The sequence below is a fragment of the Xiphias gladius genome, chromosome 14, assembly GCF_016859285.1.
Source record: "Xiphias gladius isolate SHS-SW01 ecotype Sanya breed wild chromosome 14, ASM1685928v1, whole genome shotgun sequence".
In the NCBI taxonomy this organism is placed as follows: Eukaryota; Metazoa; Chordata; class Actinopteri; order Istiophoriformes; family Xiphiidae; genus Xiphias; species Xiphias gladius.
The window spans coordinates 12,768,921-12,829,868 of NC_053413.1; the positions used below are offsets into that span (position 1 = coordinate 12,768,921).

Consider the following 60,948-nt stretch of genomic DNA (forward strand, 5'->3'; position numbering starts at 1 on the left):
GAGGACAAGCAGCAGCGACGCGGTGCCCTTCAAGAAAGTTCCTCCAAACATTTATTAGCACGGAAGTGACAGCAGGCAGCAAGGCATTGAGCTGCGGACGTGGGAAACAGTTGCAGTTGCATTGCAGTGGTGAGACCATTAGCGAGGAGACAGAGGGCAAAAGGAGGCGACCTGATATCAGGACTCAGTGAATGTCACAGTTCAGCACAGTTCAGCTCTTTTGAGGCTGCTGGGGTTTCAATTGGACTGACCTGTTTACCCAGGAGGTTAAAGACCAGCCTTGCGCGGTGATCGGTGGGATTGTTAGACAGCTGGCCAGGTGTGGGTCTTGCTGTACTAGCTTTAAACCTTAAAGTCAATAAAATATGGCAAAGAATAAATGTGTATATAGTGTTCCTCTGCTTTAAGGTGTCTGAGCATTCTGTCAAGGACAAAACTGCAGTGTGAACCATAGATATTTCTGCTACTGGAGGATTTACAGGCCTTTCTGCATAATCCTCACACAACACGTCGCCAGACAGACAGACACGATAGAGACAGAGGAGAAAGATGTTAAGAGTTGGGTGGACAAATGAAGGACGATGTGGTTGCTCAGAATGACAATGAGGCATGAAGGGCAGATTTTAGAATGAATCGACATTTTGGGAAATATGCTTATTTGCTTCCTGGTGGAGACTTAGATGACAGGATTAGTTTCACTCTCGTCTCTGCGCGTAGACAAATATGAAGCTACCGCCAGTTGTCAGCTAGCTTAGCTTAGCACAAACAATGGAAACATGGGCAAAACAGCGAGCCTGGCTCTGTCCAAGGCAACAAAAGCCACCTACCAGCACCACTAGAACTCACCAAGTAACATGTTGTAAATAAAACCAAACCAAATAAAAACAACAGTTTGCAATTTTACAGTGGGGTTACATGCTGGACAATATCTTGGCCAGAAGCAAGTAATTTCCTGGTGTCTTCGCTCGTTGCCGGGCAGAGAGCCAGACTAGCTGTTTCCAGTGTTCCCAGACACCGCTCTCATGGCTGGGCCCTAAATGTAAAGCTACCTCCAGCAGGAGGTTGGCTGACTGGAAACAGGGGGAAACAGCTAGCCTGTTTTTTTGTTTTGTTTTTAGACTTTGGTTTTTGTACAGATTAAACAAACCACATGCTGTATAATGTGTTAGTGAGCTTTAGAGGTGCTGGAAGGTCTTTATGCTAACCTAAGCTAACTGGCTCCTGGCGGTAGCTTCATTTTTTATTTACATACAGACATAAGAGTGATATCAATCTTCTAATCTAACTCTCTGCCAAAAAAGCGAGTAAGTGTATTTTGGCGAATGTCTAACCATTCCTTTAAAGTGGCTACAATCAATGTATCAAATGATAATGTGAAAACAGTGTGACAATATGATCAGGATTGCTTGTGATGAACCTAAAGAGAGTTATCACCTGAATCTCAGGCTCCCCCTCGGCTTTACAGAGTTTTGGTTCACTATGCAGAAAAACGTGACACCAAATGAATTATAATCTTGCTCTGCGACTGCTGGATGTGTAATTAAGCAACTGCCCAAAAGTGGCCAAAAAACATCAGTTATTGCAGGTTTAAGGATACTCACGAATTTCCTTTCACATCAACCTGGCTATGTAGCTAGAGCCTGTATGGGATTGTTTAGCGCATACTGGCACTTTTCGTCATCGCTTGCCTTCATGATGCACAATATTTCTAATGGAGTTATGTTCCTTAAAAAATATGTTGGATTCACGCTGTGTTAATGTTATGACAAGCCAAATGTGCTGTAATTAGGAAACACAAACAGATGGGCATTTTCATTAGAGATGTTAAACGTGGTTGTGTGTGTGAAAGACAGACAGACACACACACACACACACACACACACACACACATACACACACACACACACACACACACACACACGTACAAAAAGGGAGTTAATGTATGTTTTCAGAGTTAATTTACAGGTTTTGTGTGAAAAATCTAATCAACATCACAAATAAAACATATTTATAGCTACTCTGTAAAGCTTTTTTTTTTTTAATTCCACAACATTTTTATGGAAGGCATCTTATTTCTCAATGCTAAATACTGTGAAATTGTCCTTTATATCCAGTTTATTTCAGTGTTATTTCCCTGTGCTTATAAGTCTGCTGTGCATTACAGTTTAGTCTCTAGAAGCACTCTGTTATGGCTTTCTATTAAAATTTGATCTGATTTGCTTTTTCACTTCTGGCCTAAATCCAAAACCCTATTACCTAAACAACGAATTACATGCATTTCTATGCAAAGCATCCTGTGTTTGCAGTTAGTGGAAATAGCTAAGGTCTGTGTTTTTCATTTCATTGGGAAGCAGCACAAAGAAGGCTGATAGGAGGCAGGGACAGGGCATTCTTAAAGGCTTCATCGTGAGATGTTTGCTCTGTTATGAAATATAGTCCCTGAACATAGTGAAGCATCATTGGTTTACACAGAGAGAAAGTGGAGCATGTTAGCAACGTACTTGAATGAGGTTCGAAAACAAACCACAGAAGACCTGGGTGATGAAACAGGGTTAAAACTGGAGTAAAGTAGGTTAAGGAGTGAGTCTGCAGATCTACCTGAGTCAGATTTAGTCAGATTCCCCTCAGTGTCAGGGAGGCAGAGTGAGGCAATAAGACTGAAACACACTCTATTATCAGGCCAACTAGAGCAAGTCTTACCTGGAGCAATTAAGAAATGAAAAGCTCCCCTACTTGTTTAGTTCTTTCATTATGTTACAATCTCCATCACTGTGTGGAGTTACGTTAGAATACAGCTGAGTTACAGGAGGAGCAGAGTAATGATTTGCGGAGGAGAACAGATAAAGACTAGGCTAAAGTACAGTTACAGCAGATTGGAGTTGAGAAGTATAAACGAGAGTAGAGTGCAGCAGAAAAAGACTGGAGTCAAATAGAAGAAAGTAGAGTAGAGTCTGTCGCTGCAGAATACAGTTAAAGGGGCACTCCACCAATTTTCATTTTCATTTTCATTTTCATTTAAGTTTACCAGATGCACCCTATGAAAACAGCTTTTTTTAAAAGTCTGAGAAAATAACCCTGATGATGTCATACTGATGTCAAACTGGGTTTGAGACTTTCAGTTTTTTAACAGAGAGCTTGCTTTACAAACTAGAAGTGGGAAGTCAGAAATGAGTGGGTATTAAGGAGGCTGGGATGGTCTAATGAAAGATGCTGCTGAGTTTTATGATGGGAAATGTAGGATCCAGTGGTTTTGGAGCTCGATCCATTATTTAAAAACCAAATTTGTAATAATCTAGTTGGGCTTGAAAGCAGAGAAAAGAATAATGGATTGGAGCACTATTACAACAAAGTAAAGTTATTACTGTCACCTGCAGAGGAGTTGAGTTCAGCTGAGTACAGTAAAGTTCCAGTAGAGTAGAGCAGAGCATAGCAAAGAAGAGTTAAAGCAGAGTTAAGGCAGAGTACACAATATGTAAGAGTATATAGGATTGATTGTTTTTCTCTTGGAATACTTTTGTGATGGCGTCTATCTGGGGCGATGTTAATTAACATAATAAACCTGCACTCCATATGTGTGTTTGTATCTGTGTATGCGTGTTTCGTTCTCTCTACATGTGTGTGTAAAGGATAGTGCGATGGCCGAAAGCTTTGACCACAGAGCTTCTTGCTTTCAAAGCTGGTTTTTATCTGCTGCTGTGAGGAGAGCGACTGTCACAGATACTGGATGAAAGCAGGAGGAGGAGGAGGACGAAGGCTGAGTGTGACACAGACCACAGATGCTGTACAGGAGAGCTCATTAGAGACACATACATGCACACGCACAGACACACACCACACATCCCACACACACACACACACACACACACACACACACACACACACACACACACACACACACACACACACACACACACACACACACACACACACACACACACAGACAAATACAATTTTAGTCATACCTATGCATCCCCAATCCTGCAGGAGAATGTGCACAATTACACATTACACAGACACAAGTCCAGGCATCATCAACAGACACACACACACACACACACACACACACACACACACACACACACACACACACACACACACACACACACACACACACACACACACACACACACACACACACAAACACACACACACAGCTGCTCCTCCACACATGACCTGAATTCTAACTGCCAAGGTAGATCAGTGCTTAATTGAGCATGTAAAAGGTTTTTTTTCTTTCCAGCGCATTTGTGCCTACATGTGTCTGTGTGTAGGTGTGTGTGTGTTGCTGGGGGTTGGGAGTATTAAAGCTGTCACCCAGTCTGAATTAAAAGCCCTCACACATCATCTGAACTGTAAGACAAGCACAGATGTGAACTGAATAGTTCACTTCAAAGATCACAAATTCCGAAGAAAAGCTTAGCCAAAAAATAGTCTCATTCTGTCCCAGAAGCATAGAGCTCAAACATTTGTATTATCATTGTAAAACTGGTTTTGATTTGGGAATTTGTAGCTGCTTTTTTTCTTTCTTCCCAAACTCCCTGTTCCCTTGTTTGCTAATAGTCCCTCCACTGCTGTTGCTGTGATCTTTTTTTCTTCACAATTTCTCATCTCTTTTTCAAGTTGCCAACACCTCTTTTTTCTATGAGTTCTGACTAATATTATCCTTCTCGCACATTCAAATCAAGATAATCTGTGACTTATTCAATCCCTTCATAAAATCTCTGATACCTAAAATAAAATACCTGATTTGACAAAACAAAACAAAACAAAACAAAACAAAAAAAACTTATCTTGTGTCTTTTTGAGGCTTTCAGTCACATCTCACAGTATTCATTAGCAGATGGAGTTTGCTTGGTTGTCGTGAAGATGGTTAGTTTGTCATCATGTGACCGAGGTTCCTGTGTATATCTCTGAAATCTGTGATTTTTAATTCTTCCTTTATGGGTGGAGAAAAGTTCTCCCACTTCTTAAAATAAATAAACCCTCTGGATTATCTGAAAAATATATTGTCCGAAAAAAATGAAATCAGGGTAGTTTTTATTAGCTCATGAAAAGTTAATATTTTGGATATGCATGGACAGGGACATGTGGTCATATGTGTACAGAGATTATAACCCATTTTTCAATCAAAAATGGTGTCTGGCATCGGATGTGAATGATCTCCTTGATCTTGTGATGACAGCTAATCTATTTTCCCTGACAACTGAGCAAACTCCATCCGCTTGAAGAAAATTGCGAGATGCTGTTGAAAAATGCTATTTCAAACAGGGGGAGACTACACGAAGGAAGAGAAGGAAGGAACATCAACAAGCTGTACAGAAATAACCTCCCTTAAGGAGTCTAGACACTGACCGAGTGAAGTGAAAGGTGTGAAGTTAACTGACCTGCTTATTGTGTTAGCATGCTTACATTTGCTAAGTTGCATCAAGCCGAGACTGATGGGAAAGTCATTCGTTTTGCAGGGATTTGGTCATTAAATAAACAACTCAAGAAACCAAAATCAGGTGCTAAATCAGGGAATCACCAAAGTCATTACAGTACATCTTCTGGGCAACATGAATATCTGTACAAAATTTTATGGCAATCCATTCAGTAATTTCAGTCTGGACCAAAGTGGTGGACCAACTAACAGAGAGACAGACAGATCAACACTGACATTTCAGAGGTGGCGAAGGGAAAATTAGGCCAAACATAAACCAGCAGGCCTGTGGTTAGACAGTATGGAAATATTCCATGTGGTTAACATCGTTGCCCTTTTTATGTCTCCCTGACTTCCTCCATGACTACCCTGCTGCCACCCAGATGGGGCCTTTTGGTTCAGAAACACTTAAACACAGCATGGTGGCTAAACCGAGTCTGAACAACTGCTGGAGTTTATAAAATCCAGTTTAGTTCAGACTTCTGTCTACTGAGATATCCTGTTTCCCCTCTTTTTATGTGGCTTGGTTACTGGCTTGTTTGATCTCTTCACATTATGAGTGACACCATAAAAACAAGCCCATGAAGAATGAGTCTGCCCAGCAAATAAGAAGCAAACACAGGAGCATAAACACAACACGCATCTCGACCATCATGACTCTACTGAAAGCCTCATTGCGCTCTCTGTTTCCTACTGAGGGCTGTGTGTGTTACTTGGCAGTGTTATGTTGCTCCTGTTAAGATGCAATAATAGCTTTCCTGAAATGGTTTTTGTGTCATCGTCTTCATCCGGCCTCCTTGTGTATTGTGTGTTCTCCATTGTGCGTGGATGGCTGCTCTCTTCCTGGAGAGTGATTGACATTCTTTGTCTGTTTGGCGAGGTGCCTGACATTTCTAAAAGTCACAGCTCACATTAAGGCTGAGCCAAACCTCCTTGTGTGTGTTTGTGTTTGTGTGCATGAACTTGTGACTTTGTGCAGTGCATGTGCATTGTGTAGGTGTTGTAAAACTGCAATCCAAAATTTAATTTCCTAAACTTTGAGTATACACAGGCTCAGATATCCACTTTCACTTCCTGCGGTGAAATATATGTTCAAAATTAATCATTTACAATATTTTATCAATACAGCATCTACTTTGTTGCAGCTGTGAGGCTATAAAACAAATAAAAAACAAAACAAAGACCAAACATCTTTATCCAGCAATGTCAGTTCTAGGGTGCTGATGTTCGCAGGGTGTTTTCACATGTTCAAATGAACTCCTTGGAGCCGTTGCCTGAGGCCTTTGCAGTAAAACTCTCAGAGTTGTGTTTAGTGCTTCTGCAACTCTTTCTGCTCCTCCTCCTCCTGTCGTGTTCTGAGGGAATTGGAGATGCAATAAGAGCCGGATGAATCCCCCACTGCTCTGTTTGTCTCTCTGCTTTCCCCATCAACCTCAAAGCACCATCGAAAGCCCCGTCACCAAACTTGTCTTTAAATGTGCCTCTAGGCATGTGCCTAAGTATTTCTGTGTGTGTGTGTGTGTGTGTGTGTGTGTGTGTGTGTGTGTGTGTGTGTGTGTGTGTGTGTGTGTGTGTGTGTGTGTGTGTGTGTGTGTGTGTGTGTGAGCCAGTGACTGCAATTTGAACATATTTTCTTCTATGTCTCACAAAATTATTACAAAACTATTGTGTTTGGATGCCAACAAAACTGAGCCAAGAACTAACATTTGCAACAGGATTAGAGGCTAACCCAAATGCTCCTACAGTAACGCACTAAATATTGTTTAAAATGACTAAAATATGTTCTCTGAGACATCAAACAGCTTTGTTTAATCTGAATTTTTGCATTCAAAATGTAGATTTTGGATGAACGTTTTTTTTGTTTTGTGCAGTTACTGTGAAAAAAAGAAAAACACAAGAGCACCAAGAGAGCATGGTGTGGTAATTAGATGGCTGAATGAACTAACATCTGCCTAGAAGATGTTTAGCTTGCTCAGGCCTTGTTGTCACATATAGTTTTTCTCGTCTAATAAGTCAGTTCTGCAGATTTATGTGCTGACAAAAGCAAGAAGCTTTTGTCTTAACCAGAGGTGCACTTACCTCATCGTCAATGCTGCAGATTCCAGGTTACAACAGACAATATCCATGAATCTCTGTAACATTTATGTAAGAATACCACAAACTGTAAGTCTACACTGTTCAATAACAGTAATGGACTGAATCAATACTTGTTATTGGAAACTCTCGTAGCTCTGTGGACTGCAAACTGATCACTGGGACTGTGGACAGACGATCTGCCCTCAGCTTCATTTCCAGAGGATCAATTTCCAGCTGAATTACAACGAGTCTTTTCTCCCTACAGTTTACCTTGTTTATAACCCTGTCATCTCCGAATTCCTCAGTGTTTGAAATATGAGTAGAAACACACAACAGTATAAACATGTGTCATATTTTGCAGGTGTCTTCACTTTCTCTGAGGTGCCTCCATTTTCTGAGTTTAGAAATGAAACACTGCATCATAGTTCAAAGCACTATATGTGAGTGTTTGAGCAAATCTTCTGTGCCTTCAAATGTCTCAAAACATTGCAGGCTTCAGGTAACACCACCGTCAACACATTTTATCAATGCTTAATCTCTTAACATCCAATTTTACCCTTATTTCCCCTTAAAGTTGCTCTAATTGATATTTTTGGTTTAAAAATGGATGAAATGATGAATCCACAGAGAATCATCAGCAGCTCTGCTGAGCTTTTTTAGAGTCTCTCAGCTCATTGTTTTGGTTTTATGGACTGCATCTTTACTGTTTTGGCTCATTCTCACAGCTCTCATCAACCTCATTTCCATTCCCAGCCACAGCAGGCATAAACACACTGTACCTGCTACCTATCCAGCACCAAACAGCAGACAAAGTTTGCATCTAGCTAATGAACACAGTGGAGTATTTAGAAGCTAAAGAGCCAGATACTGCCCAAAGAAGACAGAGCTAAAACTAGAGTATAAGGTGAGCAGACAGGCGACTCCAAATAAATCCTCCATGTCTATTGGGTGTGTGAATTTTGCTAACACGTTCACCATAACAACTATATAATGTGATAATATGTTAATGTGGTGTTTACAACTTGCGTCAGTGGCCAAAAAAAAATCAATGAATACAGCTTTAAGTTGCTTTAAGGGCATTAAAATCATCTTATTCCAGTTTCTAGTAGTATCATAATATTATGCATCAGGTTGTTCCAACTCTTTTTTGAGCTGCATGTTTGAGTGAATTGTTTAAACCCAAGGTCGGAAATGATCTAGATGTCTTGTCCATCCTTCTCTGCACATTCCTCTAAATTCAGCTTGGTATCTTTTGCTTTTAAACTTTGACCTAAACTTTGACCTCTTCACTAGAGTTTGAATTAAGTTATGGAGGTTTGAACAAAGTTTGGCTGTACAGCAGGAGTTTCTAATGACTTACCCAGAGGCAGCTCAGTTAAGTTAAAGTGAGGTTTGAATGAATGTTGCAAAAAGCTCCAAACCAAAGGTCCCTCACTTGCCTGACTACCAAGAGAAATGTTCTCTTTGACTTTAATCCTGATTATTTAATCAGTCTACACAGATGGACCTCAAGTTTGAGAGAAATATTTCACATTTATTCTCTCAAATACCAGCTCTCTGAAAGGCCTCAAATAAACCTGAGACTTAAATGAGTACAATTAACTATAGAGGAACTTTTAGTTTAGTTTCATCTTAATTGCCGTTATTAGTGGCTCTATTAAGATTCCAAAACCAACTCCTGCCTCCATTACACAAGGGAAGATGCATAATTCAAAACCATCTTGAGCAGGGAGCAACAGACTGCAGACCTACAGTATGATGAATAACAAAGAGGAGTCTGCTGCTCTTCTACTCACTCTATCATTGAGAGAAATCAGCACAGGAGCTGAGCCTGTGGTCAGATGGCCTTGGTCAGAGCTGCCATCAGCAAAAAAAAAGGTCTTTTCTTTCTTTCTTTCTTTCTTTCTTTCTTTATAATGTGCTAACGAAGACTGATTCTGTTTGGTTTCCATTGACCCTGCTGCGGTTATGACTAGCTGGCTGTTGCCAGGTTGTGAGATGCATCTGAGGCAGCTGGGTTTCCACTGAGCAGTTGTTACAATTATGTCTGCCCAGCATCAGTAAAATGTTATTCCCGCACACATTAATTGGATAGATACAGTGTGATCTTTATTTTGTCCTAAGGGCTAGGCTTATATGTGATTGATTAAGTTGTCATGATTTATAGGTGAGTGTGTGTCTGTAAGTATGAAGAAACAGAGGATATGAGGATGTGACATTGAGGGTATATGGGGGTTTAGGTAATGGTCAGACTGTCATTGTAAGCTCATGTGTAAATTGTAATTTTAGTCACAGACACCGGATCAATCTTTGAGGTTTATGTAGGAATCGGATTATGGTCATACAAAGTACCCCCCACCCCACCCCCACCCCCCCTTCAACCTTCCCCCTCCCACCCACACCACCACCCTCGTTTCCCCCTCTTTGAATGGGGGTGCTGGAGCCGTCTGCCTGTCAGCGCTTGCCTCTTTGTTCAAACTGATTTTGCTCCTCTCCCTCGGCGTAGCTGCTGGCAAAGAGGGGGTCGCAGGGAGCACCTTGCCGTGCGTGCGTGCATGTGTGCGTGTGTTTGAGCGTTTGTGCATCTATTCCGATATCGGTATGGCAGGATGAACGGCGCATAGGCTGCTGCCTCAGTGAGGAGAGAACATAACGCTGAAGAAGGAGTGTAAACTCCAAGACGTGGAGCGCTGGTGCACACACTCACCCCAGTCTCTTCTGCCTCTGCAAAGTGCTGTTTCACCCTTGATTCGTCGTTTGCCGTCTCTGCACCCTCTGGGAGCTTTGGAGAGCACCTGCACTGAGGCGCAAAGCTTTCGCTCCCATTCCAGAGGACTGCACCATTAAGACGCACCACGTTTTGTCAAGGTAAGATTGGAAGCAAGGAAATAATTTGCTTCGCATGCATGCTTTATGAAATCCACCGTTTGGTCAGTGTGTCATATCTTAAGTCACCGGGTGGCACGAAGCTCCTGAGACGGCTCAGCTGCTGGAGGACGATTTTAAGTGTCTCAGTTTCTTGGTTACAATATAAAAACGCACTTTAGGTTAAACTGGAGCCAAAACAGGGCAAGTCCATTTCTGAGCATTTCAAGTGCTTTTCACTTTGCCCATCCATGCAATATCTAATAATATGTATAAGCAAAAACTGTAAGTAATAAATATTTCCTGTGGACCAATCAGTGCCTTGCCCCTCGCATGATCGCAGCCTCAGCTTCACACAAATCGCACCCGTTTGGGATATCTTTAATTATTTACAAGTCAAAGCTTTTAATATTGGTCTATATTTACGACCCACGCAGGGGCATGCATAAATCATCAACTCACCAAGTAACCTTGTTAATGTGTCCTTTACATCTAAAGAGATCCTGTCTTCACATCACAAGAACTTTGTGCTTTGGTTCACATGCACACACATCTTCCAAATCTTCCTTTACAGATGCAAAAATTTAAAAAAAAAAAAAAAAAAAAAAACAGAGGGGGAGGATGCCATATGTTGAGTGATGCAATTGTGGAAGCCGATCAGAACACTTGAACAGGTGTTCGTGAAATCTATTATGTAAATCAGAGTCCTTTGGTGACCAAACAACATGTGTTGAATAACTGCCAAAATCCGATCTTATATTGGTCCTACTCCAACGCTGTCACCTGGGCATGACATTAAAGATATGTTATGCATAGGAACTGGATTATCAGTGATCACATGCTCTGCTGGTTGCTTCATACATATTCTATTTTAACATTACAGCACCTCATGTCTGTGCCTTGTAAAACTAACTTTGCTTTGTTCCTCCAAACTGAAAAATGACACCAAAAACGATGGTAAAATGAAAGGTTGCCTGGTGCCAAGCAGGTGAACAGATCTTCGAATGGCTTATGTTGATGACTGCCTACTCTGTAAACAAACCCTGGCATATACAGTGAAGGAGAACAGTTTGGGTCACCTTGACAAATGAGCTGTATTGTCGGAGAATATGAGACCCCCTGCAGCCCAATTAAGCCCGTTCTGTCTCTATTCACGGCTCCAGTCTGGAGGAGTTCAAGTCTTTTCTTCTTTGGCCTTGTTAGTGCGCCCACCACCAGCTGTGTGTCAGTGCCACGAAGCAGGACGAGGTTAACTAGGCAACGCCACGTTATAGACGAGCCCGAGTTGAGGAAAGAGGAAAGGTATGTGTGTGAGAGATAAAAGAGAAGTATTGCCTGTGGGATGAGGAGAATGGTGAGGAATGAGGCTAAGAGACCTTGCTGAAAGTTTACAGCATGCATTTTTTATTCCGTCCGGATGTGTCTGTGTGTCTGTGTCTGTGTGTGTATGTTTGTGTGTATGCTTTTGTGTGTGTGTGTGTGTGTGCGTGTGTGCGTGCGTGCGTGCGTGCGTGCGTGCGTGCGTGCGTGCGTGCGTGCGTGCGTGTGTGTGTGTGTGTTGTTTGTAAGGGCGTGTGGGCATCTATGTGTCCCGGCACGCATACAGTAGTTGTGTGTATGTTTGTGCATTCATCTGTGTACGTAGGTGACTGCACTTATAAGAGCAGTGGGATCAGAGAGCAGTGTTGTGGGGAACAAAAGGGTCTGATTCTAAAATAGAGTATGAGCTCAGTTTAGCTTCCTCGCTGTCTGTTGCTGCACACTTTGCACTCAATCAGCCTCAGTATTGTTTATCATGTCTGGCTGTGAGCCATCTGCAATTGGAGGAGTCACTTTGCATCAGTGGAAGAAGGAAAAAGAGTCATGTGAGATGCTTTAAAATAAATGAAATACTGTAGAGCTGGAAAGATTGGTCAATTAGCAGAATAACAGAAAAATGATTGGTTGCAATTTTAAGTCATTGTTCAAGAAAAAATGGCACACATGCCCTCGTTCCAGCCCCTAAATTGTGAGGATTTGTTGCTTTTCTTTGTCCAATATAATAGTAAACTGAAGATCTTTGGGTCTAATTGGAGAAAACAGCATTTTGAAATTTGATGAAGTTTTTCATTATTTTCTAGCATTTTATACAACAATCCAAACCAATAAAAGGAGAAAATAAAGTGCATATTTATCAATAATGAAGAAGCAGAAACAATTAGTCGATTAATTGATCGACAGTAAATTAATCAGCAACTGTTTGGATAATCGATTAATCATTTGGGTTATTTTTTAAAGCAAAAAGGCGAAACATGATATTGAGACAATCAGCACTAAAATGGCATATAGCTGGTTTTCCAGAATGAAATGAATCAGAAGAAACAGTTTAGCTCTGTGTTTTCTCTAGTTTACTGGTATGAATGCATTTCAAGAGTCTTGCTGTTGGTGTAGTTTTTAGTAGAAGCCAAAGGTAATTCTCAGCCAGGGTTTAATATTATTCTCTGTGGTATGAAAGTGCCCATTCTAATATGTGACTTAGGTGATTACGGGGTGTATTCCCCGCTTATATAGTGTTAATAGCTAAAACAGCAGCACTATATAAATGCAAATCAGTACCAGCGATTGCCTACAGAGGCCTAGGTATGATCAAAATAAGCTTCACCTCTGAGAGAGACATGGGCTCCATGGGCTTTATGGTTATGTTGCTCAGAAAATGTGTTGATTTGGTTTGGATCACAATCTGATGGGTAGTGTTGTACAGTGCAGTAAATGTATGAGACTTCTCTGTTGCAGTCTTTATTTTCTTTTGTTCTAACTGTAATTCATAAACAGCAGGTCTAACTGTGAACTACACTGTGAACTAAAGTGGGAATTTTATGATCTCTTTGAACTTTACCGTCTGTTTACAGCCAGAAGGGGAATAGGCTTTAGACTAACAATGACTTCACAGTGACAGAAGCAAAAACTGTCCACGTTTTCAGCACTGGACAGCTCCCAAATCTCAGAGCCCAACGATCTGGCCACAAACATTTGTCAAATAGAAAAAGAGTAGTGAATAGTTTGTGTTTTGAGCTGCTGGATTTGGATGTAAGGTCAAACTCTGTGTTCCTTTCTCCCTGGAATATTGAAACCCTTTCGTCGAGTGAGTCCCCAGCCGCCAAACCCCAAAAGGGATTGGACAAACCATTCCATCAATCAACTTCAGTCTTTAGCCTGGGAGGGACTAAAGCAGCCCACCAGGCCAATCATTACAAGCATAGATGAGACCACAGCTGAACAGCTCACCCACACAAAGAGAGAAAGGTCCCTCTCTTTGTCTTTGGCCAGGGAGCTCTTCTCTAAGGTAGTGACTGCTGGAAGACAAATGTTTAGCTCTACAGTGGGATAAGAAGAAGCTCTTTGGTGCAGCACCAAAGTTTTACCAGTCTCTTCAATGTAGAGAAGATTTGAATGATTAGTCACTTTCAAAGAGATAGTTCACAGTCATTGCTGTTGTGTTACTTTTTAAATGTTTTTTTTGCTAACGTCACATTTTTTGAAATATCTCAGTTATTCTTTCTTGTTGTTGTTAACTGCTGATGTGAGCAAGAGGAGACAGCTGCTGCCTCTCCGGTCACTGGCACTGGTGATTAACACCTGAAGGACAGAGCTCTCTCTCTTTTTTTTCCTTACCTAGTTGATAGTCCACAGACTCAGCACATCATTAAAGAAGAGGAAGTCTTGGATTAAGTCCCACCAGTGTGTCTGTGTTTATGTCTATTCTTCCATCCTGTGGATGAAAATATGGCTTTACTGTGGCCTGTATGGTAGCTTTGATGATCCAAGACAAACAGCTAGATTGTGTGTGGAGCTGTAGATTTAATAGACTCAGGATGATAGCTGCATCTCACGCACCTGATCCTTTATTGGCTTTGTTACCAAGAGACAACCTCCAAACCCTCAACTTTGACCTCTGGTTTCTTTTAGACACAGCTGGTGTAGGGGCCACTTAGACGGTATGCTAACAGCCCCTAGCTAAACATATTTGACCTCTGACCCTAAAATCATTATCCCTCAGTACTGCTATTTACTTAAACGAATATTTTACCTACAATAAATGTGAACCTCATAGTTTCAATGGAACAGATTCTTTAAAGGTGCTCTAATCAATATTTTCACAGTAACAATGAATTACACGTAATAAAATTACTACATATAAGTCGAAAGGAGTTGTTAATAGCAGAGCCAAAAAAAAAACGCTCTGATATACCTGACTGGCAACAAATAGCAGACGGACACGGTTAGCGACAAGCTGGTAAAGAACATAATGAAGCATTTAGCAGCTAAAGAACCAGATATTTCCTTCAGGAACTGATGGAGACCAAAAATAGAGTTTAAAGCACAGTGAATATTGGATTTAGATTCATCAGGTGTCCAGAAGCACGACTCAAAATAAATGCTAAAGTTGCTCCTTGTCTGTTTGATGTGTAAATTAGCCATTGTTGCTAAGATGTTTGCCATATCTACTTTAGAGGTTTATGATATGTCAGTATTTACAGCTGCCTCCATGTGACTATAATGACTAATTCAAGCAGGTTTAAAAAGGATTTATGACAGTATTTAGTTTGTTCTTCCAGATACATTCCTGTGAAATGTACTTCACATAAAATGATAACTTTAAAATTGCATTTCATATTTTTCTTTGTTTGCGTGAGTTGTGACAAGTATCCTTGGAAGCCTATTTCTGCCAGGGAAAGAAAAACAGATACACAAACTGTATTGGTCAAAAGTCACGATGGTCATGGTAAATTAAAATTATGTCATACTCAAATTAATTATGAAGTAGTATTTCAAAATTATGATGTTTTAGTTTATTAGTTTAGTTTATTGCACAATAAGTCAGAATTATGGGACATCAAGTTAAAAAAAATTGGTATCTCAAAACTTAGTATTTAATAATTTGCTTTTACTATCTCATAATTTTGAATTACCATGATTTTTTAAATTTTTGTCAATGATAACTTTTCATCCATCTTTTAATTTTCCTGGCAGAAATGGCGCACCTTAGAGTCCTTGGGGTAAAATCGCTCTGAGGACAAATTCTTATTCACTATTTACAGACTTTATACAATTATAAAAACTATACAATTTTTATACAAAAAAAATCAGCTTGGTTTTTACGTGAAGTCCTTCTTTAAGTAAAATAAGAACATTTCTCTCCCTCAAGTAAAAGGTTCACTGGTAACAAATCAGTGGTTATTGCCAGTGTGATTGGATTATTTATGATGCATTACAGAAATGAAAGATCATTGATTCAACTAAGACTGCTGTCTGGTTTCTATTTCCTATAAAAGCTACGTTACAATACTCTGTTCTCACACATTTCTCTGCACACTTATAAATACTGTGGCTCCCTCATATGTTATTCAAATGTATTTAAATTGATTCCTTGTTCAACTTGTAGCTGGCTAACATATACTGAATCTCACATAGTCAAACATACACTTTTCCACATACACACACAACAAAAATACACATACGTTGGTGCCAGGAAGAGGCTGAGGATGAAGAGGTGGAGAGAGAAAATGAGCATATCTGAGATCATCTGCTGCAGGTGTCTTGAGTGTAGCTGTCAATCATTCTCAGGTATGAACAAATCATTGGTGATACAGGCACTAAATATCAGTATATATCCTCTTGGGTACCTGTGTACAATACTGAATGATTAATGAAAAGAACAAGAAACTTGTAACAACCAACTACAGTACCTATAACCTACTTACAGTTGCTACAAGCCCAAGTCAGGACTCAGAGAGTTACTCCTCTCTGTCTCTTTCTTGCTATACCTGTCCGTCAGGGATCCTTTAGAGTGATTTAAATTGCCTCTTCTCAGCGCTTTACTGCACACACATCTAGCCAAATTTGAGCTTGGCCGCTAAGCGTGTTATCGAGCCGGTTTAAGTAACCCCGGTCCCCGTGCCCAGTGCGATCAATGGTTTCAGTGTGAGAGGATGGAGTGTGTAATCTTGAATTGGAGGGACCAGCAGCTTTCCAAAGTCCTCTCACCGTCTGGAGCCCAGGCCAGAGCTGCATGAGTCATTAGTTGCTTTGAGTGTGATTAGTCACCACATAGGCATACTGAACACAAAGGCTATCTGTTTGTGTTTGTGTGTAGGAAGTGAATACCTGATTCAGCTCACTTCACTCTCCCTCTGCAGTGTCCTTTTTTCTGCTTTTTATTTTTTGAGCAATTAATGTTCATGTACTCTGGTTTAATGTCTCTTTTACAGCACCAAATCCCGACTGCAACATATCATCACTGTATTTTTTTTCCTGCCTTTAATATTCATTAATGAGCATTGCTTCTGTGTAAGTGGAAGTTCAAGTTTCAGCCATACATCTATATGGGGATGGACTGGCTGCAGCCTTTTTCTCGCAAACAGCAAATTAATAAGAAATATAGAGCCTATAGCGCAGCTTTTTCTGAAGAACTTTCATCATGGCAGTTTGTTATTTTCACGATGGTGATAAAATGACCTTCCTTTCATTCCTCTTCCTTCATCCTCTTCCTCTCCCAGCTCACCACTTTGTCTGTCACTCATCTGGAGCTGTTATTGTGCTGTTCACTCCGGCACTCTCAAGAGGTAATAGTTTTGTGAGACATGATTAAAGAAAAAACAGGACTCAGCTTCTCCTGTAAGGTCCCAGTAGAGGGAAACAAGACTGACGGTTTGACCCTTTACTGTACAACTGACTCTGCTTCAGTCCTAAAGTCTAATAGTACAGATTTATTCAAAGTCCTCAAGCCTCTCCTCTTAAGCTACCTGATATTTTTAGTTATGAATTCTGCTGCTTCTTCTTGTCATCCTGCTGTTGCCCAAAAAAGGTTTTATAACTTACTATAAAAATAAAAAGTAATCAGAAATTCATTTCCCCTGGGAGAAAGAAGAGTTTGAGCTCTCTTCTGTTGGGGGAGAACAATATTCTGTCAAATGCCAAGCAGAAAATGAAAAAGAAATGATTTATTTTTTTCTGCGAAAAGTAAATTATTGCACAAGCACATGAATAAAATCTCAAGAGATTTAGTCTTTCCAAAATCACAAGAGCAAAATTGTAAGTAAAGGATTCAACTGTGTGTTTATCTGCTCTAACATAAGCTCTAAATGTTCAAAAACAGTAGTAGAGTAGGTAGAGTAAGTAGAGCGTTACTTAAAAAAAAAAAATTAAAGACTACCCACCACATTATTTTGTGGGGTTATAGCTTATGTACAAAAAGCTTCTGAAGTGTGGAAAACCAAGACGCCAGCTTTATCAGAGTTTAGGCTAACGTTTGCGGCTCTGTTCTGTTCTGTATTTGGTTTGGGGAAGTTTACACTCCAGCAACTCAGCCAAACTTTTTACCTGAGAGAGCTCCACATTTCCAAAACTCATTCATATTTCCTCATTCTCAAATCTTTCTCGCTTAAGCGAAACATATTATTTGAAAATGTGAACAATACAACATTAATCTCTCTCTCTGTCCGTGTTACTTTCCAAGTGTGTTTATCCATAGTGAGCATTCCAACTGGGTTATTTTTATGACAAGTAACATCTAAATTACACTTTAATTCATAATACTGTACTATAATACTAGGGCTACCATGCAATACAAGAACACTGCCGCTCCTTTATTTGTTATCTACATGGATCATCAACCGGTGAAGATGCTGACCTTTTACAAGGGAATTGTAGCTTTTTTTTTTTTGCTAAATGGCTACGTTTAGCATAATATGTATGTACTGTACCCATCAAATGCATATTTAGAACCCTTCTTGTTTAAAAAAACATTAAAAAGTCACCTGGAGACAGATTTTCACCTGACAGTTGTCATTTCAGCCAATAAAATGTTAAAAATGAGAAATCTGCCTTTGTCTATGGCTGTAAAGAAATTCGGAGAATTCTTAGTGGTGCATCTGACCCTTTTATTGTAAGTTACTGTACTTATGCGTCATTCCAGAGCAGAAGTCTTGTCAGGCATAGATACAGTAATTTATACATGAAGTTTATTTTTATGTCTTGCACAATGTAAAGGGTTCAGCAAACTTAAACTGATATTTAGCACAGAAGTCAGACGCCCGTTTGTCTACTTGTGTTGTGTGTGTGTTTTAGTGTGTTGTGTTTCTGTTTTGTGTACACAAATTCAGACAGTGAGATTCAGTGACTTACCTTCTGCATTGGCTGGGGTTTGATGTAGGACTTTATAGTAACTGTAGTATTACAGCGGCACATGCTTGTGTGTCATCAATCAACACGGGGCCCCATCTGGCCTGATTAAGTAACCCTTTGCAGTCTATGAACACATACATGCATGCACGCGCGCGCACACACACACACACGCACATACATACACTTCAATGTAGCATGATAGACACATTGTAAGCAAAAAAATGTCATGCTGTGCTCACAAACATGATCTAATAACCACAACAGCAGCTGAGACGACATGTCCCATACTTATCATGCTTTTTCTTCAAGCAATTTTCCCACCAACTTCAGAACTGAGAGAGATTTGGGTCGAGGGGCCCCTCTTGCCTGCGTCATGATGATCATGGGGACAGTTGGTCTCCTGCTTCAACAGATTGACAGCTTAGTGCTGAACCATAATGCAGGTCTGCCAGCCTCGTCTGTTAGCTCTCTTTGGATCTCTGTCACTACGCTCACTGGCTCTTGCAATGAGCTGAGAATGCGTCCTATTCAGACAACATCGTGAAAATGTGTCGGATGGACATCCACATTGAAGTCCACTGAAGCATTTTAGAGACTTCTGGCTCTTTTCTTCTCAAGACACAACTCTGCCTGTGAAAGTGAAGAGGGGCGATTTAGAGGGAGGCGCTCACAACATCTGATGTCTCATCCTTAACAAAAGGTGGTACTGGTTAGTATGCGGTTGGTGTGATTGGATGGCCAGTGCACTGTATGTTGTAAATCCCCTCTGGTAAGTCTTTGAATGGCTGCTGTCTATTGTAACACAGTTTGTATGTTGTATAGCATCCATAGAGATGTCCATAGGCTGAACTCTGAATTCTGTTGCTGTGGATAGTGGCTGTTGGGCCCCTGCCAGTCCCAGGCACTCAGATACAACACTCTAATGCTCTCTGCTTGCAAGACTGGGCAAACTCCTCTGTGTCATGACCCTCTCCAAACCTTTAGAAATCTATTGTCACCCACCCAGCTAGCTCAACCAATGGTGCAGGCCTTCAACATGCAAAGAGCCCAACGGCTCAACCCCAATCTGTCACAGCCCATCACAAGGTCCTAACCCACCTTTATGGTGGATGCCTCAAAGTGTGTGGCACAGAGGGGTCTCACCTTCACCAGAATCCCCTTTTCAAAAAGTCCAAGGCCGACTTGGTTGCCCACTATTAAAATTGCATAACAAATTGTTGTTTAATGACAGTATTGTTTGGCAGGTGTCACCAAGTGCTTTACTATCTGAGAGGAATGTTTTTCTTTGCCTCACACACTCCACTTTTACACAGTTGAACATTTGACTGAGCTTTCACGTGGTCAGAAAAGAGAGCCACCATTATTCCTGTAATTTATAAAGGGTTGGGCCGATGTTGCATAATCTTCTTTCTGAGCATTGGGGTTGCTGTTGGCATGAGCCGCTGTTACCTTGGTGAATGCAAAGAAACCATTTGCTGTCTTGGATTAATTATTTACTTTATGTAATGAAATCTAGATATTCCAAACATGTTGTACAATTTAAATTTCTGCTCAAATTATTTCAGATTCTTCAAACGGTCTACTAGCAAGGCTCTAGTGCTAATGCCTGTGAAGTCAGAAAGATATAAAGAACCAATTTTTTTTGTCCACAAGTAAATGAATAATTTTTTTGTATTGCCTAACTCCCCTCAAGATCAGCTTGGTAAAACAAGGCTGTGTTTACCTCAAACAGCATACTCTCCTCTCCATCTCCATTTCATACCAGTACAGGGCAATGATGCTCCGTCTCAGGCATGTCTCCATTGAGCTCAGAAGCTTTGGGCCCCAAGCCAAATCCTCTGGCAAAGTCAGCAACTCATTTCTGATGTGTGGTAGGATTTCCTCTATGTTGTGCAGTAGGAATGCACCAGAATCACTTTTTCACTGCAGTGTATTGAAAGTTAATCCAGTCTTATACTTCCAGTTTTCTTCATTTATCACTTCGTGTCTGGCATAAGATCAATCCTGACTATACAATGTCTGATAACCTATTTTAGCCAGGTACAAGACCGGTGGATACCATCCTTTGTATTAGTAATACATGCAGCTGTAACTTAGGTGGTAGAGTGGGTCCTGGGTGAAAAATGTAAGTCACTGTGGATAATCCAAATAAATGTAATTTATCCAATAGTGCATCCTCCCATCTCCAACAGTGAATGGGTTCAAAGGTCACTTTGTCTCACTGCAGTGCCAACGGTTTACAGCCTCTCAAACACAATGGTCTGTCTCAGCTCCCTGGTTGGAAAGCACTGAATGAGTAATTTACCAAAGCTCCAGTTAAATGTGTCTGGGTTTTTAAGTGTACTTACAGATGCAGTTATTCATTAGTTGTTATATCATAACACCGATAAAATAAAATGGATATGACACATTATCTGTCCCTGTTATTGATACTGTGTGCATACTACTCAATCACCTTTCTTGCCTCAGATTGGCTTTTCACTGATTGGGTGTTCAAGGCCATTTGGAGCATTTGGTGTATTTTTTATAGGTCTGGCCAGTGGTGAGCTGTATATAATGGGGAGGTTAATGGTCATGGTGCAGGCAAGTCATTGCAACAGCAATAAATGACAGAAAAACTAAAGAAGGTATATGTTATTTGCCCATTCAAAAGGCTTGTGAAGGTTGGCTTTAGTTTTTGTGTTGGTAAGACTTCATGCTGCTGCTTTAACACCTGTTGGGGCTTTGCAGATGATGGTTACCTCAACTTGTGAAAACTGCTGTCATGGTAGACAGCACATTAAGATGATGGACATGTATACGGGTGTGTGTGAACATAATCAACAGAGTCAGAAAAGGGCAGCACTAACACTACGTTTCATTTCCTTTAGTTGAAAACCCTTTGTCTCAGTTTTTAACTTTTAACCAAGAAACACAGCTTTGTTTGTATCACAGTTGGATGAATTTGAGTTGGTCTAATTAGCTTTGAAGCGGTTTTATAAGTCAAACAGCTGTGGAGGTTTTTCAGGCACACCAGGAGCAAACAGCCCTTCATCTGTTCAACATTGAAAATCACCAAACTGTTTCACCTGAAATGGATTGCATTTATGTAACGCTTTTATCTAAAGCGCTTTACAGTTTGTCTCTCATTCACCCATTCACACACACACACACACACACACACACACACACACACACACACACACACACACACACACACACACACACACACACACACACACACACACACACACACACACACACACACACACACGATGGCAGCAAGCTTCCATGCAGAGCACTGGCCTAACCACAGAGAGCAATTTGGTTGGATGAAATGTTAAGGGTTTCATGCTAACAGACAACATCCGTAACTTCTGTAAATTTAAGTTACAGTACCTATTTTGTCTTCAAGAGGAAAGCATGCATATTAATGCTTGGGGTCATGACAGTGGATACAGATGTGTGCAGAAATGTGTCATCTTATTATATGAATATGGATGAAAAAATTGATTCACAGTGATAATATGCTTGCATTTGAAAGATAGAGGAACTAATAAAATTGTAAGTTAGCTGCGACTAAAGTTTAAGATGTGCACCATTTACAGTTCATAAAATAAGATATTCAGTTTATTGTCCAAAAGGAAATCTCATTTGTCTTGGACAAATTGTCTGTATCAAAAAATTCTAACATTTAAAAATAATTATGCATGTACGGAATAACTAAATTTTATCTAAAGTGTCACCTTGGCTTGCTTGCGCTTCTTACTACTGATTAAGCCTTCCTTCTTGATCCTGTCTCAGTGCTCTCTTCTCCCCTCTCTCTCTATTTGCAGGTCCAGGATGGTGCTCACTCTCTGTGCAGCTGGGCGGCAGATCCTCTTTGCTCTGATGCTGCTGCTCTGTTTAGGCTTGGGTGAGTTCTCTGTCTCCTACCTCCACTCTTTGTTTCCTTCAACCCCTTCATCTCCAAGTGCTGCAGACTCTAATCAGCAGTTTTGGATGTAAAGGAACAACAGTCAGTGGAAACAGAATATGTCGGCACACAAGCATGTTCAGCGAAAGACGAGGCAGGGATGGGACAAGAGGAAAGGAAAAAAGACAGATGAAAGGAAGGAGGAGCAGCTGCACCAGAATACCGAGTTCCCACATTAATTTTTCCATAGACATAAATACACAAGACGGGTCTGTACTAATTTGAGTGTTGTAAGTGAAAGCTGACATGTTGAGGATGTTTGCAGACATGCTCAGTGGGGTTGAACTGGAACACCTCCAAACCCATTTGTGCAAGTTTAGTCAACCATCTGTTCCATTACAACTATGCATAAAATTCACAATTATGGAACAAAAAGACTAAACATGTCAGATCTGCTAGTCTCTGGTGGATAGTATCGCAGGTTTGAGTTCCCACATGCAGCCTGCTGATTGCCTGTAGTATAGATAAGTTGCTCTCCTTAATTAGTTTTCCTGCAATTGGCATGCATGGTGGTAGCTGGTCCGCCTGGATTTTCATTAAAAGGAGAAACTGCATCTCTCATTTCCAAAACTAAAACATAACTTTAGTAGTCATTATGCTCTGACAGGAGAAGGTTTTTTTAATCTACATTCAATCATGTTTTATCGTTTTTTGTTGCACTATCCAGGATCCAAGAGTAAACAAAAGGATCTCCTTACTACTAAAATTCAAAATAATAAAAAAAAAAAATTGCTATTACTCTCAGATACAAAGACCAGACATGATTCTTATGTTTTAAGTTGCAAGTTACAAGCTGTTAAAATATTTATGTTGAATTATTTCACTTCTGAGTCAGTAATTTCCAAGTTCATCATCACTAAGTTGCCTTCAAATAGTCAACAAAGTACCACAAGCTATCAAACTAGGACATTTTTGACCATGGCAACTCTTAGTGATGTGATCAAGACACTGAGTCTGCAGATTCAGTTGAAGAAACATTGATAAAGCCCTGCTTGCAGTTTATCTGAAATCCAAACAGCTCAGTGGACTCGGGAGGGAGACTGACAGGAGTAAGAGATGGCATCTGTTAATGACAGAGTGTCCTTTCATGTCACTTCCAGCTCTCTGCTCCTCTTTTTAGGCTGTTTTTCTTTTGTCCCATCTGTCACCGCCATGCTACAGGGTACACTTGTCATACAAAGTCCCTCAGTTTTCACCATTCAGTTTCTAAGACTCCCCCTCTCCCTGCATCCAACTCTCATTCCTGCTCTCCGTCTTGTTCTGGCTCTTATACTTTTCCTTGGTGATTCTGTGATTAAATCTGATTTGGAGGGAAGGCGGTGGCAACGTTCTTCAGCTCAGAGAGATTTTCTCACGGGGTTCAGCTTGTGAAAGTCGTACAATCTAAATGCAGATGGAAATATCTTTCGGGGTTTCAGTTCCACCATGTGAAATATTCCGAATAAGGCTTTGTTTTTTTTTAGTTTTTTTTTTACACAGGTTCTCTTGTTAGACTCATATTAGTTTTCCAAAAGTTGGTGTATTTGACTACCAGTGAAAATTTAAATGTAGAGAGCAAGAAAAGAGAAAAAATGCAAAAATCTTTGAACAAATTTGTTTTAAGTTTAATAAACCTTTGTAATGGTGTCTTCTGGATTTTTGTTGGTATGTTGACAGCACATTACAGTCCATGTTACTCCTTGATTTTGTGAGCAGAAGGCGATAAACTCACTATGGTTTATTAATGAGAATAGGGTAGTGTGTTTTTAATCATTGATTTTCAAAAGTAAATGAAAGTTTACAAAAATTCTTAACTCAAGGTTCTTTTACTAACATCTCAAAATCTTTAGCAAATGGAATATGCCCAGATGTCATGGAGATATGAATAAATAAATTTAGTTTGATGGAAATTAAGTTTTATGGTTAGAAGAAGTTTTTACAAAAAATTTAATAAGAGCAGAATTTCAACCTTCTATGAAATAAAATAGAAAAAATAAATTAAATTAAACTAAACTAAATGAAATTAAATACATTAAATAAAATAAAATAAAATTAAATTAAATGGAAACCTGGTATGTTACCACAAAGAGGTAGGAACTGGTTGGTCGGAGGATAATGTCTGTGTAGGTAATCCTGTTGTCATGGTTACATTGAACCTGTATATCATGGCAACCAGACTCAGGGAGTGGCTGATATCAATCCGCCGAACCATGAACCTAACTCCTACAGTGACATCGCCTTTACATCGATGCTTCTTGGGATGATATAATTTTAAATGAATTGTCTTTGTGACAGTTGAAGTCATTTGTGTGAATGGTGAGGAAACAGAGATAGGAAATAAGAGGAATGTAAAACTTTAAATAAATTTCAAAAGAAATTTAAATAATTAATTTGAAGCCTGTGAGCCACTGTAGTCACGGGTGTGTGTTTTTTAGCTTGAGTGTAAAGATGTGTGTGTGAGTGCCTGGGTTGTGTTCCTTTGCTGAAATGATAAAACAAGTTCCTCATTCTTGTATGGAAATATGAGTGTGAGACATGGCTAATGAATCCTGGAGGTCTTATTAACAGATGCCATGGTTAGAAGCTACTGTACAGTCTAGACTTTACGTATGCGTATATCCTTGGCTGCTTATTGCACATACAGCATCTACCCTGATCAACCAGCAGACTTATTCATGTCTGCCAAAAAGCTTATATCTGCTGAACCCTTTCTCAAAGTAGACTTATGCCTAAGTTATCATTATAGGAAATTATTTACTGCACTTTTTCTCTCCCTTAGCAAAATGTCCTCTAACTTTTTTAATTAAGTAATCCAATTATGCTCTATTCTCTCTTTGTTGCTCGCTAGTTGAAGCCTCCTCCCTAGTGAACATGCGTAGGATCACCCATCCTACAGTACAACAAACACTGGCAGGCAAAGCCGTCCTCCCTTGTGTCTTCAACCTCCAGACCAGCTCCTCAAGCCAGCCTCCCCACCTCCTGTGGACTCGCACCAGGCTGCCAGCAGGAGGACAGGGTGCTTCTCCAGAGCAGATTGTGCTCTCAGCTAAAGGTAAGATGTGATGTGACAATGACAGAGAGTATTTAAAGAATGAATCTAAAGGCCTCACAAGAAAAAGAACTTAACAAGATGACAATAGCAAGTACTGGAATTAAAACAATAAACCTTCTTTGGTTTTCTGCTGTACTTGTAAGCACTTCAAATTTGTCTGAGTGGAAGATTTTTAGCAAAGTCAAGGCTAGGTGAAGATTGAATTAATCTACCTAAGGCCCCTTTATAGTTTTAGCATCTTTCAGTTCATTCTTTTGGTGTGCGGGAGACATAAAGTTAGCAACTTACAGGTGAACATAGTGCAGCATTTAGCAGCTAAAGAGCCAGATTTTTCCCTAGTCAATGAGTGTAGACCAAACCCAAGCTGCGATAAAAGAGAGTGAATGTTTGACTTACATTAGTCGGGTGACCGGAAACACAACTCCAAATTAATGCTAATCTTGCTCCGTATCTGCTGGATGTGTAAATAGGCAACTGTTTGCTAAAAAGTTTGCCATATCAACTTAAAAGCTGATCACACATTTTTTCTGTTGTAAAAAAAAAATCATGAATCTGAATGAATCTGAAGGCCTCCAAAGCTAAACAATGACAAAGATCTTAACATGCTTACAACAGCATGGTGGGAGCACCTCCTGTCCTAACACCTCTAACACCCTAACCTGCTTCACTCACACTTCTGTGCACTCCTTTACCTGATCTCCTTACACTTTGTCTAATTGAACAGATTTAGTACTTAGCACTTACTTCAGGGTCTCCTACTGTACTGAAGCTTCAGTGTTGTCCCTCGCTTATAAGTCACTTTGGATAAAAGCGTCTGCCAAATTAGTTAATGTAAAAGTTAATGTAAAATGAGATAAGCCCTCTAAGTAAAAGGTTTCCCAGGATTTTAGCAAAGTCATCTGAAAAAATTTGGTAATAAAAATTTTATCTCCAGCTTTTAACGTTTATTTTCTATCTGTAAAAATCTGCAGGATGCCAGTAGAAATTTGTAATGAAGAAACCTCTTTTTCTGTGCCAAAGGTGGCGTAATCAAGGTGAATAAGGCTTTCAGTGGCCGTGTCATGCTGTCAGGATACACTGCCAATCCTCTGAATGCTACCATGGAGATCTCCAGTCTCCGTACCAATGACTCAGGCACTTACCACTGTCAGGTTGTCATGGGTAACGACTATGAGAGAGACACTGTGCCCCTGGTGGTCTCCGGTAAGTACAACAGCCGCTGACGGGGATTTCATTGTGAGAAAAGTTTGGTGCCACAACTCCCTAAAGGAAACATTTAAACTAAGCAGAAAGTCAGCTTAAATTGAAGAAGATAATGGCTGCTTTAAAACGGGAACATAGGCAACCCCTTTTAAGCTTTTTTATTTAATTAAACAATAATATTGATTCACCATATCAATATCCCAATGACTGACTTAATTTAGCTTACTGTTCTCCGGGTTTGTGTTGTTTGTATTATCTAGCTTTCTGCTTGAACAATTGTGTAATTCATTTTATTAAAGCATTTGGACCGATTTGTGAAATTTCTGCTGAAAAATAGTGGTAGGTTGATCTGTTTGAGGCCACATTAACGTGTTCATTGATTACATCCCACTGATTTATTGATTTTAAACTCAGCTGTGTTAGTATATCTCGCAAATAAAAAGAATTGAAGAAGTTTACCTCAATACCTGTTTCTGCGTCTGCCCCTGTAGGTGTGGTGTTTCACTACCAGGCTCCCAGTGCCCGTTACGCCCTCTCATTTACAGACGCACAGCGGGCCTGCCAGGAGAACTCTGCTCAGATCGCCACTCCGGACCAGCTGTGGGCAGCGTACTATGACGGCTTTGCCAGCTGTGCAGCAGGCTGGTTGGATGATCAGACCATACGGTGAGAGGACATTCAATAACTTACTTCCGCTTGTCACACCCACACATTGTTGCTCGCTAATTACGGTGAGTCCTGCTTTGCTTTGAAGCAGGACTGCAACTATCAATTATTTTTATAATAGATTCATCTGAAGTAGGGCTGAAATTATTAGTTGAATAATCAAAAGAAAATAAATCCGAAAAAAATGCCAAACGTTCTCTCGTATCAACTTCTCTGCTGTGAAGATAAGAAAAGACATCTGAGGACATCAACTTAGACTTTGAGAAACCTGGTAGATGTTTCTCACAGTTTTCTGACCATTTACAGGCCAAACGAATTGAATCAGAAAATGAACTGGTAATGAGAATAATCGTCAACTGAAGCCTTAATATTAAGAAAATTATTCATCATTTGGTCAATAAAATATCAGAAAAACACTGAAAAGTGCCCATCACAATTTCCCAGAGCTCAGGTGACTCTATACTATCAAAGAGGCAGAAAGAAACAAATACATTTTTACATTTGTGAAGCTGAAACCAGTTATTTTTGGGCATTTTTGCTTAAAGAAACAGTTTGATAATTATGCTTATACGCTTTCTTGCCAAGAGTTAAATGAGAAGATTGACACCGCTCTCATGGCTGTACCCTAAATATAAAGCAAACTCCGGCAGGAGGTTAGCTTAGCGCAAAGACTGGAAACAGGAAAGCAACTAGCCTGAGTTTTTTGTTTTCATACTTTGGTTTTTGTACAGATTAAACAAACAACATGCTGAATAATGTGTTGGTGTTAGTGAGCTTCAGAGGTGCTGATAGGTCTTCCTGCTAAGAGAAGATAACCAGCTGCTAGCTGTAGCCTCATTTATTGTACAGACATGAGACTGGTATCAATCTTCTCATCTAACTTTTGTCAAGAAAGTTGAACTATTCCTTTAAAAAAAAAAATCCCTTAAATGATTAATTGAAAAAACCCACTGCAGATTCCCATGGATCAAGTAACTGATTTATTTTGAAGACTGCCATATTGGTTAATATACCTGCCAATTCTCTAATTTGAATACATTTTCTTTGTTTTGTGTACCTTTTTTCCCTCTCTTCTTGGATCAAAGGCTGTTTGCATTAATATTCAGTTCTTTTGTTTTGTCACGTCATCTGCTTCAGGATCATCTTCCTCTTTTCCCCCCTGTTCTTTCTTTTCCGTTAATTGTGTTTTAATCTTTTCTAATCCCTTGCCCTTTAAAAGAGAATTTGGAACTGACATTTAAAGTCTTAAGTTTTGATATGTGAGCTGAGATAATATTCATACAATAAAATCTCCACAAGGTATTTATGCTACTTATTTCCTATGATTAGTGAAAAGAAACAAGGTTTATTACCATTTATGACTCCCACATGGTTGTCTCCACAGTTATTCTGTCCAGCTGCCAGAGCTTGGTTGCTATGGACACACGGAGTACTCTGCTGGAGTGAGGAATTATGGGAAGAGGGACCCGAAAGAGCTATTTGATGTGTACTGTTTTGCAAAGCAACTGGATGGTACATACACACACACACACACACACACACACACACACACACACACACACACACACACACACACACACACACACACACACACACACACACACAAAATACATCAAAAACCTGCTTTTGAATTTACACTTTTACACTGATCACCAGCTACAGTATTGAAGGATAAGCCAGGGAATATTATTTTCTATTCCAATGAATATACCAGAAAGCAACAGTGAATTGATCCTGCTAACAAGTATTGTTTGTGTTGTTCAAAATCTATTAAAAAAAAAAACAACACACACATCAGTCAGTCACACCTTTTTCACTGCCCCACCGTGGCCCACCGTGGCCAGCCTATATTGATCCAGTGGGGTTTATTTTGAGCTAGTTCCACAAACACCGTCCTGCTGTTGTAAATACTTACTACTGCAGCATGTTTGTATTAATCCATGGCTAAAAATAGTCCTGAACAAATGCAACAATGACTCCTTTCTGAATAATGTTTGCTAATAACCACAGAGCCTACCTGTTTTAGGAAATTATTAAGCATGCTTTAAAAAAATTTAAACTTTACATTTGTTACATGCTTTTATAGACTCATTATGCCTTTAGTAGAAATTAGTGTGCTTGGAGCTCAGTGGCACAGACAGGATAAAAAAGATATAAAATATCATCAACCTTATCCTTTAAGCTCCAGGACAATTATTAAATATTATGTGTGGTTTCATATTCTTCATATTAACCTAGGTGTCTCCCTGCTTCAAATCCCACAGGTTTTATCTGCTTCTCGACAACCCCGCTGTCTTTTGTCTCCCTTGTGCAGGTGAGGTGTTTCACTCCTCAGTCCCAGGCAGGTTGTCTCTGTCTTCAGCCTCAGACCGCTGTGTGTCCCTCGGAGGGCAGCTGGCCACGGTGGGGCAGCTTTATCTGGCCTGGAGAGCCGGCCTGGACAGCTGCGCCCCAGGCTGGCTGTCTGATGGAAGCGTTCGCTACCCGGTGACCTGGCCTCATCCGGACTGTGGAGGGAGCCAGCTGGGAGTCCACACCATCACACCCAACCGCACTGCTGACAACATCACAGCGCTATATGATGCTTACTGCTACAGAGGTATTGTAACATAGGATGAAAACCAATGCCTGCATTTGTGCACTATTTTTGTTTATGGAAAAGGCTGTCGAAAAATCAGAGCTAACTCATTATGGATTGTTTAGACAGCAATAAAACATGAGTCAATCTATTGTACTGTTTTGAAATGATGTTGCATTCATTGTAGTGTGTAGATCAAAAATGGATGAATATACTGATTTAACAACCATCTCACTCATAAGAGAAGTGTTGATGTTGCTGTGGAAGCTCTGAGTGCTTCTTATGTAGTAACAATGAACATAAGTGTCATTGCCACTGTTGTAGCTATGGCAACACTGATTTCTGATCCACATTATTTACCCCACTTTCATGTACCTGTGAAACTGCTGGACTGACAGAAGCAGTGGGAGAGAGAGAAAAAGAGGACAAGATGGCTTAAAGTTAAATATCTAGATACTCATTTTCAGTCGAGGCTTGTGTGTTGATTTCTGCAAAATTAAAACACAGTAATACTTTGAAACAAACTGGATAAGATCCTTCAGTGACTGCCATGTTGAACAGCAAATCTCACCAACTTCTTTCCTAGCTAAAGTGAAGAATACTGGCTCCATCTCTCAGATCTACACCTCCCTGTGGAAGCCCTGGAGCTACCTCACAGGCTTAAATGATGCTGACTCTACAGGGACAACCAGTCCTGACCTGACTACACAGCAAACCACCACCACCAGAGGTGTTACATTTGTCTATGATAAGCAGATCTGTAGCAGCATGAACCAGCTGATTAATAGGAGAATCAACCATCCAATCAGTAACAATAGACACAGTAAGAATGCACATAATTGGGTACAGGTATAATGTTCTCTGCACATTCATCCATGCAGGATCCTCAGATGGCAATGATGTTTCACCTTCCAGCTGGACAGGATTGGTTGACCTTGAAAAGGAAGCCATTCTACACAGCGCTGATGCTTGTGAGTCTGATTACTAATATTGATGCCTGCAAAAAAAGATTGCTTGTATTGACCAAAGATACCGTGGATTATCATTCACCCATTTGTATCCTCAGCCACAGACCCCTGGTCCTCAGAGTCCTCAGGATCCTATGTGACCCTCCAGCTAATCCCAGGACAGAGCTCCTTAGATTGGGGAGAGCTGATGGAGCCTGGTCCTGATTCAGAGGAGTTTCTCCGACCCCCAGTTCACCCGACTCCTGCTGAGAAGAAGGTTGGTCTGGTTTTAAGCATTTGTTATAAAGTTTAAAATACTGAAAAATACTGCATCGCTGAATAAACTAAATTTCTATTATGATTATTTCAGGTGATCTCAAAGATTGTCAAGTCCATTTGGAAGCCTTGGAACTACCTGGTGGGGACTGGAGATGAGGAGGGAACTCAAGCCCCAATTGAACAGGCAGGGGAAGAGGAGACAGCTACAAAAAAGACCGATAAAGAGTCAAATCCGTCCTTTACAGCATCATCAGGTGTGTGGATTATTATTTTTGCGTGTAATTTTCTCAGTCTGTGATGTTGGGCAACACAACAGGATGGTCCATTCATTAGAGCACAAACAAGACCCTGGAATGTAGTTCATTAGAGAAGCATTAAGGTATAAAAGGGAAAAAGCAATGATGTTTCACCTGGAACAAAGGCCTTTGGCCTCACATCCGGAAAGCGAAAACTAGCTTGGAGTCAAACTAAAGCCACACTGACCTTTCTGTGTAGCTCAGGCTACCTCTCCTGTAGGGTCACTAAAGATTTGTGACACCAAGTGTGATACTGAACGAATTCCAGCTGTAGGCAGTTGCTTTCCTGAGACTGGGGTTCAATTTGAATAGGCAAAAATGTTTTAACCTTTACTTGTACATGACCTCTTTGGAAAATGTTACAAGATCAAACAGTATTAGTTTTTAACAATGAAAAATTTAAAGAACGTATTAGATATGCTCTAATCAAATAGAATGGAGTCAGATAAAAATCAAATGACGGGGTCACATGAGGCATTCAGAGTGAGAGGATAATTTCCGCCAGCCTCCAACCTTGAAGACCAATTATTTTTATTTCTGATCAATTAAAACACAGTTACTTAGGTGACTTGAGCTGAAGGAAACAGTAATTTTGCTAGAAACTCAGAGGAGAACACGCTCTGAAGCGAAAAAGTCTCACGTGGCCTGCTCTAAGTTTAGCATGGATGACGGCGACAGCGTGCCATTCAAGGAAAAAGTTTTATAGTGTTATTGCCCACAATATTACGGAGAAGATTAGCACCCTTATGGAGCAGAAAATTTGCTGAACTGCAGTCCACCCTGGACAGACTGAGTAACCGCATTGAAGACAGCACTACAAGAATAACTGAAACGGAGAGCAAAAAGTTAAGACCTTAACCGACCGAACCGAGGAAGGCGAAAATAAGAGCTGCACAGCCAACGTTTCCATTAGAGGAGCTAGACAGACATGTGTTGCATTGTTTGGCCTTGGTGGAGGAGTGCGCGCTACTGAGTGCCATTCTAGTTGAGTATGTTTCTAGGCTCCAATTATTGGCACTTCGACCCTTGGGGGAATCCACAAAGGCATATATATGTGGGGTTATTATATCTTATACACCAGCACAGAATAGAGATGCTCTTAAGAGACAGTTGGATCTAGAAAAGGCAGTACATGTTCTGGAGACTCAATTCAAGCTATCTCGCAGTTGTTCTCTGGCAAAAAAGCTGGATGTGGACCTGATCTGCTTTAAACCTATTAACCACGAAAATGGAGACAAAATTTTTATTGCCATACAAAGGTTAGTCAAATTAGGCAATAAACCTCGCCAGTTACTTGCAGATCTGGCTCATGGTTGAACCAAATGTAATTCCCTCTCTCATAGATAGGAATGATTTAGGTACCTCATATAAATAAAATAATAATATTATTTTAAAAAGACCTCTGTAGCTCAGAGTGCACAACTTTTGTTGAAGCTAGAGCAAAACTTCTTGATACGATAAAGTTACCGTCTCTATTTGACAAGCAAGTGGATTTATACAAGCCATTTAGTAATGAAGAAGCCTCAGAAGTCATACGTACTCTCAAGGGAGGTAAAGCTCCAGGACTGGATTGTTTTAGTAATGAATTTTACAAAATGTTCAGTAAAATGCTAGTAAGCCCCCTCACAGATGCGTATTCGGATTCCTTTAGCAGTTTAATTTCAGTTGGTAGCAAGCTGCTCTCAAAATCTCTTGCCGGGCGGCTGGAGAATTTTATTCCCAGCTATTATAAACTCAGACAAGAAAGGCTTCGTTCTTGGACGTTGCTCAACCAGCAATGTGAAACGACTTTTGAATATTGTCCAGTTTACTTCTCAGAAGAAACAGAAGGCACTGTCTGTCTCCCAAGATGCTGAGAAGGCCTTCGACAGGGTCGATTCGGGACTACGTGTTTGATGTACCGGAGAGATTTGGGTTGGGGGGGACTTCCTTAAATGGATCCGAACCGTATATCATTCACCAACAGCTATTGTCATAACTAATGGACGGCACTCTGAACCTTTTATTGTGGTAAGAGGTGTCAGCCAGTGTTGCCCACTTAGCCCATTCCTCTTTACCTTAGCAGTAGAACCATTTGCTGAAAACATCTGGTTAAACAGCGGCGTACAAGGAATAATGATGGAAAACGTGGAGCATCCTCTAAGCTATGAATTCCTGACACTTTTCATTGAGTTTAGAAACATATCTGGCTACAATATTAATTTTTGTAAATCTGAAGCTATGCCATTAGGGACCCTGAATAACACAGATGTTTTGGACAATTTTCCTTGTAGATGATCAATTTCCGGTTTCAAATATCTACGAATAAAAGTACCCACAGATTTGAAGGATCTGTGGAAACCTAATTTTGCCACAATTTGCGCATCAGTTAAAAAAGACCTAAAGTGATGGCATAACTGTCGTTGTTTGGTAGAATCAGTCTCATTGAGATGAATATCCTCCTTCGACTTTTAAATCCCCTGCAGATGCTGCCTCTGTACTTACCCAGTACAATCAACCATGACTTAGAAAAGGCATTTTCTAAATTTATTTGGCATAGCAAAAAACCAAACAGAGGCTTAAAATATTACAACTACATACAGATATGGATAGCCTTTCTATGCCTAATTTTACAACTGGGCCTTTCATACATATACATACATACCTTAGGAGAGAGAAGGGAAAAATGTGAAATCCTCGCTGTCTCCTATAGTCCAAAGTCCTGACTTTCCAGCAGGCACCGGCTCATCTCTGTTACTGGCACCAGGGGGATTCATTTACTTGGTGACTCATTTAAAGATAATGCTCTACTGTTCCTCCAGCAGTTATAAGAGATTTTTGAAATTCCCGAGGAACATTTCTTTTGTAATCTGCAAATGAGACATTTTACATCTTCTCAGGTGACCTCCTTTTCTGTAAACCTCCCTTGCAGTGATGTATATAGATTTACCATGGAGCGTCAACATAGAAAACATTCTCAACTTCTCATTTCCTCTGACACATATGAGTTGCCAAATATTTCTTACAAATGGGAAAGACATTTAGGTACTGAATATATTGTAGATGATCAGCAGGCGCCTATAGACTTGATCAGATCCATTGTTACATGTGACAGAATTAGGGAGACACAGTACAAGATTCTTCACAGGCTGAGTATCACCCCTGTTACCTTGCACAAAATAAATCATTCCCTTTCTCCTTTTCTACATTAAGTGCCATTCTGATAGAGGGATGTATTTACATTGCTTCTGGGATTTGGGAGTGTAAACTAATTTCCAGATTCTGGGCATCTATTTCTAAGGTAATTAGTGAGATATTTGAAATAAAGATTAAAAAAGACCCTGGTGTTTTCCTCTTAGGCTTTACCTTCAGGGAATTGCACCTCCCTACATTACGCAACAAACTTCTTGAGAAGCTCCTTTTAATTGCTCAAAAGTGCATCTTGCACGTTTGCATCAAAGACTTCCAGCCAAGTGTTACCCTCTGGTACAGAAAAAACACCCTCCCCCATGAGAGATTACAGGCTGTCATTACAGAAAAGATGAACTGTTTCTGAAGTTTTGGTCACCTTTCCTAGATCATTGACTTGCAGACCTGAAAAACCTACCTCTAAGGGGTAAATACTTTGCTGAGTGGACGACCCCTCTCATAACTCAAATTATGGGACACACAACATGATACGGCTACTGATTACTGGTTGCCCTAAACTCTAAAAAATTCTAAATAACTCTAATAAAATAAAAAATATTTTACTTAATTTCATATGATTAATTAGCACACCTGTTTGATGTCTATTAAGGTTTACTTCTGTGACTTTAAAAAAAAAAAATTGGATCTCATTCAGTTATTTCTCTGTGTTTTTGCCAGATGTGCTGTATAGCTGTCTGGGGTGGGGGCTGCTGTGCTGTTCCTTGTTTAAACTCAATAAAAAGTTTGTTAAAAAAAATCAATTAATAACACACACAAACACTAGTGGTAAAACACTGATATTTATCTATTTAGCTTTATAAAAAAGGTTATTTGCATATTTGATTTTCATTATTATTTGTAGGAATTTGCTCTGCAGATATTATAATTCCCATTTACCCATAAGCATTTAGAAAGCAACTTTTACCGAAATGAGTAAGGCATTTTTAAGTCATATTTCGTCATATAAATGGGCTTGAGTTGGTGTTTTTATAGTTTTTGAAAAGTTTTTGAATTCATTCCATAAAATGTACGAGACATGTTGTGTTATTTTATAATTTTTCTACAGAGTATGTCAACAGTATAACTGTCACGCCAGAATCTTTATATTACAAATTTAGTGGAAGCTGATAAATCAAATGGAGACAGGAGAGGAGGCACTGAAGCTGTTCTGCTTAGCATTTTGAGAGTTTAAACAGCTCTTGCATTTGCTGCCACTAAGATTTGTTTGGTTAGATTTACTCATTTAGGCACATTCTTAATAAAAAAAAAGGGTTTTTATGGCTCTCCCAGGTTCTCAATCAAATTGAAACAGTGTGCGGTTTAGAGCACAGTTGAGGCTATTTTGCTGTACAAATAAACCCATTAAAGCTCATTACAAAGACTGTTTTTAAGAAGTATGTTTTAATGGAGTGCAACATTTTTGCATCTTTAGCATCGCTTACACAGAACATGCAGAACAAGAAACACGAGAGGCATGCTTGTTTCTGTGACTGTTTTTTGCCTTCCTACAGGGGTGCATAGGCAGACAAATCATGTCTCCAAATGTCTCTCTTTAGATGGATGCCCATTATTAACACTGTGGCACAGGCATCGTGGGTTGAAAACATCAGGTTTCCCTCAAACATGAATAAAGGCAGACGGTGGAAAAAGAGTGAAATCCAACTCGTCAGTATGTAGCCAATTTCTCTTTCCCATTCCTCCAGGGTTCCACAGGTTTACAGGTTTTTATGTTCTGGCTGTGGAAGAAAGTGGTTTTCAAATGGCAGTGTTTGTCCGTTCAGTGTTTGTTGAAACTGTGTTACAGAGTTGTTGATTCAATGCTGAGGCAATTTGTGAGACTGTGGCAGTCCTCAGTTTCATTGTGTTTGGACTGATTGTGCATGTCTGTGTGTGTGTCCAGAGGGGTTTTATAGATTCACTCATAAATTTTTTTTAGCCACACTCTTTAATTGTGCAGCTTTCAGACTGATGTCTTTGCAACTCAAAGGTCAACTGTTGTGTCTCTCTGTAATGCTGATAGTTGCCCAATGCCACATTCAGGTCATGTGAGATGGATGGTAGAGATGTTTACAAACTGCAAGTGTTCATGTCGCCGGACAAATCAAGACATTTGTATTATTGCCAATTAGGTTGTGTGAGGATTAATAATACTGTGCCTTGACAATATAGCACTGAAGTCATTTATTTTGGGGGTAACTGTTTTGAACGGCAGACATTGGTTGACGTGAGCTTTCAGAAAATTCCAATTTTTTGTTGTAATTACAACTTGGATGTTTACATGATATGAACATGCTGTACTGGTATTTTGAAAGCTCACACTCACATTCAGTGCTGAATGCTAGACCTTGAAAACAAGCAATTTGATGTTGCCCACCTGTGTAACAGCCTTTGTAAGTGTAATGACATAGTTTTCATTAACCTATCCATCCCCTACGTACAGTATTCTGTGGTTATATTTATTCTAGTGACAATAATGTTTAACATACTGTAGAGGGAAATGTTCAACACTATTCTGACCTTTTCTTTAAATATCTGTCTTCACAGTGTCCGCGGAGTTTCGCTTGCTAGCGCAGATGATTTTGAAGTGTAGACAGTGATAGAGAAAAACAGCTGACGAATAGATCAGGCAGCCTTGAAGTGTTTGTTTTATGTCCCTTGGCAAGACAGAGAGAATCCATAAGATGTTTTTCACTTCGTTTGTCACTCTTGGCTTTGTCTTTTGCACTTTCCTCTCTGTCTGCAATAAATGTACCGCAACATCCCTCATTCTTTTCCTTTTGTTTGTATTGTGTCCTCCATAGGTTTGTTTTCTTGGGGAAGTACATGGTTCAGCAGTCCCTTGAAGGAAAACACTACACCAGCCAGTGAAGACTCACCCACTCGTCTTGCATCTACTTTGGCTGTCTCCAGTATTCCAATGACTACAGAGAGCACAAAGGGCCGGGAGAATTCAGAGACCCACACGTCCACTGCCTCCAGCTCTACACCCGAAATCACCTCATCCAGCGGGGATACCTGGGTCCATGTTGAAGCAGAGACCACAACCCAGCCTGCTAACAAGAGAGAAGAGACAGCGACCTCCAGAGCAAGCGGTAGAGGAGGCAGAGGGAGGGGGAAGAAGAACAGAGGGGAGGACAGGAGCAGAGGAGAAGAGAAGGAGAGAGGAGAGGAGAAGGGGAAAGGAGAAGATGAGGGGAGTGGAGAAATCACCGGTGCAGAGGCAAAAGGGGATATACAAGTCTCACGACGACCGGTTGGAACAAGTAAACCGAGAGAAAGATCCAGAGAAAGATCCAGAGAGAGGGGTCACAGGAAAGGACAGTCCACTGCCATCCCCACCACGACCACCACTACCACTACCACTACCAGTCCTCTGGAGCCCACGGTGATCACCACAACTGGGTTGGAAAGCGCTGACTACTCTACGTCCAAATCCCTGTCCGCTTTACCAATAGAAACCCCATCCCCGTCCGTCTCGTTAGACCCATATCCAACACTGCTTGCATCTCCATCCCCATCACCATCAACCTCACCATCACCTTCCGTCTCACCATTTATGTCCTTTTCTCAATCATCGCCATCTCAATCCCTGTTTGAATCCCAATCTCCCTCCCCATCCCCATCTCTTTCCTCTTCCCCCTCCCCCTCTCCATCCTCAGTGTCTTCCCAGACCCCATCCCTCTCACCCTCACCCTTATCGCCCTCTTCACATTCTCCATCTCAAATGGTTGGATCAGGAGACCCATCTCCATCTCCTCACTCTGACAACCAGGACAGCTCCACTAATGCCCTAACGTCACTTCACTGGGTCCCAGTGGAGAAAGCAGGTCTGAACAGCTCTCTGGATTATCCTCATTTACTGTCGGGGCCCCCGGATGAGGAGGAGCCTGCTTGGTCTCATGCTGTGGGCTCAGGGGCCCTGTTACCTGGCAACATGGAGGAGGAGAGCAGCAGAGGATCTAATGTCAGTTCCATAACTCTGGGCCCAACAAGTAAGCAATCTTTGTCTGTTTTGAGATGTTTTACACAGCCACCCTGTTGGTAGGCTTTATTTTATTTGATAAGTGTACCCATGTTTCTGTATATTTATTGTAATTAGTCACAAAAATTTTTTATAATCACACAAAAAAGCGCAATTTTAATTCTATAGGGTTAAAGGATAATTCTGATTTATTACAACTTGAGTTTTATTTCTGTAGTTTTGGCCATAATTTCTATTGGGAATAGTTAAAGCAATTTAATTGCGGAGACCTGTGGACACAGCAACATCACTTAAAAAAACAGGGCAACAGGGCAATAAAACAGGTTTTAAACAAACCCCCAGGTTAGTCAAATTTATTTGGGAAAGAAAAAAAAGGCAAAGTGTAAAATTATTATCTGATTACAATTTTTACATAACTAATCGCAGCAATACTTATTACCTGACTTGCTCACATTAGCCACATGGAGAAATAATCTGGTTTTGTTCATAGCTGTTGGGTGTGTGAACCTCATGGCTTCACTATGAAGTGCTGCTTGCAGTAATTAGAGCTAAGCTAGCGTTAGCTGTTAATGGTCAGTAATTTTTACAAGTGTTAAATACAGAACATGTGATGTATAGGTGGGGAGACTTTGGGGTTGTTTAAAGGCACCTTTTAAGACAGAGCTGAACTGAGCAATGAAACGTAACAAGCAACGTAACTAATTACGCTTGCTGTAGCATAATTAGTACAGTAATACTTTGCCTTTTTCATATGTAATATTAATGAGTAATTGATTACGTTTTCCAAGTGACTTGCCCAACACGATTTAAGGTTAGCTGTCTGACTGCTTGTGTTTCCTGCCCTGCTGCTTTTTGCTGTCACAAAGTCGTTGATTACTAAATCTCGGGAATTACTATTGAAACAATGTTATCATAACCAACAGAAAAGTTGGTTATGATAACGATGAAAATAAGATCCTGATTGTCAAAGGACAGAATCGTCCTTTATTTCTGCCTTTTCATTTCCCTTCCCCTGACCTCTCCAATGGCTTATTTTTTCAAAACATTCAGTGTGTGTTACCTGGATACATACCCACCACCATACACAATCTGTTGATTGGGTCTGCAGCACTGTATATCTTAGTGAAGCCCCTGGCTTTCCACCTGGTTTAATACTTATTTTTCGCTTGATAATGAGAGTGCATACGGGAAACATCCTATCACCCGGTGTTTGAAAGCCCCACGGACATCATGCTATCACACATTTCTTTGGTGATTTATTTTGCTCCCTTTGAAAGCGGCTCATGTCTGCAGCAGGCATGGCTGAGCTGCCTGCTTGGGGTGTTTGGAGTCTGCAGATGGAAAACAGCTGTAAACTGTATCGACAAGAAGCCGAGGGCAACCATCTGGACTGCTGCTGGACAGTATGAGGGTTGATTGATTGACCGAGAGACCCTGGAGTCATGTAGGCAGAGGGCAATAAACACACAAACACGCTGATATCTTTGCTACACAAACAAAGGAGGTGGATGGATAAGCTTGCAGGAGATTGGACCAGGGTAATGGCTTTCATCTTACATCTCTCTCACTCTCATGTACACACTCAGCTCCTGTTCAGTCCCCTGTGGTTGGGTTTCATGGTGGTGGTCAGTATTTGCTTTCCTGACTGGATCACAGAGCACTTCAACAGTCAGTTCAATCCATGAGAGAGAAGAGAAAAAAGGGGCCTCAGGTTGGATTCAAGGACCTTCAGCAGCAAAGCCGCCCATTGTTCTCAAACATAGACACACACATGCAGACACGCATGGATTCACGCTCATTGCTCAAAGACACAGTGCCATCAAGTTTCTTTCCACTGTTTGATCTTTTTAAACAGATTTTTTTAAATCTTTCTGTAACATACAAATTGCAGACAGTTTCTTTGTTTCCACCTTCCTCCTCGCGCTCTCCTGCCTTCACAAAAATATCAACGATGAATTATGAGCTTTAAACTGCTTATCAAAATAATCGTATTTCCAAAGTAAACCGTATTTCCACTGTGTCTGAAGCTGTGATTACTTGTAGCAAAGGCTATGTGTGATGTGTAGACTAATACTTTGAGATATCTCAAAAGTATGATCCCCTAACTGTCCTATCTCTGTAAATTTATTAGTTGGATTTTGCTGTTGCCAGCTTATTGTTGTTGTTGTTTGCGCTGTTGGTGTTGGCTGCTGTGCATAGCAAGGGATAGTCCACTCTGTCAGCTCCTTCTAGCGACTATCGATTTTTCTGCAACGCCCGCATTAATGAACGGCCAATCGCGCAAGGTTTATCTCTCACATATACGGGCACACACACACACACACACACACACACACACACACACACACACACACACACACACACACACATACTGTAGTAAATCTGCTTGTCATAACAGTTCATATTTGTCAAGGCGTGCCATGACCTTGACTGATGCAGAGTGTGCAAGTTCACATTGGGCCAGATTGCTGTACATTAAATGAAATGCATGGCTGGCTTTAGCACCTGACTTTAGCAGAATTCAAACCAGGAGCAGAGCTTGCAAAATTTATCATAAATCTATGGAGCTGAAGCGATTGAGAAATCTTGCTCTGTACTGGACTCCTAGTGATTGAAAACTCTCAATCTTTTTTTTTTTTTTTTTTTTGTCCCTGAACATTTATTTTGTCCAATGCAGCAGCCAGCATGAGGATAATTCAGAGGATGTGAGCTTGAGATGTCTGCCCCTGGTTAGTTATTGGACAGGATCGGCCTCAGGGCTAATCATAGCCAAGGTATTGATTTTCGCTCATCGTAGCGTATAAACACAAACACACAATCCTGCACAAACACACACCTACACACACACACTGTCAACCTCACACACCACCTCCTCCTAGGTTGTCTTCAGTGTCACAGAGACAGACCTGGCAGAACAAAGACTCCCACATTCGAGCTTCTGCGGCCAGGATGAACAAGTAGTGGTTTTCAAAGACCTTAAGTTGCTATAATGAGCGGCTCAGGGGAGAAACACGTGGTGGTGTGTCAATTGATATGGAAATGTGTAATTGTGGAAGGAGACCACACACACGCACACATTTAGGGGGTGAATACTGGGGCCAGGGCGCTCAGCGGGAGGTCTGCTCATTTCTGTTGAGGATGGCTAATGTCTGAAGTTCTCACGCTGCCCACTACGCTCAGTGGAGTGAGCCAAGGCTTGCTTTCCATATGGTAACCATGACAACAGTGGCTGTGAGTGGATGGTGAGGCTGAGGCTCTCTGGCTTCTGATCCCTTTGAAAAGAGACAGAGTGTGAAATGGATATGCATGTGTTGTAAGCGCTGGTTTTAGCTGAGTTACAATGATGGAAAATTATGGTGGCGTTTTTTTTTTCTGAGTCATACACTGATTTTATTTTTTTCCTGAATCCAAGCTTTATTCAGCCTGTGAGCTTAGATACACGTTTTATCCTTGCCAAAATAAATCACATTTACAATGAGAAAAAAACATTCTCCTTTATAGTATCACTAATTAACTCCCTTATTGTGAATCCCTAAATTCCCCCTCCATCCCCATCCGGCTGCCTTTTTTAGTCGAGGTGGAGCCCTGCGTGACAAACCCGTGTCTGCACGGAGGAAAGTGCCTTCCTCAGGGAACGGGCTACAGCTGCTACTGCCCACAAGGATACGCCGGGGAGAACTGTGAGATTGGTGAGTGATGCTCAAACACACACACACTCACACATCCCACACAAACACACACACACCGCCATAATGAAGCCAGTTCTGCATCAGTCTGTGCATATTGACGTAATGCTGTTCAACTGCCTACTGCCAGGTCAAAGGCCAAGCTGGCTGAGTGAGAGAGGAGGTTGAATAGAGGCTAGGGTCAAAGGTTAGGTTCAGACTGTCAGAGCAGGGTGATGGTAATGGTCCCTCAAGGTCAAACTGTTGGAGCTTTCACTGGCAAAGTTTCTTTTCACAAACACGATTCCTGGCTAAAGTAGTGTCATGTTGCGAAGATGCTGATTTCATGTACAAATGGGTCTACTTCTGTGACACTCTGCCAGCGATCAACAATTCTCTTGCTGCAACTTGCTGTTACACCCAAAGACATCATTACAGTCACTTGATTTTGTAAGCTGTTTTGATTTTTTGTCCCCAGCAAAAATGATAGCTAAAGGTCTTATTTATCAAGTCAAGGCCTCACATTGTTATATCATGGGTTAAAAAAAGAAAAAAGATAGAAAAAAGAAGAAGAAGAAGAAGAAAGAGTCTTTTAATGGCGGAAATAGATAGCATCAGAAACTAATCAATCCTCACCCGAAGGACTTTCTGCTCCCTGAACTTCCATTCGTAGGATTTTATGAAACTAAGAAACCAAGAGCGGAGAAAACATAGTAGGTATAAAGATCGCTAAAATGTGGGGATCACTATCTTTTGTAATTATACCCACAGAGTTTTGACAGATTACAGAGATTAGGCAAACTTTATCACAGGAAGGACAAGCAAACAAAAACAACCGATCGTGACCTGCATGACCTGTACAACAAAAAGAACTGACAGTATCTAGATACAAAATCTCCCTGGTCAATCCTTCTTTGTCCACATGTAATTCCACCTCTCACTCTGAGCTCCCTATTGTCTTTGGCAATGACAAGGTCAGGTCTGAATTATACCTCTTGAAGTGTCACTGTGTTATGGTGTCGTGGTGGTAAAGCCAGATGTGATTCTGTTTCTTCAAGGTTAAAATATACATCTACAGACAACTATGTGGCTGAAACTCAAAATCTTACACTCACAAAGCTCCAGCCACAGACATGTATTCCATTTCCACTTCCATCGACCTTTTTCATAGCAGACATTGTCGCTGTGTCCCACATCCATGCTAGATACTGATTCTAAGCTGACAAAATAAAGCATACTCAAAGCAAAGAGCATGCACACCCAATCTGTCCATTTTTGAGTGTGCTGTTGATGGACACTATTCTCCCATAATGCAATGCACAAAAGAAACGAAGGGGCTGCTCATAACTGAAAGAGATTAAGATAAATTGTGGATGGGACGGTGGATGCCTTATCATCCCTACAGGTTTTTATTGATATCTCCCATACTTTGCTATGACTGTGAAACAGGTTTTAAATTTCATTCTGTGTGGTATTAAAACGTCTTAAATTGAACTGGGTGACCTTGCACAAACCCAGATTTTTTTCATACCGTATGAAGACATAGCTTTCTTTTAAATAACTCTGGTTGTATCAGACCATTGATGGCAATTTTGGAAATCAGTGATAAGGACCGCATTATATTGGATTTACATGATATTTGCGTCAATGGGATGAACACATTGTTTTTTCAGGTATTTAATTAATTGGAGTAGCAAAAAATATCTATAAAGGTTCCTCAAATAAGTTTTCAAAAATTGCACTATATTATGATACTGCGGATATATATTGTGTATATTGATATTGTGATAGGTGATTCTGTACATCCACCCTTACGTCCCACTCTTAAACTAAACTGGTTAGATTTTAGAAGAGGTGCTTGTGAGCTTTGCTGTAATCCCCTACATCCCAAAGCGGACACTATAACTACCTCTGCAGAGGTACTGTGACACTCTGACACACAGGTATAAATCTGCCTTAAGGGTCCTAATTTGTTCCTTAACACATGCTCAGCTCATTAGGCAAGTGATCACTTAATGAATAAATGATCCGCATACAGTAATATGCTTATCTGTATTTTCTCTTGGCTACACTATTATCTGGCTGAGTTGCACCCACACCGTTTAACTTAATCTCTAATACATGACAGTTTTAGCTTGGTGCAATTATGATTAAAATGACTAATCTTGATTCATATTATAAGAATTTTTGCACAATTTCACCATAGTTTATTGAGTCTGAAATAGATCTAACCCTATATTGCGTTTTTTTTTTTTTTTTTTAAATGACATTTAAAACCTTTCAGGCTACTTATGCTCTTAAACTGATATTAGATCTTTCAGACAAACAACATGTTTGATTGATCACAACTTTGAGCCTGTTGGAAGAGTAAGAAATCTTACAAAAAAAAAAAAAACATTAGCAAAATTCTCTGGTTTCAGTCTCTATGTCTTTCTTCAAAAAACAGCCTTATTTTCCTCCATCCACCTTAAAAGAGCTGCCATCTCTATGAAGACATATACAACATCTGTTGTCAGATTCAAGTTAGATCAAACCTAAAACTATTTGATGCCACAGAGAAAACTAAAGATAAAGCTGAGGAAATTGTATTTTGAAAAAGAAACAAAAACATTCTTACTTAGTCTCACACTAGAACCCTTCGATATACAGTACTTTATTGACAAACAACAATTTAAAAACAAATTTTTAAAAAACAGTTTTAAAAATGAATCCTTTGGCAGCCAACCTTCAGTGTGTCTACTGAGGACGGTCTGAAATATGAAAGTCTTGTGTGAAGCTAAAGGTCATTCCAGTTTGATCTATCTGACACATTTACACAGCCACTGCCTTTTTTCAGTGTTCAGCTTTTTGCCTGAAACTAAGTAACTGAGATAAGATCTGAGGAAATCCTCGAAAGTAAGTTTAAACTTGTAAGCAGCTTTCTTTCTGCACTCTTGCTGTGAGTTTTAATAGACTTCTGGAGTCCTGGGGTATATCTGTTATTCTGGGTCCAAAGAAACCCACAGTGGTGAAAGAAGATTACATGCCCTCCATTTACAATGATAAAGTGATGCTTTATTGATCCCTGTAGAGAAATGTTCCTTTTGCCTGCCACAGAGAGGTTAGAGAGCACAGTTAGCCGCAGAGCAGCAGCCCTGGAGCTGCAAGAGTTGTTGCTTCAGGCCTCTTCCGGAGGTTGGAAGGCTTTCAAAATGGGGGTGCGAACCTGGACAAGGTTCAGCCTATCTGCTCACTTGTCTACTAAATTTATGTCTACACTTAAACAGCTTTAAAGGAAAAGCAATGCAATGCGCAATGTGGAGAAACTGCTGTTTCTTTAGCCGTACATCAAGTCAACCTTAAGCTCTGTAAATGCATAAAGATGGATGTAGTAACAGTTGATAGGCTTTTAAAGTGTGTTGCTCTGTGAGAGAATCAGACAAATAAGGAATGAAAGGGGATCAGCCTGTCTATATTCTCCTCACACCCTGTTTGTTTGTTAATTACCTGTTAATTATGATACCGTACGCACCAACATGGACGCATTTTGCTCTTTAAACCAGGACTAATGAACCAGCTCTTCTTGTGTGAGTACTTGAATGCCCGTGCAGTTTTTTTTCTTCTTTATGACCAACATGTCTTCTGCCGAAAACAGCCTTTTACTTTGAACCCTAATGAGATCTGCAGCCCGCCCTCCTCACCCTTATCAATGCTTTTTCCTCCCCACAGATGTTGACGACTGCCAGTCCGAGCCATGTGAAAATGGAGGCACTTGCATCGACAAGATTGATTCTTTCCTCTGCCTTTGCCTGCCCAGCTACGGAGGAGACACGTGTGAGAAAGGTGAGAGGGAGAATACTGCAAACATGCACATGGATCAAGAATAGATGCGTCCAAGCTATGTGAGGGGGATTATTGTGCATTATGTTATTGGACTGTGTAGCACCAACAATCCTGATCAGTGTGCAGCGTCCGTTACCGCTATTTGTCATAATACAGTATCACAAGGCTTTATCTCTGTGTGGCTATCGGACAGTGTATCTGTGTGTCACAGGGCTGCAGCGTGTTGGATACTGACTGAATCCCCTGCATGCACAAAAAGCATCAGTTACTATTTTCCCATATTTTTGTCAGCATCTCCAATCTCCACATATATGCACACATGCCTGCACGATTATGTGGTTGGTAGTACCCATCAAAAACAGAATGTTATTGTATATAGTGTTTTCTGTGATATTAATACTGTTTTTATGTTTCGAGATTATTGCTTTAACTGACTATGTGCTGTTTGTAGATTAAGGGTGCCCTGTCGAGTTTTCTTGCAAACAATCAACAGTTATGTTAATATTCAGTCTTACGCATTGTGTGTATCCTTGAGGTCTAACAAACCTGTCGATTGTATTGACTTTCCGATAAAACATTTGCAAAGCAGCTTTTTTGGTTATTTTGAACAACGCGTTGTTTACGTATGTGTTTGCGGGCTTGCGTCTTCCATGCTTTTGTTCTCAAGCTTCTTTGCAAGTTACTGCCACCACCTGTCGATCAGCTGGTTAGTGTGAAACTGGCAGCCGGACTGTCTGCTGACACATGTGAGTGTACGTCAACAAACGCAGGGACCCACTCTAACTGTTACCATGGTATAAAATAATATGGATCTAAATAAAGCAGGCAAGCAAAGTTTGTTATAGAAGGCTTTTCAAACCAGAGGTTTGAAAAAAAAAGTGCTTTACAGGAAGAAGAAATTTGGAAGGAAGGTGATAAAAGGGACAGAGAAGACGATATATACAAAAAGGGAATTAAATGGACAATTCCAAAAAAAAATTATACATAAAATGTATAAAATCAAGATAAAGCCAAAGAAAAAAATAGGTTTTAATAATTTAATATTTAATTTTAAAGGAATAGTTTGAAATCTTGGGAAATTGTTTAAAATTGTTTGAAATATGTTGAAATGTGTTGGTACAATGCATTAATAATTGAGCTTTAGACGTGCTGGTTGGCAGATATTAGAACCTATGGACAGAGCCAGATTAGTCGTTTCCCTCTGTTTCCAGTCTTTACGCTAAGCTACAGTACGTAAAGCAAAAAAGTGAGTAAATAAGAGTCAGAACCAAGAACGGGGACGCAAAGAAACAAGCCACGGAAAACAGGCAAGCAGATGTGAAGCTATGTTGCTAAATATAAACCAAGCTAAGATAGCAATGAACAGGCTGAGTGTCAAATTGACGAAGGAGCTCAGATATCGAAAGAGGCAAATCAGGATCTATTTTAGGTGATCAAAGAGGCGTACGGCAGCAGTTAACCCACAAATACTAGTTTGGCAGTCCATGATACAACAGAAAGGAGGCAGGCTAGTCTCATCAGCGTGTGCGGAGTGAACAATAAACACAGAGGCAAGATTCACATGCATGTCCGTGTGGTATGTGGCACTAATCCCCCCCCATACCACACACTCAAGCCCATGCACACAAGCGCAGATCTATCACCTCACTGGTTTTAGCCACCTCAAGCTCCAGATCTGTCCTCCTTGTGTGTCGGGGGGGGGGGGGCACTAGTAGTAATGAGGATTAATGAATATCTAACCTTTGCAGTTATAAATGAATGCATAGACCTTGGTATTATTAATGAATACTAATAGTGCAGAGAGAGGTCCACATGTGCAGTGAATTGAAAACGAGCCTGTATAATTACAGTTCATGTGTTTAGCCTCTCAAGATGCCAAAGTCATATACTTTAGTCTTTATTTACCAAATGAGAGAACGCTCGGTAAAAAAAACCAAATGGTTCCTCTGCTCCCTCTCTCCTTCCATCTTACACAGACTATTTTTTCTTTATCCACGTTCGTGCGCTTAACTACGCTTCCACGTGCCCTTCAAGGAATAATTTTAGCTTGGCTCATTTTCCCTCCTCCTTTCCCTTCACCTTTACAGACATCGAAGGTTGTGAGCATGGTTGGAGGAAGTTCCACGGCCACTGCTACAGGTAGGAATAAAGAAAAACTGGCTGTACTGTGAAAATAAATGCAATCACAATATATTTACCTGCAACCACAAGTGACTCATCTATCTGCATTACTTCTTTATACCCTTGAGTTATCTGTGAGATAGTTACTGCAGCACTCTGTACCATTTAAGCTTGTCTTGCTGCATAATGTATGAAATATGTATTTTCACATTCACTTTCCCTGCATTGCTGCACAGGTACTTCACCCACAGACACACCTGGGAGGATGCAGAGAAAGACTGCAGAGAACACAGTGCCCACCTCAGTAGTGTCACGTCCGCTACGGAGCAGGAGTTTATCAATGGTACGTGTGTATTTCTGTTGGTGAGGTTTGGTCATAGATTATATGTAGCACACTTAATATTTGTAAAACAAAAAAAAAAAAGGTAAAACTAAAACAAAAGACATAAATTCAATCCAACATGAGACCTGAAATAAAATAAAGTATAAAGACCGTGTAGCAAAGACATAGTGTTATGTATAAAACTGAAGCAAGCAACAAGATAAAAACACTAAAAGTTCATGTAAATTATCTCCATAGTCGTCCTGATTTGTTAACTTACAGTATGGTGCAGGGAGAGTGTAGACAAAGAAAAGTAAGGAAGTCACAAATAAAATGATGTACAAATGAAATGACAGAGAAAAAGGTCATGGCATAAACGAGATGGAAAAGGACAGAAAGACTGATAGAGTGTGAAACAGAGATATACTGTATATCAGTGGGTGTGTAAGTATGTGTGGAGTTTTTACAGTATAATTAGGTCAAAGAGTCTTGTTGTACTGGTGCTTTTTCCAGGTCTCGGTCATGACAATGCCTGGATCGGACTGAATGACCGCACAGTGGAGGAGGACTTTCAGTGGACCGACGGAAACGATCTGGTTAGTGATCAGTGTTCAGTTGTGTGGCCGTGTAAGAGTCACCAACTCCAGCATTAAAGCCCCTGGGAAAACCCTCAAATCACAAAAAGACCCCAAAACAACATTGATAACATTCACGACTAAAAACTTAAATTACTAAGAAAACCCCCTCATTTTTTATTGATTAGGAGTCTAACACTTAAAAACAAATATTTCTAACTTTGGCAGAAAATTTTGTATTCATAAAGGAGCCTATTGCTAATAATAGGAAACTGATTGAGAAAATATGTTTTTAAGACCTTTAAAGCTTAATTTTAAATTAAAAACATGCCCCCATTTATGTGCAAAGTCTCATTTGTAATCTTACAAATAACATTAATCAGAAAATACCAGTGTTAACCTTGGTTTTTAACAAAAAGAAAAAGAAGGAGAAAAGGAGAAAAGATCGGAGATTCACAGAGTGACAGTACTGACAAATGAAAGCACATGTAGCTGAATTGTGTTGTTTGCTGCTGTGCAGGTATATGAGAACTGGAGGGAGAGCCAGCCGGATAACTTTTTCGCAGGCGGCGAGGACTGCGTGGTGACCATTGCCCATGAGGACGGCAAGTGGAACGACGTGCCCTGCAACTACAACCTGCCCTACATCTGCAAGAAAGGCACAGGTACTGCAATACTGCTGGACTGAATGTAACCAAGCAGTTGATACAATAACTTTCTGTCCCTCCCAAATTCAGGTCCGGTCTGACTCGAAGCGTAATAATCATTTCATGTGGAGAGATTTATGCTGTCTTCGTCGATTTGGCTGCTGGTGCTTTGTCGGTGACCAGCTGGCCTCCTGTTAGTCATCAGTGCTCTTCATCAGTTCTTGTGCTCTTTATGTAGAAAAAAGATTTCTTTCTCACAAGGCGTCAGGAGTTGCTCAGACTTCAGTGGCTGTTTCACATCACTCACAATTTTTCTCCATTAAAGGTCACAACAGCAGATGCTCCAAAAATGAACGACAAACACACACCTAAGTCAAGACTGTGATTCAGTCTCAAACCTTTACTGATTTTTGAGAGCAATATCAGTCTCAATTTTCCGCTTATTGCGGATTTTATTCTCTCTCTTCTGGGATCACTTACACTTTGTCCAGGCAGCAGAACTGTAGTTGCAGTTATTGCCAATTATTCCTCTGAGCCATTTTGTCAGGTTTTCCTAATATTCACCCACGCCTTCCCTCTGTGAGCCGACTCAGCCGGTCTGAATGTGAATACAGTGAGATCTTATAAGGACAGGGACCCGCTGAGGACACAGAGGATGGCCAGGAGGAGTTAGAAAAGGAAGGGGAAAGATGGAGGAGGGCAGGGAGGAAAGGATTAAGCAGTTTGAGAGTGTTTGTTTGTCTGGTTTGGGTCTCCTGGCTCCGTGGTCTGGCTGTATTCCCTGTCTACTGCAGAGACCCATTACCTCACTCTGGCCTCACTACAGCTCAGCTCAACAACCAGATCCAGCAACAATGCTGCCATCTACAGGAAAAACACACCTGTGGTGTTGTGCCTTGAAAATTGAATTTTTTTACACCCTTTTTTTTTTTTTTTTTAAACCTATGAACGTGGACTATACAGTATAAATACCAACCTTAATGTGTAAGGTTTATATGGTTTGATTGAATTCCTTTTCGGCAGTGCTGTGTGGGACCCCGCCCGCGGTGGAGAACGCCCATTTGATAGGTCGCCGGAGGTCGCACTATGACATCCACTCGGTGGTGCGCTACCAGTGCTCCGAGGGCTTCTACCAGCGTCACATCCCCACCGCTCGCTGCCGGGCCGACGGGAGCTGGGAGCGACCCAGGATCATCTGCACAAAGTGTGAGTACTCGGTGCCTGCTTTAAATCATGTGCGTAAAGGTTAAAAAAAAAAAAAAAAAAAAAGGAGAAGATTTCCTTTTTTTCCCAAATGATTGGCAGTTAAAGGAAAAATATGAAGCTTGTCTTTCTTTTTACACTCCATTTTAATTATTTAACAAGTAGCATTACTTATTGATACAATCAGTTAAGTTTTTGACTCGTCTGATACTATAGATCTGGAGCTCCATATTCACATGTACCCTGTGTTCATTGTTATCTTTTTATTTTATTCTTTTTTCCAATCCTGCCCCCAATTCTAAACCTACTGCCAGGCTTTTATTGTAAATAATTCTTTGCTTTTGATCGGCTTTCCTTTTCAAATATAGCCTGATTTCTCATGCTTAAGCCATATCCAGAGGAACTTACATTATAGTTAAAGCCGCTTTAAAATAGGATTAATTTCTTTTAATTACTGAAATTACAATCAACTCTAAATAAACCCTAATAAAGAGTGAACACTAAAGGCACCTCTGATCCTAGGGGTGAGGGCACCAACCAAGAACTGCAATGTCCCTGGTTCAAGTCTGGCAGGTGCCTTTGTTAAATGTAATTCCACATCTCTTGCATTTCTTTTCATCTTTCTACTGTCAGCTCACTAATAAAGGAATAAAAATGCCCAAAAGTAGGACCCACCAAGAAATCCTCTAGGCCAACATATTGGCTCATATTAGCTTATTTCAGATTTGTTGCTATTGGTTTCACAGTCACCGGGCACTTTATTAGGGACACCTTCACACCTGGTTATTCATACAATCTGCCAAACACGTGACAGCATTTCTGTGCATAAAATCCTGCAGAAACAGGCCAGGAGCTTTAGTTAATGTTCACATCGAACATCAGAATGTGGAAAACTGCTGATCTCCTGGGATTTTTACACACAAAAGTCTCTAGAGTTTACTCAGAATGGTGTGGGAAACAGAAAACATCAAGTTAGCGGCAGTTCTGTGGACGGAAATGCCTTGTTGCTGAGAGAGGTCAGAGGAGAATGGCCAGACGGGTTAGAAAGATAGCCACTCTTTACAACTGTGGTGAGCAGAGAAGCATCTCAGAATGAACAACACGTCGAACCTTGAGGTGGATGAGCTACAAAGACTGGAAAAACATAGCCTGGTCTGATAAATCTGGATTTCTGCTGAGGCACACAGATGGTAGGGTCGGAATCTGGCATCAACAGCATGAATCCATGGACCCAACCTGCCTTCTGTCAACAGTCCAGGCTGGTGGTGGTGTCACAGCCTATCTGAGTATTGTTCCTGATCACGTGCATCCCTTTATGGCCGCTATTGACCATCTTATAATGGCTACTTCCAGCATGATAATGCTCCATGACACAAAGCAAAAGTTGTCTCAAACTGGTTTCATGAACATGATAACGAGTTCAGTGAACTTCAGTGGCCACATCAGTGTGCAGCTGACAAATCTGCAGAAATGATGTGATACAATCATGTCAACATGGACCAGAATCTCCGAAGAGTGTTTCCAACATCTTGTGGAATCCATGCCACAATAAACTGAGGCTGTTTTGTGAGCAAAGGGAGGCTCTACCCAGCTTTAGTATGATGTCCCTAATGAAGTGCTCGGTGTGTGTATGTCGGCTGAGAGCAACGAAAAATGCAGTACAGAAATAATGGGATAAGTTGGAAGTAATTTATTAAACAGTGTTGCAATTACATTGTTTTTCACTAAATATATTTGTCATAAGTCTTTAAAAAACTAATTTAACAAAAAATGTTTTCAGTTATGTGTTTATGTAAAAAAAATTAATATCAGGTTCGTTTTATTGTTATTTTTAAAATGTATTTCATATCAGCATCAGCCTCAAAGAAACAGGCTACAGATCACATATAAGGTCCCTTAAAATATCAAAAATGTAAAATGTAGAAACATAAATAGTAAAGATAAATGTGATTATGTCAAGGACAAGGGCAAAAAAAGAGCCAGAGTAAGAGTAAGTAAAAATATAAACTGATTTTTAAATGGTGAGTAAAGGCTTTAATTCACTGGGTGCAACAAGTTTGAGGTACAGTAATCTTACAAAATGAGAGTTGTGTTATGTATCTTTAGTACTACAGCATATGTACAACATAAAACAAGATAAACATATTTGCTTCTTTTAGCCCGGCGATCACACCGGTACAGACGCCACCACCACAATCAGCACCACGAACGCCGCAGCCACAGGAGACACGGAGGAGAGGGACACAAGGCCAGAGAGGACGCACACAGCTACTACTGAACCAAATAACACAATGTCTGCAATGCTTAGGTGCTAACCATGGCCCATAAAGAAAGACAGAAGTCCACATCACTCCCATTTCCTCTCCTGCTTCTGACCATGCTCTCTGTTCAGCTGATGAATAATGTTTTCTTACTCTGACATAAAGTTCATCTCCATAATCCTGTCACTGAGTTTGGGCGTTTTGATGCCTCTTTTTGTTTTCACCCCACTTCCTTTAACCGAGGTCCATGCGAACACTAACTCTAACACTAACTCTCATTAAAACCCTCCCTCCCTAACATCTCAGTACAGTAAATCCTTCACCTGTCTATGAACTAAAGCCCTCTCTTGGTCTGTCAGACTGACAGCAGTGTGTGAGCATGTGTGAGCGTATGCATGTAAGAGAGAGACTTAGAGAAGTGCCGAGTCACTTTTTTTTTGTAAATGTTTGCTTGTTCTACATGAAAAATGACTCTCATCCTAGTATTCTGTTTACAAAGCACAGATGTAATTGATGCAAGTTAGCATTCAGTCCTTGGTAACCCTGAGCTTTTTGTATGTGTAGCTACTGTAGCTCTTACTTTTTTCCATAGAGTACCTGAATAGCTGGTCTGTCTTAATATACTGACATGCTTCTTTTCTGATATTTGCTATGTTTTTGTGTGATGCTACTATTTATTATGAATCATTTGTTAGTGAATATGCTTTCCTTTTTTTACTTACACTTCGGAGAGCCGATGTAATGTCGTTTTTCTATACCACTATGGTAAATCCAACAATCAATCGGTAACAAAATGAATCATTCGATTTCCTCTAATCTCTGTATTGTAAATATTGTGGTGTTTGTTATTGGCTGATCCTTGATCAATAGTTGGACCTTGTCCAATCAAATAGATTCCCCTATCCCCATAAGCACTCTCAACTAATGAATATGTCCCATTGACATAGTTAGTTTGGATGGGATTATACAATACCATCTTGAGATAACCACTTGATTGTATCTGAATTGTTAAATACTCTGTCTTTGCACGGCTATATTTACATGATGGCTAAAACGTCACCATTTTTTCTTTGGTCTCTTTGATATTTGATCGGTCATCCACTTTTTTGGTGTTCTTATGACTTTTTGTCCTGCTGTTGTATTTCATTCTTAGTAAAGTGAAAAAAAGATAACAACATTTCTGGTTATTCTTCATTTAAGCCAACAAACCCAACTCATTAATCAACTTTTACCTAGTAAATGTCTCATCAACTATTCGATGGATTGGTATCAAATTTTGTACAGACATTTGTGCTGCCCAGATGTTGTATCCTTATGACTTTGGTGACTTTTCCCTGACTTTTCCTCTATCGCCACCAGAGGGTTCTGGTTTCTGGTTTCTGGTTTTGAAACTAAAACCTCTGGACAATAATTTGGTGAATTGCCATGTTTCCCCTCAGTTTGAACTGAAAAAACTTTGGTGATCATTGTCAGGTCAAGACTTTGCCCAACACTTTGGGTTATGACCAAATACTTACAAAACTAATGACATTCTCATCAGCCTCAGCTAGCTGGCAATCTTATATTTAGTGATAATAATCAAATGATAGCATGTTGACATACTAAACATATATGGTGAACATGGTAAACATTATACCTGATAAACATCAGCATGTCAGTATTGTCATTGTTAGCATTTTAGCATGCTGATGTTAGCATTTGGCTCAAAGCCTCACATAGAGCCACTAGCAAGGCTGTAGACTTGGGTTTTGTTTCACTGGAGTGTGTGCAGATCCTATAATCCATTAGTTTTTGATACGAAAGTGCTGTCGTGCTTAGATAGTTTACCCCAGCGGATGAAACTCTTCATTTGGACCTTATTTTGCGCTCTACAATGAGCTATAGTTTCATCCTGTTCGCCTTTTTGGTACATGAAGTAATTTTCTCGTGGTAATTTGGAAGAAGGATGACCCATCAGACGAGTGAGACATAACAGATTGTGTTTGCCAGAATTCAGTTTACTTGTGTTGCACAGTATAATTACAGTTTGATTTTAATCTGATACCAAAGTTCAACCACAGGGAGGACCATATATCTGTCACAGGTATTATAAGGTATTTTATCCAGATACACACACAGGCTCATAGCCAGGACTTAGGTACATGGAAATGCTGTTAATTTTTTCCATGTTTAATTCCTTCAATTGTTCTATTATCCTTTTAAAAAAAATCCATTTAAGAATCAAGTAATATGTCAGAGGATTTTTCCTACACGATGGTCCCATACACACAACATGCGAGGGAAATTTTGATTCACCACAAGAACATGACAAGTTAGTTACCCAAGCCTAAAACAGTTTGGGCCATGCACGGTGGGCTGATGTGTCATGTGATCATTTGTGCTGCTGTTGTGAGTGACAGCTTACCTAAATCCAGGGTTCACTGCTTATCAGTTTGACAACTGCAGTGGTTCACTGCAAATAGGGCACAATGACATCACCAGCCAGGGACAATATTGACTTCTGAGGAGATAGTCCTATTAAACCAGGAAACTGCTTGGTTGGTGAAAAAAAAAAAAAGCAGATTTCATCTTGGGATTTATGATCGACTTATAGCTTGTTTCACTTTGAAAACAAAAGACAGACATGAGCTAAGAGACTCACAGATTCTGCGCCATTTGTTTTTATTGTACAAAACAAAGTGGAAAATGAGACACCAAGATAGCTAGAGCTAAAAATATCAGTTGATTAATTGACGAGTTGATGGACAGAACTATTTATAAGTCATTTATCAATCAAAAACACCAAATAATCTCTGGTTTCAGCTTTCTCCAGTGTAAGGATTTGTTGCTTTTCTCTATCAGTGAAAACTGAAAACCTTTCAGTTTTGGACTGTTGGGACAAAACAAAACAATTTGAATGGGTCACCTTGGGCTCTAGGAAATTGCGATGGACATTTTTTAATTATTATTTACTGACATTTTTATAGACCAAACAATGAATGAATCAATCAGATGAATCAAGTAATTGATTGTGGCACCTCTAGTGACAACATGTAGAAACACCAAAGACGTTGCAAAGTATCTGTCACCAGGTGGACTTTTTCCTTCAGCATATTTTCTTGAGTAACATCTGCTATTATCTTCTTTATCACAAACTCTTAAGTTATTCAGGCTTTCAAGCGTTACTGAATTTTATGAACAGTTACCATATTCAGTTTTTAAAAGGATGAAAGCCGTGATATTTTTCACTGACCCTGTCAATTTTAGAACCAGTAAAAACAATCTTTAATCTGTAGAGCTGTGGAGTTTTGGTGTAGATTGTTATAGATTGTATAAGAATGACTTTCACTCGCCAGCAGTGTGTTGCCGACATGTACATTAAGGTTATTAGTCTTAGTTTGGGAAGATACCAACCGCGTATCTGGATGAGTCACCTGAATGCTGTGCAAGATGATCACAGCCCTCAAGTCCATCATCAGCCTTCTTATCAGGGTCCAATAGTCCATGCAGGGAGTGCTGCACAAGGTGACTGATTTCGAACTTTTGACTCAGAGAGCTGTGTTTTTAGATTTCCTCTGGGTTTTAAAGTTGAAAAATTGTGTGTAAAGCAGTTGGTGCACAAAAGAGATACCCCAGAAAACATAAGCCTTGTCACAGAGTGAAGTATTCCTCTACAGTCTGTGGCTGGTGTGTGGTTTAGTTTTTCTTCTTCTCTTTGTTGGACTGTCCCTTGGGAACAGGTTTCATAAAATAAGCAGGGCTGGTGTGGCAGCGCAGGGCCAGCAGAGCTGGCGCAGCAGTGAGTACCACATTGAGGGTGATAACAGGCCACCATTTGTCTGCTGGGATTCGGTATGTGAAGGGAGTGCGGGAGTGCAGAGATGCACCGATATGGCACCACTGGGCCTGGAAAGAACAGAAAGAGAAGCAAGAGGAAGTCGACATTAGACTTTGTTGGATTTTGCTTTCTCAAGGAATATGAATAACAGCGAACACGTAAAAGCCACGGTCACCTGAGCCATGGCTCCAGCAAAGAAGATGGTCAAGTCTAACATCCAGCTGCACCCGGGTGTTTTCAGACCATAGATGAGGACAGTCAGCAGGGGCAGAGCGTAAAACAAATACACCAGCATCTAAAAGAATTGTACACCAAAATTTGGTTATCGTTTTGAACAAGGATATACAGTATAGTTGGTTTAATTCAGTGTATCCGTGTATCTTTCTCCAGACTGACCATAACCCTCGGGAAGCCAACCGGGTCTTTGAGGTAGGGCTCATACTGATAGATGTAGGTGAAACAGGTGTCCAGAGGACAGTCCAGCACCACCTGGGACAGAGCAGGAGGAGAGAAACAGTGAGAAACAGTCAAACATGTTACCCAATATCTCAGTGAGTGAGAAAGAAATACTGGAAAAGATACAAAAGTTTCCATGTGGTTTTACTCACAAAGCCTCTGAAAACAGAGAAGGCCATGGCTCCCACTAACACAAGTGACAGAAGCAGGTCGACTGGCCGGGACAGCAGACCTTTATTCTGCTCCGCCGCGATCTAGTCAATGCAGAAGTATTTCCAGTTAATGTAGGGACTGTCCATTTCATTGTTTTAATACCTCAATAGTGATTAAAGCCTAATTGATATGTTGACAGGGCCAAGAGTGGCTTACAAAAGGTGCATTGGTATCAGCGTAGTGTACATGTAAACCGCAGCAATCTAAAAAGGAAAAGGGTTGGATGCCACTACTCTATAGATATTCAGAGTATTGTAAATGTCTCAAAAACGGAAATTTACCTTGTCAGCCGTGACAACTGGCAGCTCTCTGGGTCTGCTAAAGAGCAGGGACGCCGCCCAGAAAGGTACCAAAAAGAACGGGACGTTCCTCCAAAAGGCTGGTCGAATGTTCAACCCATATTTACCTACACAAACGAGAACATCATTAAAAGAAATGGCCTCAAACAACACTCAACAAGATACTGTATATACACATACTCAATGGAAAAAAAGTGTGGATTTAGGCAGCTCTCACCAATGACCACTCCTGGGATGAGAACAATTTGATGGGCGATGGAGGAGCCCGCCCACAGCAGGCTCAGGCTTCGATAGGACTTCCTGCACGAACAGAAAAGCAACAGGTTTCATTAAGAGGTCTCACTGAACACACAGCAGACCGGCAGAGATGGTGGCGATGCCACAGCTTACCCTTTGAACATGCGGTGGATGATAGTGAGGAAGAGGACAAAGTGAACGACGCCTTCCCAGTAGGACATCATCACAGCGTAAGCGGTGCTCAGATGAGGCTCACCCTGAAGAGATGGCATCACATGATGAACTTTAACTTTTACTTCTGACAAACGTTAAATTAAAAAAGCGTCATTAGGAAGTAGTCTTTTAGTGAGTTGGAGAAAACAACAAAAACATTGTAAGTCATCTTACCATCTTTAGATAGAAGCCCATGAAGCCAGAGATGAACCCATCCTGCTCTAAAGCATTAGTCAGGCCCACCATGCTGGTGAAGGAAAACTCTGCAAACACTGGAGAAATACATACACAGAAATTAAAGAAAAGAAAAAAGAAAAAAAAGCTCTGCTGCTTCTACACTCCACCTTCACTTCACTGATAGATGTTTAAATGTGTGTTCATCTGGCTGTACCATAGAATAAAGGGTCCACTTTCATCTTGTGTCGCACAGTGAGGAGAAGGAGAAGAAGAACTGATCCCAGGACGACCATTCCCATCCCCAGGATAGGAAGAGGTCTGAGGAACAATGGTGATGGTGATGGTGAGAGCTCATTCATCAGTTTTTTCTGTGTGCATCTACAAGCCTGCAAGTATTTCACTTGTGCTGAAGCAATTGATAAATTAATCGATCAACAGAAAAATGATTCAGCAACTCTTGTGATAATTGATTAATTGTTTAAGTCAGTTTTCAACCAAAAATACCAAACATTCACTGGTTCTTGCTTCTCCGTTGTGAGGATTTGCAGCTTTTCTGTGTCTTTCGTGATAATAACCTGAATGCCTTTGGAGTTTGGACAAGCTAATCAACTTGAAAACGTCGCCTTGTGCTTTAGAAAATTATGATGCATTTTCCTCTATTTTCCTACATTTTGATTAAACTAATCGAGAAAATAGTAGATTATTCAATAATGACAACGATCGTTGTTTGCAGCCCTAATTTTACAAGACTGTACAATATTCCTCACATTCATTCTTACTTTCATCAGAAGAAAAGGAGGATAGAAATGAACAGTTTTAGGTTGTAGACAACCCTAGAGACCATTGAGTTAACTTTATAATGTGTCATTTCCTTCATTTTCCTTTTAGAAAAAAATATGCGAACACTGGATGTTGTACAAAACTGTTTTGTAAACCATTCAAGCCACATAATGGTCACAAAGTAAAGAGATTACAGTTAAATTATTGATTTTAATAGTGTAACTGTATGGACCAGTTGCACTGATCTTGGCACAGACAAGGAACACTAGTGAATTTGGGTGATATATTTTAATTTTAGAAGCCATCCATTTGAGTAAATCAATTTAGGAATTTACTATATTACTTTTAAGAGTTTAATCTACTTTAACTTACCTTCATTTTCACTCGTTTTATTTTCAAGGCTTGTGTGAATCTTGTTCTCAGTGTAGGCTTTAAGAATCTCAACAGTAACTTTAGAAGAGGTTACCTCAGGATAAACACGCCCTCGCAAAATTATCTTTCCATTCAAGATGTGAGCCCCTTCATAAGCCTATTAACATCAACGCTTTATTGTGCAATACCTCCATACAACAGGCCACGATGATAGTGAAATTATCACAAAGTGCACGCACACTCGCACACACACACACACTTACTCCTGAAGCGCAGGGATGTTGTTCATGGTGTACAAAACTCCAGGAGCCAAGAGAGAAAGGAGAAACACGGAGACTTCCACCGGCGGCCTCATATTTGAAAACGTAATGTTTGACCTATTTAGGGGGAGAAAAAAAAGGATTGAAATATTCCCAGCTAAACACGCTTACTGGCTATGAAACGAGGCATGGTTGAAGCCAGCGTCCTCTCCACTGCCGCCGAGGCAAAAAGATAATTAAAAGGAGTGTCACTCGTGGCCTTTTGATCTGTGATGAAACAACGCACTGCTGCTCCAATGTGTCTGCCATCCAGTAGGTCTCAAAGTTCAACTCAGAAGTCATGTCCAGTGGGTGGAAATTTAAAGGGAAAGCATGCAAAAATCTGATAATGGACCGATGAATCGTGCCTCATGCGTAAAATACGCATTTACCTTTCAGTGCTGGATTTTATACTTTTGGCTGCTGTTGATTACCATTAAACCGCTGGACAGGCAACTCCACAAGTCTCTAGCAAACCATTCAGCTCCTACAATCTACGGTCGCTCAGCATTCAGCTAGTACAGACTGCCGCCTGCTGGTGGCAGCTTCATTTTTGTGCTTTTGCTTTGTAGCATCATGCAATTTTTGGATTTATGGTACATGTCTGAAAGTAAAAAGTAAAAAAAAAAAAGAAGAAAAAAATCCCGGTCACACTACACATTTTGAATTGTGTTGTCTAGGCTCCCGTGGCCCCTGGGGTTCGTTGAAGGAGCCATCTGTCCTGTTTGGTGTAAGATTAAGAACTCCTCCATCTGATGTCTCCAGTCTTGATTAGATTCAGGATTATATCCGAGAGAGAACACAAAGTTCAGGACAAAGATTAAGTTTTTAGTTTGTTTGT

At 40.4% G+C, this 60,948-nt stretch overlaps 2 protein-coding genes across 3 annotated transcripts; one reads left to right on the top strand and one right to left on the bottom strand.

Annotated features, from left to right (window-relative positions):
* The first annotated feature begins 22,342 nt into the window (after positions 1–22,342).
* LOC120799134 (neurocan core protein-like) lies at positions 22,343–54,404 on the top strand. The gene is made up of 19 exons (XM_040144065.1): positions 22,343–22,418; positions 25,306–25,509; positions 26,530–26,712; positions 27,204–27,378; positions 28,763–28,890; positions 29,693–29,977; positions 30,543–30,686; positions 30,838–30,927; positions 31,023–31,180; positions 31,274–31,436; positions 37,448–38,638; positions 42,201–42,317; positions 46,002–46,115; positions 48,203–48,254; positions 48,473–48,579; positions 49,072–49,154; positions 49,654–49,798; positions 50,804–50,986; positions 53,143–54,404. Exons 1-19 carry the CDS (start codon positions 22,346–22,348, stop codon positions 53,259–53,261), a joined length of 3,714 nt encoding a protein of 1,237 aa, XP_039999999.1. The 5' UTR covers positions 22,343–22,345; the 3' UTR covers positions 53,262–54,404.
* A 1,724-nt stretch (positions 54,405–56,128) lies between these two features.
* zgc:85843 (uncharacterized protein LOC405880 homolog) lies at positions 56,129–60,642 on the bottom strand. 2 transcript variants are annotated; one of them, XM_040144717.1, is made up of 11 exons: positions 60,500–60,642; positions 60,072–60,185; positions 58,871–58,974; positions 58,654–58,751; positions 58,420–58,523; positions 58,247–58,329; positions 58,012–58,136; positions 57,670–57,771; positions 57,458–57,550; positions 57,237–57,356; positions 56,129–57,129 (listed from the first exon to the last, which is right to left on the bottom strand). In XM_040144717.1, exons 2-11 carry the CDS (start codon positions 60,161–60,163, stop codon positions 56,920–56,922), a joined length of 1,131 nt encoding a protein of 376 aa, XP_040000651.1. In that variant the 5' UTR covers positions 60,164–60,185; positions 60,500–60,642; the 3' UTR covers positions 56,129–56,919. The 2 variants fall into 2 exon arrangements, with proteins under 2 accessions (XP_040000651.1, XP_040000650.1); XM_040144716.1 differs by lacking the exon at positions 60,500–60,642 and adding an exon at positions 60,355–60,489.
* Positions 60,643–60,948: the final 306 nt, after the last annotated feature.

Coding starts and splice junctions, on each gene's coding strand:
- LOC120799134 (XM_040144065.1), top strand. CDS start 22,346: ATGGTGCTCACTCTCTGTGCAGCTGGGCGGCAGATCCTCTTTGCTCTG. Junction 30,687..30,837: donor GCAAACCACCACCACCAGAG/GTGTTACATTTG, acceptor TCATCCATGCAG/GATCCTCAGATGGCAATGAT. Junction 42,318..46,001: donor CGGGGAGAACTGTGAGATTG/GTGAGTGATGCT, acceptor TCCTCCCCACAG/ATGTTGACGACTGCCAGTCC.
- zgc:85843 (XM_040144716.1), bottom strand. CDS start 60,410: ATGACTTCTGAGTTGAACTTTGAGACCTACTGGATGGCAGACACATTG. Junction 58,752..58,870: donor AGTGGACCCTTTATTCTATG/GTACAGCCAGAT, acceptor GTATTTCTCCAG/TGTTTGCAGAGTTTTCCTTC. Junction 58,524..58,653: donor TGGGCTTCTATCTAAAGATG/GTAAGATGACTT, acceptor CCATCTCTTCAG/GGTGAGCCTCATCTGAGCAC.